General features: G+C 33.6%; 1 protein-coding gene across 1 annotated transcript; it reads left to right on the top strand.

Moving 5' to 3' along the window:
• The first annotated feature begins 25480 nt into the window (after window positions 1-25480).
• LOC107869000 (probable LRR receptor-like serine/threonine-protein kinase At3g47570) lies at window positions 25481-50784 on the top strand. The gene is made up of 5 exons (XM_047411571.1): window positions 25481-26423; window positions 26946-27343; window positions 43197-43431; window positions 43896-43958; window positions 50588-50784. The coding sequence occupies exons 1-5, from the start codon at window positions 25481-25483 to the stop codon at window positions 50782-50784; spliced, it is 1836 nt and encodes a 611-aa protein (XP_047267527.1).
• Window positions 50785-72089: the final 21305 nt, after the last annotated feature.

Below are 72089 nucleotides of genomic sequence, written 5' to 3'. Positions count from 1 at the left end.
ACATGTTTTATCCATTGTTGAAAAAACATCAGTAGCAGATACATCAAAATGAGAAATTCAACAAAAAATAACAATTTTACTTAGTAAAATCACCTAATAAGTAATGCCCAAGTGATGTACGAATAAAATTTGATCTAAAAAAATTTGACCAATTAGCAACAGTAACGGTAACAACAACAATGTTCAATAACAAGAAGATGATGATGATGAACAAGAAGAGATGATAATGAAGAAAAAGATGATGATAATGAAGAAGATGATAATTAAAGCAACAACAACAATGAACAACATAAATTGTAAAGAGAGAGAAAACTCTAGTAAATGAGAAGAGAGAAAAATGTGCCCTTTTTCCCTCCGTTTCTAGTTATATTAGGTTTTACATTGGATCAAAGTGTAAATTAAAAATGTAAATTAAAAATCTTGTAGGCTATTTTCAAAATTCTCTTACTTTCTTAATCCTTAATAAAGTAATTGTCACATCCACTCAATTATTAAGACTTGTGTCTCCCACACCTCATTTTAAAACTCTTTTTTCACCTACAGTCCAAAGCCCCAGGATATTTTTTAAATATCTTTTAAGGTGATTCTACGCATATATATATATATATATATATGTGTGTGTGTGTGTGTGTGTGTGTGTTCATCAGCAAAAGGTAAGAGTGTGAGTTCTCATTCTTTCAATTTCAAAACATAAATTTTCTATTTTCTCCATTTTGCTTCCAGTTATGAATTTTAATAATTTCATGTTAGATTGAGATCTCACCTCGAATTCATGGATTTAATGTGGTATTAGAGCAATACATTCTAAAAATTGAGTGATTCACTTCAATTATCTTTCTCTTTAATTTAGCTGTTATATGTATTTTATTACTATTTCATTATGAGATCTGACAAATTTTTGCATAGCAATTTACTTTCAATTGTTGAGTTTTTTTGGCGGTTTTTCTGTTGATTGAGTAGAAATTTATTGTCATTTCATCAAAGTTCTTTTTTGTGATTGAGTTGTGAATCTTAGATCCATGGCGGCTGAATAAGGAGAATCTAATTCTAAAGATGTCAATGATGCAAATGGTGCACTATATATGCATCCCTTTGATAGTCCTGGCATTATGCTAGTCCCAATATATTTTTATTTGCGCATGATATCGATGCTAGAGACTATGTGTTTTATGAGCCCCATCGATGAAAATAAGCTCGGTTTTAGCGATAGTAGTTTTAAGAAACCAGACACAAACTCACCACAACTCCATCAATGACAGAGATGCTATGACATTGTGACGTCATGGATATTGAATTTCTTGACTAAGAAAATATTTAATAATGTAGAATCTGTGAATAAATTCGTAGAGCTTTGGAGGAATTAGAGGATAGGATTGATCGACCTAATGAAGTTATGATATACCAAGTAAATAAGAAGATCAATGATCTTACTCAGGGAGTGCTGGATATTACTATTTACTATACAAGGATGGAAAATCCATGGGAGGAACTAAGTACTCTCAATTTGAAGTATCTATGCAAGTATGACTGTGTTTATGGAGCTACAATTAATATACATAAGACAGAATAAGTTAGGCATTTGATTCAATTCATGATGGGATTGAACAAGGTATATACAATTGTGAGGGGCAATATTCTCATGATGAAATCCCTCCCAGCTATGGGCTAAGCTTTATCTTTGTTGAACCAAGAGGAAAAACAAAGGGAGTTCAAATTTGTTGGTTGATTTACAATGGAGTCGACTTCTCTTAATGTCAATACTTACACAAATGGAAAGAATCTCATAGGAAAACTCTTCAAAACAAGTTTTTCTAATAACTATTAGGAGCCAATAGTATCTATGCTGGACACCCAGGAGTTTGAGGAAATAACTTTGTCTCACACAAAAGTAGTAATAGAAATGCTTTACTTTGTGATTAGCGAAAGAATCCAGGACACACCAAATATAGGTGTTTCAAATTTCTTTGGTGTCTACCATCAAACAATAATCAGAATGGTTAATTGAATTTATACACTAGGCCAAACAATAATCAAAGCTTTGGGAATCAAAAGGGCAAGAGGCCTGTGGAAAATGTACTTACTATGCATAGTGATATGATAAATACATATGAAGAAGAACAACCACACAATTATAATCATTCAAATGTTAATATTACAAAGGAGAATATGGAAAACTCATGACCCTACTGTAGTAGTTTCAAATTAACAACTCAAGAAAGGAAGGCAATATTTCCAATGCAATGTTGGTTTTGTAAACATTGCAAGTATAGTAGTTTGCACTTCTTCTCTTTAATTTTGGCATCCCTCATGCAAATATTTTAAATCAAGTGCTATTTTATGGATCATAGACTTAGGAGCATCCAATAACATGACCTTTAATAAGATATGTCTATGCATCATAAAGACCTTGCCTAACCCTATATTGATTTCCATTCTATGGATATAAAGTCAGGGTATTAGAATTTGATGATGTAGTACCCACCTCTAAAATTATTTTGCATAAGGTGTTGAACGTGCACTCTTTTAAGTATAATCTTATCTCAGTTCACTCTTTAACTTTCTAAATAAAGTGCATGACTTTGTTTACTGAAGAACTTTGCTTGTGACAGGGCCCTTCAATGAACAGGCCTTAGGTGATTGGTAATAAGTAGTATGGACTCTACTTTCGTTGCTCAAAGTGCTTAAAAATTTTTGATAATGACACAGACCTTATGGACTCCATGTGTTGTTGCTTTTATGCTTACAACTCTTTCCAAGAAGCCTTTTTCTATTAATCCCCATGTTGTAAGCAACCGCAGTATATCCACTAGGAACGAGTGTGTATCCATTAATTTTTTTTTTATTTCCTATAATTTGTAAGTTTGTGTTGCATAATAAAAATGTTCTTTTGTTAAAAGTCCATGTGTATCTTCTTTTGCTCAAGATATATGTATGTCTACTAGAAACAATGTGGATTAAGTATGGCATGATAGACTTGTCCATGTAACCTTTGTAAAAATGAGATGTATGCTTAACCATCCTATAACTTTTATCCCAAACAACTCCTTTCATGCTCCATATGTTCTATGGAAAAACAGACCGGACTACCTTTCAATCATAGTAATAGTCACTTCAAGATTAAATTTGTGTTACTCCATGTTGACACGTAGGGATCGTATCATGTAGCACTATATGACAATTATAAATATTTCATCACACTAGTAGATAACTATAGCAGGTCTACCTCGACATATCTTTTAAGCACCCAAAATAATGTCTTTAATGTACTCAAAGCCTTCACAAACATATATAAAATCAGTTTCAAATTGCCATTATAATCATTAATTCAGATAATAATCTGGAGATTAGCAATCATGAAACAAATAAGTTTCATACCAAAGGTATCATCCATCAAAAAAGTTATCCTTATACACCACAATAAAATAATGTAGTGGAAAGAAAGTGCAGATATTTACTAGAAAAGTACAAAAGCTCTTTTGTTCCAATCTAAATTATCTATGGAGTACTATGGTGAATGCACAATTACTATAAATAATCTAACAAATAGAATTACTTCAACTTATCTCCATAAAAAATATCCATATGAGTTACTCGATAAAAGAAAACAAAACTATAACTAACTTAGATCCTTTGGTTATTTATGTAATCCCACAGTACATAAGGTGCATATATATAGTTTTGAACCTAGAACCACTCTTCATGTCTTTGTAGGATACTTTTGGGACAAAGGGCTACAAGATGATAAGTCTTGCTGTAAAATGAATACATGTATCTAGAGATGTAGTCTATCATGAGAATGTTTTTCCTTTTACTCTTTTCTTTGAAAACAACTCTTTTCCTTCTATCTTAAAGTTTCTTCATGTGAATACTTTTAATGATTATACTAAATTTGGAACTACCACTAATTTGTTTAATGATAGTAGAAATCAGACAAGTTGTGACACTACATCTTCATTTCATTGCACTCTACCTAGTGATCCTATTTCTTATTTACACCATCTGTACCACCTCTAATTCTATCAGTTGAAGTTGTATAAAGAGGGAGAATAAAACTCCTAAGCATTTCATTGATTATATCTGTTCCATCCCTATATTGAAACAACCTTATCCTATCACTACTCGATATCCCAATCTTTCTCTTACTTCTCTACTCACTAATCATCATCATATTTTTGCTGACATTCATTCTCACCATACTCAAGCACTTATTGCAAACATTTATCATGATAGTGAGCCGTCATTATTTAAATAAGCAACGATGAATCCTACCTGGCAAAAGGTCATGATACAAGAGTTTGAGACACTCCATGCCAATGACACTTGTAGTAGGTTGTAAATGGGTCTACAAAGTAAAACATAAGACTAATGGTAGAATAGAAAGGTTCAAGGCTAGATTAATAATGAAAGTTTACACACAACAAATGGAATTATTTATATTGAAACCTACTCTCTAGTAGTCAAGATGACTATTGTAAGAACTTTAGTAGCATGTGTTGTAAAGAAAGGTTAGGACATATTCCTACTTGATATCAACAATGCTTTTCTTCATGGTGATCTTTATAATGAAATATACATGCAAGTCCCTAGAGGTCTTAATCACTTTATGATTTAAAGCAGGATAACATGCAATGGTATGTAAACAAATAGAGTCCTTATCCATGAGAGGATATGCCCACTCTCATCATGATTGTTCCTTATTCTATAGAAAGTCTAATTCTTTAGTTGTTTTTGTAGCAATATATGTTGATGATATTATCCTGATAGGAATTGACATTACTAAAATTCTCAACCTCAAATCCTATATACAAGACATATCACATTCAAGATTAAGGATCTTTGAAAGTTTCATTATTTCTTAGGAAGATACTTGATACTGAAGGAGGTTTTATCATATCTCAAAGAAAGTTTGTTCTTGATTTACTGAAGGAATATGACTGTTTCAACTATTGTGCCTTCTCTTCTTGATCCCATTGTCAAATTTAGAGCTAAAGAAGGTACTCCTCTTCCTGATCTAACCTATTACAAAAAACTAATGGGGAAGTTAAACTTCCTCATAAATACAAGATTGTATATAGACTTTAGTGTTCAGTAGTTAATCCAATATATGCAGGATCCTAGAGCTCCATACTTACAAGATGCATTCCATTTGGTCATATATTTGAAGGGTAATCCAACACTAGGTGTGCTCAGGTTAAGTAATCCTGATTGCATTGTAAAAATGTATTGTGATTATGAGTGGGACTTATGCCCAGACTCAATAAAATCTTTGAGTTGTTGCTTGGTTTTACTAAGGAATAGTTTTATTAGTTGAAAATCAAATAAGCAAGAAACCATGTCTTTGTCCATAACAGAAGTAGAGTATAGGTCTCTTAGGAAAGTGATGGGAGAATTAACTTGGTTGCATATGTTATTCACGAAGTTGACTATTCTTGACTCTTTACCCATTACAGTTTATTTGTGACAATCTGTCAGCAATCCATATTACTCATAATACTATGTTTTATGAGCACAAAAACACATTGAAGTTGATGGCCATTTTATTCAAGATATGCTTCAGGAGAGGCTCATATCACTTCACCATATCTATACCACAACACAGTTTGTAGATATTTCAAATAAGTCACTCACTACTGTCAAACACGGTGTAATTCTAGATAAGTTAGAAGTGAGATCCTCACCACCATCTTGTAGAGGGGTATTGTAGAGTAGTTATGTTAAGTCCTTAGTTTTGATGTTTGACAAAGTGCATGTTGTAAAACTATTTCCTAAAGATTGTGTAATAACAAAACTGCTACTACTCAAGGAATAGGTTAGGCCTATCTGTCACTATCACAGTTAGGGGTGTTCATGGGTTTGGTTAAAAACCAAACCAAATCGTAAACCGAACCAAATCAATTATAAAAAACAAATTTTGGTTTGGTTTAGTTAGGTTTGATTTTAAATTTTAAAAAACTGATGCTATTTGGTTTGGTTATGGGTTTACTTAAAAAACAAGTGAAAATAATCAAACTAAACCGATAAATTTTATATATATATATATATATTATAATTATTTATATATAATTTATAAATAAAATATAAATATTTTATTAAATTTAATCCAAAACTAAATTTTAATCTATGTCTATCCCAACCAATACTTTAGCCCAATTGTCCAAAGCCCCAAACCCAAGCCCAACTCTACCTACTATTACTAATAAGTTAACCCTACAGTCCCTACCTCATTCTTTCTACTTCAGCTTTCACAATACGAGTTACCATGTTCCCTGGTTCAAATGGTAGTTTTATGTCTCCTTATTTATTCAATCATTTTCCGATATGATCAGCTCACTTAGCTAGTCTTTAAAGTAAACAGATAACTCAAATTTGTCCAACTCTATCTCTTCTTGTAGTGCACTGCAACATAATACAAAGCTCTATTTTACAATGTATATGTATGTGTTTGTATGTTTTTGGATAATCTTAGTGCCTACAATACAAAGCTAGTGCTTTTATCATCTCAATGTTGGTTTTGCTTAATGTGTTTGTTCTGATTTTTAAGAGTTTATAGTGTCATTTGTCCATCACTGTATAAATATTTCATGAGAAATTGTTCAATGTGATACTCTTTCCTATAGGTTAAAAGAAGGAGTGTATTCTAGAGATGGTTGGAGTAGGCTAGTCAATAATCGAAAAAACCAAAAAACCAAACCAAACGAATAAGAACCAAACCGATAGTTACTTTCTTTTTGTGGTTTGGTTTGGTTTTAGAAATCCTGGAGGCAGATCATGGTTTTTGTCCCTTGAGCCAGGAGTTTCCACGTAAAATTATTGTGTATACTATTTACTCTTCCCTTGCAATTTATTATTAAGTTTCTCCTAGTCATACTATTTGTGATGTCCCAAGTTGAAGAGAAACCCACTGTAGTTCTATTTTGGTATCAGAGAAAGGTCTTTCTATAAAGGTTAACAACTTGGAAGGATCTTGAAAATAGTTGCTCCTCCTAATCTTGAAGAAGGCCACTCAACTACTAGACTACCTAGATTCAATGGTGAGTACTATGGGTGGTGGAAGACAAGGATGAATGATTTTATCATTGTTGAAGATTTAGAGTTATGAGAAATCATTGAGAATGGCCCTTTTGTTCCTATAAGTGTAGTAAAGGTTGGAGATATGACCACATAGGTTCCTAAAATTATAAAGAAATATGATGATGCAGATAGAAAAAAAGATTGAGAAAAATTATAAGGCAAAGAAGTTGCTAGTTTGTGTTATTGGTCCTGATGAATACAACATGATCTCAGCCTGTGAATTAGCTAAAGAGATTTGGGACTATCTTCAGACAGCCCATGCTGGAACTAGTCAAGTGAAGGAGTCCAAAGTAGATATGTTGACCAATCAATATGAGACCTTCACCATGAAAGAGGGAGAGTCCATACAAGTGATACATACTAATTTCATACCCATAACAAATAAGCTTCATTGCTTGGGAGAACATATCAGAACCACTAAATAGGTCTGCAAAGTCTGAGTATTCTTTCTACACAGTAGGAGAGTAAATTCAATGCTATTACCGAAGCTAGGAATCTTCACACAATGACTATGGATGAACTCATTGGCAATCTCAGAATTTATGAGATGTTAAAAAAATTTAGGAAGTTGGAAAGTGATCCCAAGGTAGAGAAGAATGTGGTTCAAAAGGCCACTAAAGAAACCCTAAATGATGAAGATGAGGAAACTACTTACATTTCAAGGTGATTCATCAAGGCTTTGAAGAATTTAGGAGCCTTTTCCAGAAAAGGTAAATACAGCAGATATGCCACAAATGGAAAAGGCAATGATATATGTCACAAATGCGAAAATCCTGGTCACTACATCAAGGATTGTCCCTTGCACAGAGTAGAGTACAAAGATTATTTCAAGAAGAACGATGAGAAAGAAATGGGTAGGAAATAGGTTAAAAAATACAACAAAAAAGCTGAAGCTGAGAAAGAGTCAATGCAAGTCATAGCTGCTCTGGGTGATTCTCTCTATGACACTGATGAGTTTGAGCAGCTTGAAAATGTCTCCATAATGGTGGTGAAATACGATGATCAGGTGTATAATTTATTCTTTTCTTGAATGGTAGACCCATATGAGGAAGACGATGATAAGGTGACACTCTTAGACATCAAAGAAAACCTCAAAAACTATTCTCTTGAAGAGATGAAATTTCTTGCTGTTATATTAGTTGATATTGTAAATGATCTCACTAGAGATAAGAAATGTCTAAAGTTAAACTTTGAAAAATATGAAGAGAAAATGGTTGAATTAAGTGGGCTACTTACTTAACTTCAAGCAACTTGCCAACCTCTATCTATTAAAAATGAGTCTTTCAATGAAAAATCGAATGTAGTGTCTAGTATTAACTCAAAAGAAAAGATTGAAAAATATCAAGTTCAACTGGAGTTAGAAGAGAAACTGACTAACGTTAGTATAGAATTAACTGCCTCTCTTGAGAAAAATGTTGAACTTGAAAGGGACCTGGTTAAGTTGAAGGTTGAACTTGAAAAAGCCTTGAAATTGAACTCTTCATCTCAAGTACTGAAAAGTCTTGTCAGTTAAAGGCTGAGTAGTAAAAGGGGATGGGATTCCACAGTGTTTATCCTACCTATAACCCCTTTAGCAAATATATTTTAGTCAAGGATAATCTATTGTGCATCCGCTATAGGAAAAACAGTCATACAAGAGAGTCATGTCCTGCTAGAGCTATTGTTCTAAAAGGAATAAAAGGTTTGTCTTCCTTAAAAAAAAGAAGTGTAAACCTACCTGGCTGGACAAAGAAGAACTTAATCTTTCTATAATCACTATATTGAGAGCTCAAGCTAAAAAACTAATCAGTGATTAATATTATAGTGCAAGGCTAGAGGAAGCAACCACCACTGTATTATGGATAATGTCTATTCAAAGCACACGACTGGAAGAATTGAAGACTTTCTCTCACTTAAGGTTTATGAAGAAGGCAATATCTCCTTGGTGATGGTAATAAAGGATACATAGTTCACTTGGTATGAGGCAATTGATGATGTTCACTTTGTGGATGGACTCAAGTTCAGTTTGTAGAGTGTTGCTCAAATCTGTGATAAAGGAAATAAAGTTAGATTCAGATCAGACAAGTGCACTGTTATCAGACTCAAAGATGGTAAGGAAATGCTGACAGCTTGGAGAAACAAGAATATGTATATTACTGATCTGGGGTCCTATAATCCAAAAATATGACATGCCTGAGTGTACACGAAGATGCTGCTGATATATGGCATAAAAGGCTCGGTGATGTTAGTTGCAAAATACTGAACAAATTGGTAAAGAGGGACTTGGTTTGAGGATTTCCAAAAGTGAAATTTTCCATCTCTAAATTGTGTGATGCATATGCAAAAGAAAAGAAGACTGAATCTTCCTTCAAGCCTAAACAGAAAGTGAGTACATATAGTCCCTTGTAACACCTTCACATAGATCTATGAGGACTTGTAAAGCTTGCCAACAGTGATGGCAAAAAGTACATTTGGTTTTTGTGGATGATTATTCCAGATTCACCTGAAATTTCTTTCTAAAATCAAAGGATAAAATATTTCATGTGATTGAAGCTTTTGCTAGATAGCTGCAAGTGAATTATGGTGAGAAGATTGCAGCTATCAGGTTTAATCATAGCATAGAATTTGAAATGGCTAGATTCAATCAACTGTCCAAGGAACTAGGTATTAATCATAATTTTTTATCTCCTAGAACACAACAATAAAATGGTGTTGTGGAAAGAAAAAACATGACTCTTGTGGATATTCGGAGAACCATGCTAATAGATGTAGGGATTTCTCATAACTTCTGGGAAGAAGCGGTTAACACAACTTGCTATGTGACTAATAGGTGTCTTGTGAGGCCTATTCTGAATAAAACTCCCTATAAAATTTTGACCAAAACGAAACCACAGCTAAGCTATTTCAAGCCATTGTGCAAATGTTTTGTACTGAATAATGGCAAGGAGGATCTTGGAAAATTTGATCCAAAAAGTGATAAGGGAGTATTTATTGGATATTCATCTATCAGCAAGGCCTGCAAAATTTACACCAAAAGGACATATGTGTGGAAGAAAGTGTTCATATCATGTTTATTGAAGCTGGTGACATCAACAAAAGCAACACCCCTGATGATGATGATGAAGAATCAAGAAATCTCATAAAGGTGTTAGATCAACAAAATGAAATTGATGATAATGCTGACTCACAGGGACTTGAATTAGGACCTGAAGATAAAAATGGAGTAGATCAACAAAATAATGATACTTTATAAGGAGCCCTTTCAAATCCTGACCCTCAATCCAGTGAAGGAAATGATTAGTATCTTGACGGTAACACCTCAATGGGAACTGGTTCTAGTACAAGTCATTCCATTCCCCTCAGATCCAGTTGGAAGCATCAGTCTTCACATTCTCTTGGCAATCTACTGTCCCTTCTGAACTCAGGCTTGCAGACCAGGAATAGAGCCAGAACCTTTGTACTTTCTCAGTATTCTTGTCACATATTGATCTTAAAAGGGTAAAAAAAGCACTAAAGTATGCAGATTGGATCAATGCTATGCAGGAAGAGCTTTATCAGTTTGAAAGGAGCAAGCTTTGACATTTGGTCCCACGGCCATTAGATAGAACTATTATATGGACTGGGTGGGTGTACAAAAATATGACAAATAAGCATAGAAACATCATCAGGAACAAAACTAGGCTTGTTGTGCAAGGATATAATAAAAAGGGGATAAATTATGATGAAACATTTGCTCCAGTAGCCAAAATGAAGACAATTAGAATTCTTATTGGCTTTGCTTCATATATAGAGTTTAAACTATTTTTGATGGATCTAAAGAGTGTCTTCTTAAATATTTTCCTTAAAGAAGAGGTGTTTGTGAAACAACCTCCAGGTTTTAAAAATGTTGACTTCCCTAATCATGTGTTCAAATTGGATAAAGCTCAATATGGATATGAGCAAGCCCCCAGAGCTTAGTATGAAAGATTGTCCAAGTTCTTGCTTGATAATAGGTTCAAAAGAGGGAAAATTGACAACACTCTATTCTTGAAGACTAAAGTAAGAAATCTACTCATTGTCCAAGTTTATGTGGATGATATCATTTTTGGAGCTACAATCAGCTCCCTTTGTGATGAATTTGCCAGGTTGATGAGCTGTGAGTTTGTGATAAGTATGATGGGCAAACTCAATTTCTTCCTTGGGTTCCAAATTAAGCAGAGTGTAGCTGGGACTACTATATGCCAACATAATTACATAAAGAAACTGCTCAAAAGGTTCCATATGGAGGATGGAAAACCTATTAATACTCCAATAGGCACCTTCTCTAAACTAGACTTAGATGAACCTGATTCTTCTATCAATAAAACTATGTATAAAGGGATCATTGGTTCATTGATCTACTTAAAAGCTAGCAAACCTGATATTGTATTTAGTATTGGTATGTGTGCTAGATTTCAAGCAAGTCCAAAAGAATCTTACTTGAGGGCTACCAAGAGGATTTTGAGATATCTTAAAGGGACCCCTAACCTGGTTCTCTTCTATCCTGCTGGTGACAATTTCAACCTTGTTGGATATATTGATATTGATTATGCAAGGTACCTGGTTGATAGAAAAAGCACCGCAGGAATGGTTCATTTCTTTGGATCATCTTTGATCTCTTGGGGTACCAAGAAACAGAACTCAGTGGCATTCTCCACTGCTAAAGTTAAATCTACTGCAGTTGCATTATGTTGTGTTCAACTACTGTGGATTAAGCAACAACTTGAAGATTTTGGCATTATGTTTGATTGTGTGACCTTATACTATGACAACACAAGTGTTGTTAATATGGAAAAGAAGCCAGTTCAATATAAAAGAACAAAGAATATTGATGCCAGACATCACTTTCTGAGTGATAATGTAGAAAATATCTTGATCAAGATGGTGTTTTGTAGCATTGAAGATCATATTGTTGACATCTTTACCAAGGCACTTAGAAGAGAGCCTTTTGAAAAAATAAGTCAAGACTGATGGGGTTGATAAGACCAAGTTGAATGCATGCTGATTATACTCTCAATATGGCTATGACTTGGTAAACATGTATCCAGGCTGGATGATTTCACCTATGTCCAACTCAGTCTCATATCTTTTGAAGATATACACCTATGACAGCGAGGAAAAGATAGGGAGGAGAGTAAAATAGCTCAAGTGCTGAGTATTTAATGCACTCAGGCTATCATGTAGGGACCAGGTTCCTAATTAGGTTAGTATCACACTCTATTACGAATTAGTGGTCATAATTCCCTTTACCAGCAGATGTGTCATGTAAATTGTCACACTCTAAAATGCCATACTTCCTTCTATTCCTTATTGTGAAAGGATCAAAGAGTGTAGCTACTGAACTATTTATGATTGATTAGGGATTTCACAGTTGGAGGGTATGCAAATATACAAAAAAGAGAAAAAAAGGTTGTTTCCCAAAAATTGTCTCTCCATTTGACCCTAGCACTACTTCTTCTTCTCATTATGGACCTCTATCTGAATAGTGTTTGATACTTTCTCTTGATTCCTGCATGAGTTCTCTTGATGCTATTTTCTCTCTTCTTTGTTCTATCTTTCCTGCTCATGTAAGTGTTGCCTCAATGGCCATGGGTTAATATGTGTGTGTATCTATGCTTGATTTACTGTTTGATCTCTTTGATGATGCCAAAAGGGAGATGTTGAGATGCAGCTCTGCATAGTATATGAAGGAGGAAAATGTATGGGGGAAAAAAGTATAGATGGGATATGAGGGAGAATAGGGGATGGCGAATGGTGAATAAAGATAGTGCGGTTGTTCTTTCACTCAGGGGGAACCTTTGGGTGCTCATAGACAGGGGGAATATGTAAGAAATGCTTAGGGGTATCATAGGCAGGTAGAATTGAGGAAAAAACAGGATTGAGGGCATGTGTTTCTAAGTCATGTTGTGTATGATATGTGCTATGTAGATGGTTGAGGTTGCTGAATGCTTGCATGGGTTTGTGTTCATCAAAAAAGGGGAAATTGTTAAGTCCTTACTTTTGATATTTGACAAACTGCATGTTGGGGACCTGTTTCCTAAAGATTGTATGATGACAAAGCTACTACTACTCAGGGAACAGGTTAGTCTTACCTGTCACTATCATAGTCAACCCTAAAGTTGGGCACAAGTACAAAGGTTGGTGAAAAGTTGCTGCCACCTGTTTTTCTCAACCAATGACATTCCTCCTAGATTTTCTTATGTCATAATATTGCTCATCTTCTCCAACAACAAAACCAAACTACCATATACTTACAACATATTTTTTTCTTGAAGTTCTTGAATCGAAGACTCACTTTAGAACAAGGAATTGATAGCTCATCAAGTTATATTTTATTTCTTTGTTGTATTTGAGTCTTTGTAATGTGTTCTTAAACGTTTGCCTATTGCCACTTGTAGGATTATTAGTAGGTGTTGTGGTGCAAAACGAATTTCTTTGTAATCATCTAGAGTTAGGTGATTCTCAAGTTAGAGTTAGATTGTTTGTCCAGTTAGAGTTAGATGGAGTCTGTGGCAGTAGAGTTACTACTTGTGTCTTCTTGTAATAGAGTTATTACTAGAAGATAAAGGATTAGGAGTTTAATCCTTGGAGTTTGGAGTCTGTATTCAACTTTGCTTAGATATAGTGGAGCTTAGAAACCCTGAAAGCAGGTCGTGATTTTTCTCCCTTGAGTAAGGAATTTTCACGTAAAATTATTGTGTCTACTATTTACTCTTCCCTTACAATTTATTATTAAATTTCTCCTAGTTCTTGCTATTTGTGTCTGTCTGGGAACAAGTCCCAAGTTGAGTATCAACCTACTACAGTTCTACAAGTTACCATTTACCTTTCATTAAATTGTAACTGTAATTATATTGTATCACATTTAACTAATCTATTAGCATCATTAGTTAGTTAGCTGTAACTTTTTGTTAGACATTAATAGATTGTTAATGACAATTAGTTAATTAGGATTGTTTCTAGATATTTTTCAGATGATTCCATATATATATATATATATATATATATATATATATATATATATATATATACATATATGTATATATAATAATTTCCCCCTCATTAAAAAATTCCACAGTAGATAAAATCGTCTTTTTATTAATTTGCTTAAATTATTATTTAATTATTTTAATAATATTAATTATATTATTGAATCCAAAAATATATATGGAAAGAAAAAATCAAGAGTCCTAAAATTTATGATACTAAAAATATACTACGGTAAGAAGAATTTTTTTTTAAAATAAACTACTAAACAGCTAAGTTTAAGGAACCATATGTGTGTATAAATTTATTTTTTTTAAATAAGAAAATAAATCCTATTTTATACTAAACAAAAAGCAAACAAAAGTTTTCAAAGAATTATAAAAAAAAAAAAAAAAAAAAAAAACGTACAGTGCTGCCTATTCGTAGTAGCTTATTATTTTTGGAATTCATATTCTTTTAATAGTTATTTGGTTGGAGGGGGATATAAGTTTACCATATTTAGATACTTTTTTTTTTTAATATTCTTTTTGGAATTAAAATTAGTAGTTATTTAGGGGAGGGGTATATAAATTTACCATATTTAGATAAAAAAAAATTTTGAAGAAAAAGGTTTAGGACTTCTATAAATTGAGAATCCTTCTACAACAATACAATAGCATCTTCAATAGATATATGAAACAAGATTATTTATTACTTTTGATCTTAGATCATTCTTTATTGTTTGCTTTAGAATTATTTTTTACGTCAAAAAATATTTTTGTAATTTACTTTGAGGTGCATTAATTTTGTAGGTATCTTGAAGATAGATGACGATGATAATATATATAGATAGTTGATGATCCGAATTTTGGAAGGTGATTAATTTCGCATGGCAATTTTTAGTTTTGAATTATATAAATTGTTGTAGCTATTCATTCTTATTCTTTTCATGTAATGGTCTTTTTTTGCCTTCTTTTATGATATGCTATGTAGTTTATCAAATTTTACAATAAAGAAAAAATTGGTCTGATGAAAGGCATAACTAAATCTGATCATAAAAAATATAACAATGTGACAAAGAGACACAACAAGAGACATAAAAGAGAACAAGAGATTTTTTCTCCAAAAGTATTCACAGTATGGAAGAGTTGATAAAGCGTTTCTCCAAAAATATTCATGAATGAAGTAAGAATTCAACGTACAGTACAATTCTTGGGTCTATTTGACAGGACATACGAAGCATGAGATTTGGCTAAATTAACTTCACCTTTTGAGATTACTCATTTTTTTGTAATAATATTTTTAAAGGTGAAACTGGGAGTATTCATTATTATATTGGAATAATTTCTCTTTTCGTTAAATTTTTTCATCTCATATGTACTTAACATTACTTGAATTAAGTAGTGGTTGATAAATGTTGTCACCAAGGTAAGTTACAGATATTATGCATTATGCTCTGGTTCCTGTTAAATATGTGTTAGTATTAAAATCATATGAATTAGAGGCTCTTGGAACATTGATTTTAATTCATGCATTTTTTCCGATTAATTTGGGTAGCTGAGAACTGAATCATTATCTGAATGAAATTAAATTTAGAATTTTGTATGTGCATTAATTATTTTTTTTTTCATAATCTGAAATGTCATCAGAGTTCATCTGAAACTCTCCAAATATATACTTCATTCATCTCAAAATAAGTGTGTATATTAGCGAAAATCACATCCATTATAACATGAATTAATATATAAAATATTTAGTTTATTAACTATTTTTATTCAATAAAGGTTTCTTGAAAATGGACCACTATTAAGAAGTGGAGTTTACGAATAGTTGAAAAGACATACTACAAATTTTATCTTAAATTTCTAAGATGACACTTATTTTAAATTAAATTCTTTTGATAAAGTTACACTTATTTTTTATATGGAAGAAATATTTTTAAATTTCTACACGTGAAGTCATGTTCGTGATAACCTCCTTATTTACCTTTAATAAAACAGTGATTAGGTTGAAAGAAACTCCAATATTAGTTTTTAATTTTTCCAAACATCTAAGTTATTCCTTCAAATCAATGGACTGCACGTTTTTCATAATGACAAAACATTATTTGTGAGGCGTAAGTAGAAAATTAAGTGAATGTTTTGTCGTGAAAGTCAAAATATTTATTTTATTTAATTATTGAAGTTGTGTTTGGTCAAAAGAAATACTTAAAATTAAAATGTACTTTTTTTGAAATATGATTTATACCCCAATTAATAAAAACTACAAAGAAAAGTACAATTAAATTTTCTTTAAAATAGTTATATCTCAAAATAGACTGTCGCATAATGTCATACACCAGATGGCATATACAAGCTACATACTATTAGTTTTTGATGATTAAGTTTTATTTGATTATAATTTAATTATATTTGATTTGTTTGAATGTACATTTACTAAAAAATATATAAAATAATCTTTAAACATGAAATTTAGGGTATAATTCGAAAAAAGGAAAAATTGTGAATGAAAAAAAAGTGAAAATAAGGTTTTGAATGTATTCCAAATTTCATATACAATTTTAAGTTATATTTAAAAATGTCATGGTCAAACATTGATTTTAAAATAAAATCTACAAAAAAAAATCAAAAAAGTAAATAATTCTCATGGTCTATCGCATTCCAGTATAAAACTGCAACAAAAAAATATTCAATATAAAATTCAAATTAAGTTCTTGAACGATAACTACCAAATGCCTATCACCTATCACATATTCAAATTCATTAGTCTTTTTCTAAGATATATTTATACGTCTTCTAAATACTAGCATGAAAAAATTTACAATCAAACTTCGTTATTTAGAGAATAACATCCTATTTAAATAAATACACTTTAAAAGGAAGATCAAAATTTTAATTAAACTACATGGCTGCTTGAGAGTAATTTATACTTTTCATATTTTCAGATATATTGGCTATAAAGTTTAATCCACCGTAAAAATAAAAACAATCAGAATTTTTTCTCGCAAACATGAATGAAAGTTGGAGAGGGATCTAAATAACCAATTTTTTTACACTCAACTTTTTAATAGCTTGAAAAGAGCTTCAAAAATATTCAAAAAAACTGCAAAAACGAGGGTTATTAGAACTAGAATTTACATGTCAAAATGTGTATCTAAGACAGTACTCAATTTTTAAAATGTTGAACAATGAATTTTGATAATATCCATATTTATATAAGTTGATTGTCAAAAATATGATGTTATGATCCAAGAAAAAGTTATTGTCCGAAAAATTCTTACAAGAAAAGTGAACGGTTCACGAATTCTTGTATTACAACTAGTGGATCGAAAGTGTCAAGGAAACTTAATTGTTTGAAGACTTACTACTAATTGACAAAAGTGTTTTGTATAACAATGTTGCAAAATAAAGAGAATTATTAGAATCCAATAACGACATTTCAAAATGCTTATGTAAAGCAGTTTTATCTCTTCACCAAGTTTTAGTAGCGATGAATTTTGCGTTTAACTTTAAAATTTATTGGTCGCTAGGTATAATTTTTTCAGTAGTAATTATTATTCAATTTAGTCAACAAAAATTATCTGTAGCTAGGTATAATTTTTTAGTAGTGATTATTATTCACTTTAGTCAACTCAAACATATGAAAAAACAATTGTCCAATGAAAAATGTTGATTATTCAAACATCTATGTGCTATTATTAATGTGTAACAGATATTGGTAGGTATTAAAAAGCACAAATGTCTTTAGAAACATTGATCAAATATAATAAATAAAATTTTCATTTATTAATTTTTTAAAAAAATTAATAAATTACTTTATGATATTTAAATTAAGGAGTCTAAAAATATATGGTAAAAAAATATATATTTTAAAAATTCAAGAATCCTAAAATATATGGTAAGAGATGTTAGGAGAGTTAAAATTAAGGAGCCATAAATTATATTGTAAGGGACAAGTATATTTTAAAATAAAGAAGTCCTACATATATGAGAAAAGAAAAAATATATGAAAGAGTTCTAAGATTTAAATATCGTAATGCAATAATACATGTCTTTATTAATTATTTATTACACGATTCTTTAATTTAAATGAAACCAATTAAATTTATAAAAATAAAATCCTTATCGTTACCTATTTATAAGAGATAACACAACTCTTAATATTTAGCACTTTAAAATTGACAAAAAATTTACCTTATTTATATAATTTTCTAATTTGAATTGTATAAAATAATTATAATTACTTATATTTATTCAACAATACAAACATAAAATAAAAAAAATACGTTCTTAAATGAAGCATCTTTTTTTCTTATTTAATTATTCTTCTATCTACTATTATTTAGAAATTTACACATTTTTATTTAATTTCTATTCTATAATTCAAAAATTTTGTTCAAACAATTGATGCAATTTTAAAAAATTAGTGTGCAATTATTAATTACATGCACACATTATAATGAGTTAAAGTTGGTGGCCTATGACAACATAATCTTGATACTAACTATTTGTATATTGTCACTAATCAGATTTGTAAAGTCTGTATCTTTAATTTTGTTTATTTTATTTTTAACTTTTGTTCTGCTTTATGATGATCTAAGAGTTTTAATTTCTTATATGTGAAAACTCTTATTTATCTTTCATATAAATTTTTTATGATTGCAAAATGTTGATATATCAAGACTTATTGATTATCAAATTAATTTGGTGGTTGATTTTATATATGCTATGAATTATTAGATATATTAACTTTATCAATAAGGGTTGCAGTTGAGTGGTTCTTCTTCATATTTAATTTAAATATTTGGGTTTGAATTCCTCTAGATACTACGTCACTTTTGTTAAGAGCGCTTTTCTCCTTTAATGTTGACCTTTTGATATGAACTCGAATTTAATTAGGATCAAATTACCTCTCTATAGTTGCAATATTTGACCGAAAAATTCATGGATACTATAAATAGGTGATGCTATAAAAATATAGTGGCATTTGATGTTTGAATCTCCTTTAATTGTTACTAATAAAAATATGAAAAATTATTAACAAATTTAACCAAAATAAAAACGAAACAAGGAGGTTCCAAATATATTTTTTGTTTTTTTCCTTTTTACCTTGTGATTGTCAGAATCTCTACTCCCAAGTGAATTCTCATGAGACTAAGGAAATTTTAGGCATTGAACTTATGTTGTCCTAAAGTACAACGATTGAAGAACTTAAAAAAACTTAAAATTAACTTAGTTTAATGTTCATTATCATTAATATTTTATTTTATATAGTACATAATTTAGTTTTATAAAATATAAATATTTGAATATCGTGTTATAGATAGGTAATTATACAAAGAGTGTACCACTATAATAAACGTTATTGTTGCTATAGGTAGAATGTCGTTATAAAAAAGTAACATATAACATGAAATAAGTCTCGTAGAAAATCAGGTTGCTGCAGTGAAATACCGTTAAATGACAGATTGTTATAGAGAGGCCTGACTGTATATATATTTTTAAAATCGTCTCCTCATTGATTTGAATATAATGAGTTTGTTCTTTTTATATATGCAACTTTCTTCTCTAACGTTGAATACACGGGCAACGCACGTAACCTACACAAGTATATATATATATATATATATACACGCTCATCAACAAAAGGGAAGAGTGTGAGTTCTCTTTTTTGCAATTTCAAAACACACATTCTCTCTGTTTTTCTTCTTTCGCTCCCAATTATGGCTTTCAGTAATTTTGTGTCAGATTCAGCTCTCACCTTGATTTCATGGATTTAATAAGGGATAACTACATAACTTAGCAAATATATACTTCTAATTATCCTATTTAGCCTAAGGTTTAATTAATTATAATTTATAGCACCCTTTTGCCTATTAATTATCCCTAATTACAATTCATAGACTCTCTCATGCATTTTCTCTATTTTCTATCACTCTCTTTTTTTATTTCCTTTTTCGGTTTTTATCTTTATTTTACCTTTATCTTTTTTTTTTTTTTGGTTTTCACCTTCTTTTTGCTTTTTCATTTTTTCATTTTTTTTTCTTTTTCTTTTTTTCCTTTTCATTTTTTCTGATTCTTTTTTTCTCTATTTTCTATAACTCTCCTTCTTCTTCTTCTTTTTTTTAATATATTTTTCTCCTTATTTTTCTCTCATTTTTTTCTCCTTTTTTTTCCTTTTCGTTTTTCTCCTTCTTTTTATTTGTGTGAACTAGCAAACACAAATAAAAGAGCGAACTATAAAATAGAAATACAAATATGAACTATAACATTAAAATACAAGTGCGAACTATAAAATATAAATACAAATGCGAACTATAACATACAGATACAAGTGTGAACTATAAAATACAAATACAAATGCAAACTATAACATATAAATACAAATGCGAACTATAACATACAAATACAAGTGTGAACTATAAAATACAAATAGAAATACGAATTCTAACATACAAATACACGTGCGAACTATAAAATACAATTACAAATGCGAACTATCATTTGTATTTTTTAATTCTTGAAAAGGAACGACTGATTTTCTTTCTACGGATACTTGTTTGTATTTAATGATACGAGTTGTATTTATTGATACAAATAAATACAATTTGAATTTTCACACAAATATAGTATATACAAATACATATTGTATTTGTAAAATCATTTGTTTCATTTGTTTTTAATTAAATTTGTATCAAGTGATATTTGTTTATTTACAAATACGAATAATAATTTTGACATACAAATACAAAACGGTACATTTGTATCAAATGATACATTACATTTTTATATATATTTTAGAATCAAGAAAATACAATTAATGCATTTACTTGTTTGTATACAAATACAAATGATAAATTGCATATAATCACGGCTAAATACAATATGCAATCAACTTACAAATACAAATACAAAATAATTCTTTAAAAATAAAAAGGCAACGATGAAAATAGAATACAAATACAAATATAATCTAAATATACAAAACATAATAAAATCACAATACAAATATTATCCAATATAATATACAGACAATTATAAAATACAAATACAAAATAGTTCTTTAAAATACAAGTGTGAATTATATAAAATATAAATGATGGTGCAAACTAACAAATACAAATACAAGTGTGAATTGTAAAATACAAATATAAATACAAATGCGAACTACAAAATACAAATACAAGCGCGAACTTTAAAATACTAATGCAAACACAGTTGTATCAATGAATACAAAAATATAAATGACATTGTGACTACAAATATGATAAACAACTGTGATGTTTATGTTATCATCCATGACTTATGCTCGAGTAGTCATATTTTTCGAAAATACATAGGATATAAAATAAAATTTAAAAATAATGACAAAGAAAATAAGTACAAAAAAGAAAAAAATCAAAAAAGAAAGAGAAATAGAAGTTCGAGATAGAAGAGAGGAAAAAACAAAAAGGAAAAAATAGAAAAAAGAAGAAGAAAAAATAGGAAAACAAGATAAAGAAAGAATCTAAAAAAATGAAGAAAATGGTAGTGTTTTTTACGAGACTAAATATGTAGTGTATTTATGTTTTTTCATGAATATAAACCACTGAGTAAAAGTGAATACAACGGCTGTGAATAGAGTACAACGGCTAAATACGTACTGTATTTATATTTTACTCCCTCTATTTAAAAAAGAACGACCTATTTTCGTTTTTGGTTTGTTTAAAAAGGAATGACCTCTTTTCTTTTTTGGCAATACTTTAATTTTAATTTTCCACATGACATGTTTAGGACCACAAGATTAAAGGATATTTTGGTACATTTGACACAATTTTAATTTAAGGCCACAAGATTCAAAATTCTTCTTTATTTTCTTAAATTTTATGTCAAGTTAAAGTAGGTCATTCTTTGTTAAACGGGAGAGTATATGAATACAGAATATTGATAAAACCAAATACAATGGGCATAAATTAAATACAACGGTTATAAATAGTAATTATTTAAAATATGACTATGGAATATGAATTTTACAGCAAAGTATAACTATTTTGAAAAGATCTCCATTTAATAATAAGACTTGGTTCACCACCGAAGCTTATTTATCTAAATACGTTCATGAAAAACACCATCTTCATACTTTATTTTACGATATGATTGTCCCTTAGTTTATGTCCAACTAATAAATCCAGAAAAATTATTCAGAATTTTATGTTTTGATGGTAAAACAGATTCGACATACTAAAAATATTTTAATTTCTTCGATACCAAATAAAATTCTCCAACTAAATAGGCACGACTGTCTTGTGACCACAAATCCAACAATAAACGGTACTGATGCTGACGTATCATAAAGGATAACGCAGAAAATTAACAAATTACTAGAAACTTATGTTGACGAAGACTTCATATATATGGAAAAGAACAACAGAAAACTATAGGTCATAATGGTGCAGAATACATAAATTACTAGGAATTTTAGAGTTAGGTTGACGAAGACTTATTCTTGTCTCAGCTATCACTTTCTTCTAGCGTGTAATAAGGTAATTATAAATTCGTCTTGGTGGAATTAACAGGTTTAAATCAGATCTCCCATACGTTTTTCATCCCAATTTACATGAATGTGATTGATTGAGCATAGAGTTTAAACAAAACAAAAGACTTTTAAAACATCTCGTTTAAAATAAGCCATGAAAACTTTTATGTCTGTAAATCATCTCATTAGGAATAAAATGAGAAATTTTAAATTACATTATCACTAAAAATAGAAAATATCATTTTTTGAGAAGAATTCTGAAATGACTACATACTGAAAATCAGTTATTGATTCCAGTCGGTTGATGACTATGGAAAATACAACCAAGAAGCACATTTAATACTCTTCTTCATATAGAAGCACCTTTCCACATTTGTCTAGAGGCGAAGCTTTTGTAATTAGCTATAATATGTGTACAAGTCCTAATCATATAGTAGTATCTTTTGGGTTATATGTGTACGAGTCCTAATCATAAAGTAGTATCTTTTGGGTTATTTAGTGTAATTTGACGAGACAAATATGCAATTAGCAGAATAGTGACATGAGACCCGACATACTATTTTTATCTGTTTACTCATTACAGAATGATTTTACGAACTTCACCTGTGGCTTGGAGACACACACATAAAAAAGAATACCGGAGCTTTAGAAGGTGTTTGGAAGAGCTTATAAATTGGTTAAAATGGCTTAAAAGTCATTTTTTAATTTTAGAAGTATTTGATAATTTTAAAAATTGCTTAAAAAAAGTCACTTTTGGCTTTAAAAAAGTCATAAACTAAAAGCTCAAATTCCTTACTTATTTTTTTCTTTAAGCTTTTAAACCATTTTAGTTTAACCAATTAAAAGACATTTTTGTCCCTCAAAAATCTCCCTTATTCCAAAATTATCCTTGTGTAGCTTCAAAATAGCTTTTAATGCTTGTATTAATTGAATATTTCCACTTTTTGTATTTATGACGAAATTAACTCTAACTATATTAATACTTCTTTTGTATGAAACTTCTAATTTATGAAATATGAATTTTTATCGATTATTTTTCTTCTTTAATATATTCTTTTAAATTTGAACAATTATTATTGTACAACATATGAATTTCTCTAATAAAAAATATAAGTCACCAACCAAAATATATGGAAAATACTTGTTGAAGATATACAACTTCATGGACGATTAGTGAATGATCCATCTATATTTCACGACGCAACATTTATATTCGTCAATGTTTTAATAGTGATATTCATTACTCAATCAACGAGTAATTTTCTAATTAAGTCTTTTTATCAAACAAATAGTATCATTTGTGACCAACTATATTTATCTATTTATGTAATTATAATGATTAGTAACATATATATTTTGCTTAATGATTTAAATTTTTTAACCAAAAAAAAGTTTTTTAGAGCACAAATTAATATTCATTCATGAAAATATTATATATATATATATATATATATATTAAAATATATATTAATTTTAATTTGAATCATTTTAGAAATAAAAATTAATAATAATCAACTCTATATATTGTTAACAACTTTAAGGGCATTTCAGACATTTTGACAAAAAAAGTGCTTAAAAGCACTTGTTTACCAGACATAACTTTTTTTCAGTTTCAGCACTTTAATTCAAACACTTAACTGTCTATTTATAAAATAAGTTCACCACTTTCAAAATCACTTTTCAGTTTTTTTTTTTTTGCTTATCCAAATGGATCCATTGTAGTCATGAAAACTCGAAAGATGTGGGTGACATATGGTCAATCTCCATATGAGCTCATGAGCCCAATAATTGATAGCAGAACCAATAATTCGACAAGACGAGTACGGAGAGGGCGAAATAATGGAGCGAGGCCCCAGATTAGTGCCTTTGCCTGTCTATGATGACTGATTACTATCCTTATCGTAATTTTGGAGACATAACAAAAATCAGTGGCCTTTTGTGATCGTAAATACTTGGTTGATGTGGGTGTCGCACACAGTTAATCTCTTGATAAATTCATGAAGTAATGGGCATGTGGAACTTCATCTGAAAGGAGAGTGTTGGATTGATTTATAAAGTCCCACATTGATAACTAAAAAAACAAGAAGTTACATGAAAGTTCTAGAGATATTTTTAATGATTTGAACCTTTTGAAAAACTCATGTGGATTTAATCCGACGATGTTACATCATGTTAATAAAAGTATTTTTGGGCAAGGTTAGCCCAACAATTTGTACTTTTTGTTATTCGTCGAGTAGTTGACTACTTAATGCTATGCATTCAATATCAGGAAAAAATGGATACACATTGATACAAATTACAATTATACAAAAGACTGAAAGAACAATATACTGTACTAACTAAGAACTCGATCATTCTCTATAAATTGAAGGTACAATCAACTACTGTTAGTACGTAACGAAACATATCTTTACATGAACCAAAATCACTTTTACTTCAAGTCCAAAAATCACATTTTCTTTAAGAATAATGAACTCTGCCCTTTTTCACTTGGTTTGCTCCTATACTGCTCTCCTCCTCCATACTCTTTCATTATGCTCACCTAATTTCAGCTTCAAAAAATTTTGGAAATACTACGGATCAATTAGCATTGCTTTCCTTCAAGAAAGGAATTGTCTCCGACCCACTAACCATTACATCTTCATGGAACGAATCTGCCCATTTCTGCAATTGGATTGGATTAACTTGTGGTCGCAAACATGACCAGCGTATCATCACGATGGACCTACGGTCTAGCATATTGGTGGGTACATTGTCCCCAGCAGTAGGTAATCTAAGTTTTCTGCGCCCACTCTGGCTTGACAACATCAGTTTTACTGGATAAATCCCCCAAGAGATTGGCAAACTATCAAGATTGCAAACATTAGTTCTCAGAAATAACTCATTTTATGGTGAAATACCGAGAAATATTTCACGTTGCTCAAAATTGATCATGCTTAATTTGGGTAGGAATAAACTAAAGGGCAACATTCCTGCGGAGTTTGCATCGTTGAATAAGCTTGAGGAGATGCACGTTTTCTTCAACAATTTGTCCGGAGAGATCCCATCTTGTTTTGGCAACTTTTCTTCGATTCGATTGATCAGCCTAATAGCAAATAATTTCCATGGAACCATGCCAGATTTTCTTGGAAAACTAGGAAATTTAGAGATTCTTGAACTTACCCAAAATAATCTCTCTGGAGCCATCCCTGCATTAGTTTTCAATTTGTCATCATTGCGCAATCTTGAGTTGTCACTGAATCAACTTGAGGGACCCATTCCATCAAGCATGGGCTTCACACTTCCAAAACTAGAGGTTTTTAATCTGGGGGCAAATCAATTAACTGGAGTGCTTCCTGCATCAGTATCAAACCTGACAAATCTTCAACTTTTTGCTGTTGACACCAACAATTTCAGCGGAGAGGTCCCTAGCTTTGGAAGTTCCCAAAATTTGTATTGGCTAGGTCTTGGTGAAAATTGTCTTGGAAATGGAAAGTTAGATGGCTTGCTTTTCATGTCTTTCTCGCAAAATTGTTCCGCCCTGCAACTTCTCCAGATCGATGACAATCAATTTGGAGGAGTTATTCCGCGATACTTTGGCTATATGTCCAGCCTTTTGTACTTAACCATGTCAAGACATCTCATCCATGGAATCATTCCTGTAGAGATATCGCAACTTCGCAGCTTGCAGGAACTCTCGTTGCAGCAAAATCATCTCACTGGGGAAATTCCTGATTCTATTGGAGAATTTGAGCTGCTAAATGAGTTGCACCTCAATGAGAACCAATTGTCAGGGAAGATCCCATCTTGTATTGGAAATTTGACAATGCTGACTAAACTCAGCCTTGGGGCAAATAATTTGCATGGTTCTATACATCCAGTCTCGGAAAGATCAAGTTTCTGTCCCTCCTGAATCTCAGCAGGAATCATCTTAGCGGCGATATACCAAAAGAGATTTTGCAGCTCCCAGAGGCACTTCTACACCTAGACTTATCAAGAAACCACATCACGGGTTCACAAACAACACTATTTGCTTGAAAAACTTGGTCTATTTGCGCCTCTCCAACAACAACTTATCTGGTGAAATACCAAGCAGCTTCAACATATTGACAAGCTTAACAGAGCTCTATGTTGATAATAATTATCTCCAAGGAGCTATCCCTCCATCCTTAAGTTCTTTGACAAGTCCTGAATTCATTGATCTCTTCACACAACAAATTTGTGAGTAAGATACCTGACTTTCTTGCTAGTCTCAGATCCTTGAAGTACTTGAATTTGTCCTATAATGATTTGGAGGGCGAGTTACCATCGGATGGAGTTTTCAGAAACAAAAGTAGATTCTCAATTACTGGGAATAATAAGCTTTGCGGAAGTATTCCAGAGTCCGCAGTTTCCGGACTCGCTTTTGTTGCCTTAAGGCTTCCTCCTAAAGGGGAGAGGTTTTCCGTATATTTGGTCTAAAGCTTCTAGAGCACCGGTTTCCAAGTTACCAAAATGCCCCAAAAATAATCCAAGTTCTGGAAAATCATCTCGAATGATGATTTTGATCATAGCATTAGTTGTTGGAGGCATCGTGGGCATCATAGCAGTGGCAATCCTTCATTGGCGGTATAATAAAAAAAGAAAGCAAAGGGTTGCTGATAATCAGGGTTCGACAGTTATGGATGCAGTAATCCCCAGAGTGACTTACCAACGCCTTCAGAAAGCAACGAATGGCTTCTCTCTGGAGAATTCGATTGGTTGGGGGAACTTTAGCTCTGTATACAAAGGCATTTTAGATGAATCAGTTGATGGAATTAAGCAGATTGCTGTAAAGGTACTGAAACTTCAAATGAAAGGAGCTAGCAAGTCCTTTGTTGTATATATATAACGTATTAAATTCATTTTTCGTTAGAGATGATCTCTAATCACAAGTGCATTTAAGATTTATAGTTTATAAGTTTGTTTAGTGATCTCAATTATATTAATATGCAATAATTATAATTGATTTCACTGTTATAAATTTATATAGTATATTTTATGAATTGCTTGATAGAAGTATAAGATTTATGCAAAACTAGTGAATACTATATTCTACATTCGCCACTGCCTCTCTCTTGGGAAACTAAGCTACAAAATCTTCACACGTTAATTAGGCTACTTCATCATGTTCTAATTTTATTTTTATTGTCTCTATATTTGCTACTATTTATTTTAATAAATATCAGAAGAAAATATGATATATGTGACCTTTGGAAGTATCTACAATTGACCACATGTGAGATTTATAAATTCTTTCTCAAAGAATCAAATTCTGACCGAATGATTTCTAAATCTATTGTACGTTACCTTCAGTAATTTTATTTCCTCACGTAGCTAAACAAAATGAATGGAGATCTCTAGCTAGTTGGTTGAAATTTCTACGCCATAAAAGTTATTTTTACAAGAATTGTTGTCTTAACGCCAAACAATTAACCCAACATCACTAAATTAAAAAGGTTTACACCTTGTCATTGTTGGGTTTAATCGGTGTGAATGGAAAATGGAGGGACACAACCTTTGAGCAAAAGACATATTGTTTTGGAAAAGATGTGACTATTCAGATAGTTGTGTTTATTCAGAAAAAGACACAATGTTTGAATGAATAGACATGACTCATTCAAAGGATACACCTTTTAAGTGAACCATTGCCACCTTTTAGAAGAGACATCTGATGGCTATATAAACCTGCTTTCATCCACAGGTTTAGATATGAATGAAAATTTTTCTGAAATAAAAACTCTTCTTTTCTTCAAAACATTCTTTGTGATCAATCAAATCGTTGAGTGAGTTCGACAAATCCAATTATTTGAGGTACCAGTATAGTTGGATTGAAAGTCATTTTATCCTGGGAGGAAGATTCCAAAACCTTGGGTACAGTGAGGGGAATTATTCCTTAAGGACACTCCGTGAAGTCGAGGGACTTGACTTTATATTTCCGTTTCATCTTAATTTCTGAAAAAAAATAAAACACACTTCTTAAAAAGATCACTTTGATCTTGTGTTGAGGGTGTTTTTGTACTTCATAGTGTTCTTGTTTTAAACTTGAACTAGTGTTGAAGTTGTTGTGCCTAAATACAGATTCTTGTACCCGAAAACACCATAAAATAACAATCTTAAGGAATAAAACTTGCAGAATCTATATTGCTTATTTTTGGAGATTAAAGCTTTAAGCTTTCTACTCCGTTTGAACTTAACTAGTGATTCGAAGACATAAAATCTTCGTCACAAGTTTAAGATCATTCGGTTGACGATTGGAAGTCATAAAAACTTCATCGTTAACTAGAAACAAGAAGAAGATTTAAAGTTGCTTAACTTTATAAATAGTATTCTGAAAATACTAAATTTTGTTGTCTTGTGGTGAAAGAAAAAATGACTAACAAAAGTTAAATACAAGATGTGGCTACGACTGCTGGGGCAACTAGTATTGCCTTAACAAGTCGAGCAAATGCTCCGCAACCAATTGCGCCTGCGGAGAAGCCCAGAAAATTTGCGGGTATTGACTTTAAGCGATGGCAGCAAAAGATGTTCTTTTACCTCACCACTCCATGCCTTCAAAGGTTCACTAGTGAGGATGCTCCTGAGGTGCCCGAGGAAACCTCGGACAAAGAGTATTTCATGATTGTAGAGGCTTGGAAGCACTCAGACTTCCTTTGTAGGAATTATATCTTGAGTGGTCTCCAAGACGATCTCTATAATATTTACAATGGAACTAAGACATCGAAGGAATTGTGGGGGGCACTAGAACGGAAATACAAGATAGAGGATGGAGAAATTAAGAAATTCTTTGTTGCAGGGTTCCTGGACTTTAAAATGATAGATAGCAAATCGGTTGTCTCTCATGTGCAGGAATTGCAAGTAATCATTCAAGATCTCCTAGGGGAAGGTATATCTTTAAAAAATACCTTAGTTGAACCAATTGAAAATGTTCTTAGTACTCACATAAACTGGTTTGTAGGTTTGATTGTGAATGATGCATTTCAAGTAGCAGCGATCATTGAGAAGCTACTACCTATGTGGAAAGACTTCAAAAACTACTTGAAGCACAAACGCAAGGAGATGACTGTCGAAAATCTTATTGTCCGATTGTGTATTAAAGATGATAATGAGGATGTCGAGAGAAGGTCAAAAGGTAATTCTACAATTAATGGAGCACATATTGTAGAAGATGACCAAAACAATCCTAAGAAAAGGAAGAAAGTTGAACAAGGAAGCAATCAACCCAAGAAGAAATTCAAGGGAAATTGCTTCAACTGTGGCAAGATTGGCCATAAGTTCACGGATTGTCGTGCCCCTAAGAAAGGCAAGAAAAAAGATCAAGCAAATATGATTGAGTCCAACAAAGAATGTGATGACCTATGTGCTATATTTTTAGAATGCAACTTGGTGGGGAATCCTCGCGAGTGGTGGATGGATTTTAGTGCCACCCACTATGTTTGTGCCAACAAAGAGTTGTTTTAGTCATTTTCTTCGGCTCAAGTAGAAGAAATGATCTACATAGCTAACTCCGCTACGGCTAAGGTAGAAGGAACAGGAAAAATGGGCTTGAAAATGACTTCAGGAAAGGTCTTGACACTTAACAATGTCTTGTACGTTCCGTAATTACGTAGGAACTTGATTTCCATTTCACTTCTAGACAAGAACGAATTCAAATGTGTAACTGGTTCTGGAAAAATTATAATTAGCAAAGGAGAAGTGTATGTAAGAAAAGACTATCTCACCAAAGGCCTTTATAAGATGAATGTAATGAATGTTGAAATAAATAAAAGTTCAAATTCTTCTTACTTGCTTGAGTATTATAATTTATGGCATGAACGTTTAGGCCATGTTAATTACAAAACGTTACGAAAATTGATTAACTTAAAAGTTTTGCCAAACTTTGAGTGCAATAAATCAAAATATCAAACCTGTGTGGAATCAAAGTATGCAAAGCATCCTTATAAGTCCGTTGAAAGGAATTCTAATCCTTTAGACTTAATACACACTGACATTTGTTGTATGAAATCAACACCATCACATGATGGAAAAAAGTATTTCATAACTTTTATTGATGATTGCACTAGATATTGTTATGTCTACTTGCTAAATAGTAAGGATGAAGCAATAGATACATTTAGGCAATACAAAACTGAAGTAAAAAATTAGTTAGAGGAAAAAAACAAAAATGATAAGAAGTGATAGGAGCGGAGAATATGAATCTCCCTTCGCCGAAATATGTGTAGAGAATGAAATTGTCCATCAAACTACGGCCCCGTATTCACCTCAACCTAACGGAATTGCGGAAAGAAAAAATCAAACTTTGAAGAAAATGATGAATACCTTGCTTATAAGTTTTGGTTTACCACAAAACTTGTAGGGGGAGACAGACTATCCTTATAGCCATTCGTATACTCAATAGGGTTTTCCATAGTAAGACACAATCAATTCCTTATGAAAAATGAAAAGGAAGGAAACCCAACTTGAAATATTTCAAAGTGTGGGGGTGTCTAGCAAAGGTCCAAGTTTCTATGCCTAAGAGGGTTAAGATAGGACCTAAGACTGTGGACTGCGTGTTCATAGGATATGCTAAAAGCAGTAAAGCATGTTGGTTTTTGGTTCATAAATCCGAACATCCAGATATAAATAAAAATACAGTAATTGAATCAGATAATGCTGAATTCTTTGAAAACATTTACCTGTATAAAACTAGACATGAACAGTCTAGTGGAGGGTCTAAACGACCTCGAGATGAACAAAGTAAGAATGTACATAATGAAGAGAATCCAAGACGTAGTACACGTCAAAGAACTTTTAATACATTTGGATCAGATTTTGTAACATTTTTCTTAGAAAATGAGCCTCAAACATTTAAAGAAGCGATGTCGTCGTCAGACTCATCCTTTTGAAAAGAGGCAGTCAATAGTGAGATTGATTCAATCTTAAGCAACCATACGTGGGAATTGGTTGATCTTCCTGCAGGAAATAAACCTTTAGGGTCTAAATGGATCTTCAAAAGAAAAATGAAAGCGTATGGTACTATTGACAAATACAAGGCAAGACTTGTAGTAAAAGGCTTCAAGCAAAAAAAACCCTTGATTACTTTGATACATACTCACCAGTAACAAGGATAACATCGATTTAAATGTTAATTGCCTTGACGATAGTAGATGGTCTTGAAATCCATCAAATGGATGTGAAAACCGCATTCCTAAATAGAGAATTGGAGAAAGAAATTTACATGGAACAACCTCAGGGTTTTGTTATTCCAGGAAAGGAGAATAAGGTGTGTAAACTTATTAAGTCGTTGTATAGACTAAAGCAAGCACCTAAACAATGGCATGCGAAGTTTGACCAAACCATGTTGACAAACGGGTTCAAGATAAATGAATGTGATAAATGTGTTTACATTAAAGACACTCCGAATCACCAATTCATTGTTTGTTTATATGTGGATGATATGTTGATCATCAGTAGAGACATTTCAGACATAAATGCAACGAAACGAATGCTCGAAATCAAGTTCGATATGAAAGACCTTGGATTTACAGATGTGATCTTAGGTATAAAAATCCATAGAACTCCATAAGGTTGGCATTGTCATAGTCTCATTATATCAAAAAGGTACTTGACAAATTCAAGTATATGGAATTCGGTATTGCCAAGACTCCTTTAGATGTGAGCTTTGCACTTCGAAAGAATGAAGGTAAAATTGACTCACAATTGGAGCACGCAAGAGTATTGAGATTTTAATGTATATAATGAATTGTACACGACTAGATATAGCATGCGCTATTAGTAAATTGAGTCGGTACACAAGTAATCCCAACAAAACTCATTGGATGGCAATGAAAAAAGTTTTGGAGTATCTTAAATACACTCAAGACTACGCCTTGCATTATAATAAATATCCTGTGGTACGTGAAGGATATACTGATATAAATCAGATCACCAGATCGAATGAAGTAAATTCCGCAAGTGGATATGTATTTACTATCGGTGGAGGAGCAGTCTTTTAAAAATCATCCAAACAGACTTGTATTGCTCGCTCTACAATGGAATCTAAATTTATTGCATTGGATAAAGCAGGTAAGAAGCAGAATGGCTCCAGAATTTCTTGGAAGATATTCCTTATTTGCCCAAACCAGTGGCACCAGTATGTATACACTGTGATATCCAAGCGGCAATAGGTAGGGCAGGGAGCATGATGTACAATGGTAAATCTCATCACATACGATGAAGACATAATACCATTAGGGAACTTCTCTCTAGTGAAATTATCACTATTGACTATGTGAAGTTAAAGGATAATGTGTCAGATCCACTTACAAAAGGCCTATCTAGAGAAGGAGTGGAAAGGACATCCAAGGAAATGGGTTTAAGGCCTAGGACAAGTCAGCATGGCGGTAACTCTACCTAGCAGACTGGAGATCCCAAGAGCTAGGTTTAAGAAGATCAAACAAAGTTGTGTCTGACAGGTTCAACATTGTCAATTACCCAACCCATTCTCATGATGTAGACAATGTTTAGTAAACAAGGATAAGACTTAAGGTGAAAAGTTTTTTAATGATTATCTAAATTTGGTAGATTTTACCAAATAGTTTAATCTATAGGATTGAATGTTTAGAAATTACCTATGTGAGGGAGAAGTGAAAGCCGCTTCAAGGAAAATGTTAGTAAAGACCTATTCTCTAAGCTCTCATAAAATCGGGACGTGTTCATGGCTGAAAAGAACAAAACCATGAGATCCCTAAATAGTAAAAGGCAGGTTGTGTGACATGTGTTGTCTAGGTGTACATTAAAGCTCGATGGTTCAAAGATATCAAATCTACTAATTTACTGAGTGTATCCGATGCATGTTCACTACGAAAAGTTCAAAGGGAAACCCACTTATCCAGATGCAATCAGTCTTTTCTTGATGATCACATACTTGTCCGTAAAGTTTTACAAAGAATATCTATTCCCTATTCATATGGGGAATTGTTGGGTTTAATTGGTGTGAATGAAAAATTAAGGGACACAACCTTTGAGAAAAAGACATATTGTTTTGGAAAAGGTGTGACTGTTCAAATAGTTGTGTCTATTCAGAAAAACACACAATATTTTGAATGAACATACATGACTCTTCCAAAGGATACACCTTTTAAGTGAACCATTGCCACCTTTCAGAAGAGGCATCTGATGGCCATATAAACCTAATTTCATCCACAAGTTTATATATGAATAAAAAATTTTCTGAAATAAAAACTCTTCTTGTCTTCAAAACATTCTTTAGTATCAATCAAATCATTTAGTGAGTTCGACGAATCCAATTATTTGAGGTACCACTATAGTTGGATTGAAAGTTATTTTATCCTGGGAGGAAGATTCCAAAACCTTGGGTACAGTGAGGGAAATTATTCCTTAAGGACACTCTGTGAATTCGAGGGACTTGACTTTATATTTCTGTTTCATCTTAATTTCTGAAAAAAATAAAATACACTTCTTAGAAAGATTACTTTGATCTTGTGTTGAGAGTGTTTTTGTACTTCATAGTGTTCTTGTTTTAAACTTGAACTAGTGTTGAAGTTGTTGTGCCTAAATACAGATTCTTGTACCCGAAATCACCATAAAATAACAGTCATAAATATAAATTGCGTTCAGAGTAAGGTAATCTCATAACTTGTCGACCCAAAAATGAATCTTTTTCTGTAAAAGGATGATGATGATGTGTGTATATATATAACATAAGACTTTTTTATTTATTAGGTTACTTTTACATACTATAGCAGAAAACCTATCAATTTTTCAAGATTACATAATTTGTAAGGCATAATTTATATTGTCTTCAGAATTGCTCAGTTACTATTAGGGGCACAAAGAATCAGCAAAAGAGACCTAAGGACTTTTTAAAGTCACAAGAAATAAATGTCAAAAAATCCCCCAAAGCGCATTGCGCATTACAATTAGGGAATTGTGCTTGTTTGTTAGAAATGTGGTTTAATTGAATTTGTATGAGTTCAATGACATGCTTCTTAGCTTAACTTGTTAGATTTGATGCAGTTAAATATTATGAAACCAATTAATAAAAGACGAGCTAAAGATAATAAAATAAATAAAGTCGTATGAAGCATAAGAACTTGATAATATATTGTATCCATTATTGTATGAAAATTTTGTCTTTCTATTCGAGGATGATTCAATAAATAAATAAAGGCAAAAACTTAAAGAAAACTTATAGCACAAGAATAATAATATATTGATGTTGTATACCTGGGAATCAGAATAGTCTGTAAGTAACAGAAAAGTTTATTTATAGGATACAAAATGAGGCATTAGCCAATTGGAAGACTTCAATCAAACTCTAAAGTATCTCGACCAATGGTTACTAACCACATGGAAAAACCATTAGTGGTAGAAGCTAATATTCCTCTATTGCATTTACACTATTTGTATGATTATATCTGGTGTATCTGTCCTTTTTATCCTTTTATCTATGTCATCGGACACGAGTCCTTTCCTTGTTCATCGGGACCAACGAGCTCTTGACTTGCCCCCAATAATAATCATTCTCATATCATCGAAACCTCTTCATGGAAGTTTCATGATTTAGAAATTGAGGTTATGATAGAACCTATTCTAATCCATCTTTAGTAGGTAAGTCAAATTATACAACAGATAAGTAATGCAAATTAGGCAAGAAAAGAAGTATACGAGATTCTAGGCATAAAAAATTTGTTGAACTCTACAAGATGAGCCAGATCTTGCTAGGGTTCTTGGAGGCTACTCTACCCTAAACCCTATATTGAAAGCTACTCTATCTATATTCTAAATTATGCGTATTAAAGGGTAGCATGTTTTCTTAAAGAACCATCTCAAATATTACGTAAGCTCATGGAATATCACAAAGAGATCATGACTCTCTTCTTGATAATCAAATACACCAGGAAGAAGCGAAAAACCCACCCTTCACGGAGGGCAAATTCAAATCATCTTATATTTTAGAAATACGCTATTAACAACCCTCAAATTATGAAGAAAATCTAGAGAAAAGAAATAAAGGAGAGATAAAATTACACCGACATATTTATAAATAAAATATTCTTATTTTTATTCATTTTTATTTATGGTTGAAGTTTATTTTTTATGAATTAAAATTTGTTACAAACAAATTGAAACACATAGTGAGACCAAATCTGTCCTTCAGATCCTCTCTCACAAATTAGATCTGTAACAAAATTTGTTACAAATAAATTGAAACACACAGAGACCAAATTTGTCATTATCTCTTCTCTCATAAATTAGCTCTATAAATCTGGAATCACAAAATGACAAAGATGGAAATTGCTTCAAGCCTCATCTTTGAGTTTCATTAAGTCTAAAATCTGACAAGTGTTTAAGTAGGGGGCATTTGTAAACATTAAAGATTTGTGGGACTTTACAAGATGAGCCCAATGCTGTTAGGGTTCTTGGAGGCTACTCTACTCTAAATCCTAACTTGGAGGCTACTCTACATAAACCCTAAATTACGTCTATTTGAAGGGTAGCATGTTTCCTTGAAGAACCACCTCGAATATTTCAAAAACTCATGGAATATCATAAGGAGACAAGACTCTCTCTCCTTGATAATCAACTACATTAGGAAGAAGCAAAAACCAACCTTTCATGGAGATCAAATTTATACTATTAATGATCCTCAAATTACGAAGAAAATCTAGAAAGAAATATTAAAGGAGGAACATAATAGCACCCATACATATATCAATAAAATAGTTTTGTTTCTTTATATTTTATTTATGGTTGAAGGTTTTATTTTTCATGAATTAAAATTTATTGCAAATAGAGCTTTCTAGAATGAAGTCAGACCATAATCATAAAAGTAGAATATCTAAAACAAATACGCCAAATCCCAAGACTTGATGTTGTAAGCATAAATAACATCTAATACAATACTGAAAATATGAATATGCATTTATGTCTCTAAAAGGCAAGTAAAGTCATAAAAGATAGAGGGAGTCTGGAACAAGGCTCCGAACGAAGAGCTTACTAGATCTTCAAATCAACTCTCACTATATGAATCAGACGTTGTGGGTCGCACTCATATTGAAACCTACACCAAAAAGATACAGAAGTAGGAGTGAGTATGATCCACTAGTATTCAGTAGGTATCATCAGCCGACTGAGCAAAACAAAAAATTAAACACATAAAGAATACTATGAGCACGCTTTTATCAGCATACAAAAAGTCTTCTAAAGAATAGCTCACACCGCATCTCATAACAATTCTACAAGTATAATATTAATATAAAAATAAATACAAATGAATATATAAGAATAATATAAACATACAACACAACATATCACATGACCTCCTATACAACTTTCTAGCTAAAGCTTTAAGGAACAGATCCATGGGGGGTAGGGGGAGGGGTCACAACCTCAATCAATATTGTGGGAAAAATACTTCAATCAAAGTTATTAAAAAGTGTTTCAATCAACTTTGCCAACAAAGACCTCGACCAAGGATTTTACAAAATATTTTTCTTCTTTCAAAATCATTGTCTCTCAATAATACCAATCTCATAAATATGAGTGAATAAAATAAGACATATGCTCATAACCAAATCAGTATGAAGATAATAATCAATTCAATAATAGTATGAATGAGCTCAAAATCTACTCAATATGTCAATATTTCATGATATAAGCCTTTGTATGGAATTATTGAAATAAATAGTGAGGTAAGACATCAAAATATTAATCCAAGACCTTCTCTCGAGCATCACTATATCAAAGAGGCATGTAATGCTCAAATAAAGCCTATGATGTCAATCTATGGTGTAATACCCCGTATGATCCTAAGGTCATTTCCAACTGTTAGTCATATGTTTAAGAGGTCCAAGGCATAAATTTACACTAAGTATAAGGGACTTAACCATTTTAAGACCCCAAGAATTCAAGGATTTTATTTTTCGCCTTCCTAAATTGGAAACATTGATTTATGAGTTGAAATATGCTTAGGGATGTTAAAAGGGCCATCCGAGAAAGTTTTGGAATTTTTGGAAGAGGTTCAGGGTGATTTTGGACCTCAAAGGCAGTAACTGAAACATCCTGGGTTTTGGCCCTTAGAAATTTCCTGAGATTTGAGCTCGCTGTCCTGTTGATGACTTAACCATACAATTCGTATGGTTTAGGTATGGGTTAGGTAACCCTAGTTATTGGGTGCCTAGTGGATGGTGGTTGGGTTTAGGTCTTTGTAATGACTTGGTGGTATGGGTCATTCACAGTGGTGACGGACCGTTAGGATGGTCCTTAATCAAATAAGAAACTTAGTGACTTAACTTGTCTCTAAGTATGAGTGGCTCACTAGGAGTCGTAGGGATAAGTTATGAGTGGTAGGGTTGAGACGTATGTTGCCAAGTAACTTATCCCTTAGATTTTATCTTAGGTACGACTAGACTATATGAGTCGTATGGTCAGGTAATGAGTGGGTTCATGGAGTTGCATGGTGGACAGTGTATGGGTGTCCAACTCACTGTCTTGGTGATGACTCAATAGTATGAGTCATATATTGTGGTCAAGAGTCCGGAGGTCTACTCGTAACCACCTACCGTCTTTTACAGTTTTAAGCTGGGGGCACTTTGGATATTTCTTACATAAAACCCTTAAGACCCCACGTCCCTATAAAACTTTTTGGCCATTCATTCCACACTTTATAAGATTAAACATCCTCTTTACTCTCTCAAAATCCTCTCAAGAAAAATTAGCTAGGGTTTCTCCAAAGTGGTTATTTAAGGGCTGAAGGATCAATTTCTCTTTGTGAATCTTTGTAATTCAGGCATGTGACTCTCCCCTCATTGTTAATTTACTAAAGAAATATATTTTAATGTATGGTTTTCATGGTATTATTATGGTTTTGAAATAAAGGTTGTTTTTTTATGTTTATGGTTTATTAATGTTCCTCATGGTTTACTTATGGTTTTTCATATTTTAATTATGGTTTTCCAAATGTGGGTGCATGGGAATGGTGATTTAGTTGAGGGGTCATGGTTGATCCCCACATTTGATGATTTTGGCTTTGATAATGGCATGCCCTCAACCTGTTTGTGAAATTGTCATTAAGAATGATTTTTGTCACATAGTTTGATTATCCTTGGAAACTTTTCATTGCAAAAATGGTTAAACAAACATGAATTGGTTTTGGTTGGTTTCATATGGTTTTGGAAAGGCCTTGATGGCCTTGGTTTTATTATAAATAGTTTTGGTTAATTGGAAATAATGGAGTCTAATTTGGGTTAATGGTTTATTTGGCATAAGGTAATAGACTTACAAACTCTAATTTTGGCATGATGATACCAATGGTTGATGACTAATTAAAATACTCCTTGGTAAAGATTTAGAATGAGTAAATGATTTAATACGGGCTTAATAAGGGTTAAGTAGCAAATCCATGGAAGGTAGGGGTCTCGGAGGGACTGAAACTGGAAATTCATATTTGCCGATGTGAGGGTGGTCTTGGTGACCATGTTCATGATGTCATACTTTATATTTTTGAGATACATCTCAGGTTCTTTTCTCCAATCGTACGACTAACACATGCTGGAGCCTTTTCAGTAGGGGGTGCTAAACCCATATATCCCATGGGTGGTTAAGGACAGACAAGATACACAACCCAGGTTAAAGATTTAAATGCATGTTAATCCTTGTTCCCAATCCCATCATGATATTATATATATGTATACATGTGATTGTATATGGTTTAATTTGGTTTTGAATGATGACATTATTTTATATTTATCCCTAAGTTACATGCTAGCGTTTACCTTGTTAACCGTCTATGGGTGCTGTATCCCCATACAAAGTAGGATCGGCCATACTACCATTCCTCATGCTCAATGACTTAGATTTAGGGATAACGTTGAGTCAGATTAAAGTAGTGAGCTTTCATGCTCCGAAAGACTCTATTCCATGCTATGGACTTCTTTTTATTATTATTATTTCTTGGGTTTTGGTTTTGTCTATATTCGGGGGCATGTCCCGATCAGATGTTCTTTGATTCTAGTTAGAGGTTTTGTCTAATTACTTTAGGCATGGGCGGTGTCGGTATTAGTGTTAGCCTTGGTATTGGTATTGACATTAAGATTGGAAATGAATGGTTGATTGGTTATTATTTTTGACTTTGGTTTTAAGCTTGCTTTATTGTCTTTGGATTATTATTTTTTTATCTTGTTATATGCTCAAAATCCTTTTGATAGAGGGAGTAGGCCGGTTATAATTAGGTATTGGTGGTGGTCTCCAGTCCTGTTTGAACTTGAGATACCCGACATGACTAGGCCCTGATTTGGATCGTGTTTGATTGGTATTAGAGCCCTAGGTTCATGGTGAATTAGGAGTACACAAAGCCATGTCGAGTAGAGTCTCTTATAAGGGTATGTAGCGCGCCACACTCATAAGGAAGAGAGGCTACGAGGCATTTAGAAATGTTTCTCTTTCTTGTGTTCTATTTTTGAGCTATAGAGTCTAAGGTCCTAAAATTTTCTCAAATATTCTTTTGTTCTCTTTTTAGATTATATCTCCCTGATGATCTAAAGTTTGTGGAAATTTCTATATCCAACCTGAGGACAATGTTGATGGGATTCGTCCTGCTTATGGGGTCCAAACTCGGTCTAGAGGTCCTGATCCTGATTACTCTCCCTAAGTTCTACTGGTTCTCTCCAGTTATTCTAGAGCTCCTCAGGCTAATATGACAAATACTGAGTTTTGTCAGTCTATTCATATGTTGGCATAATTGTAGCTTCTCAGGCCTAGCGTGGTGCTGCTGTTACTCTATTTTCTGAGATCATTAGGGTTGGCCAGTTTATGAGGTTAAATTCTCTAACCTTTATTGGTGTTAAGGTTGAGGAGGATCCTTAAGGTTTTATTGATAAATTAGAGAAAATTTTCCATGTTATACATGCTACTAACGTGAAGCATATGGAATTTGCTGTCTAACAACTAAAAGATGTAGCATACAAATGGTATAGGGAATGAGAACAATCTAGGGTTGACGCTACTGAGTCAACCCTGTGGGATGATTTCTTTAGTGCTTTTCTAGACTGCTTCTTTTCTCTGGATTTAAGGGAGGCAACGATGGAAGAGTTTGTTAACCTAAAGTAAGGCAAGATGTTTGTTAAAGAATATGTCTTGAAGTTTCACTATCTGTTTCAGTATGCTTTGGAGTTGGTTTCTAGCATGAGGGCCAGAATATGGAAGTTTACTTTTGGGTTATCCTGAGACTTGATTTTTGAGAGTAAGGCTACCTTGTTGAATAATGACATAAATATCTCTAGGTTGGTGGTGTACATGCAACAGGTTGAGGAAGAAACAAAGTAGGCTGAGATAGGGGAAAGACAGAGTAAGAACTTTAGATTTTCTAAGTAGGGTGGTGGCGAACAGCAGAGTGGCAGGGATAGTGGAAAGTGGTCCAAGACAAAGTGGGGAAGTTCTAGGTCTTACTCGATGGCTAGTGCTCCCTACCTAAAGCCATCGGGTAACAAATATTTTTATGGTAGCAATAATTATAGGGCACATGGTGCCTAATCTCAGGCTAGTGATGCCCAATCAGCTCCATCATATCCTCCATGCAAATTTTATGGATGATTGAATCAGGGTTATGGTGATGAAGTAAAGGATAAGTTCTTTAACTATTGTCATCCTGGGCACATGATTAGAAACTGTCCAATGGCCATGGTTGATTCTGAGGCAAACAAAGTTTTGATTACTTATTCAATAGCTCCGGCACCAAAGGGTGCATCATCTGGATTCGACAGTGGTCAAAATTTACTCTATGCTCTCACTACCCATTAATAGTCTGAGGCATCACCTGATATCGGTACTGCTATGTTAAAACTCTTTTCTCATGATGTGTACTATTTGCTTGATTTGGGTTCCACTCTTTTTTATGTGATCCCATTTGTGGCTGTGTATCCTGGCTTTGATCCCTAGTGTATTTCAAACCCTTTTTCTATGTTTACCTTGGTGGTGACTCTGTGGTGGCTAGAAGAGTCTATAGAGGTTTTGTGGCATCTGTGGGTAGCCGGGAGACTTTGATGAATCTGTTAAATTAGACATGGTTGATTTCAATATTATTTAAGGATGGATTAGTTGCACTCGTGCTATGCTTCTCTAGACTATCAAACCCATAAGGTCATTTTTAAATTTCTAAATAAGCTAGTTATTGTGTGGGAGAGAGGTTCCCTTGCTCCTAAGTAGAGGTTCATATCCTATCTTAGAGCTTGGAGATTAATTTTTAATGGGTGTGTCTATCGTTTAGTTTGGGTTAAAGATTTTAACTCCAAAGGCCTTTCTTTATATTCTATCCCGGTGGTGAATAAATTTCCTAAGGTCTTCCCTGATGGTGTCCCTCCCGATAGAAAGATTGATTTTGGGATATATCTTGTCTCAGAAACTCATCTTATTTTTATTCCCCCGTATAGAATGGCTTTAGTCGAGTTGAAGGATCTTAAGAAGCAACTAAAGGATCTTTTAGATAAGGGTTTCATCCATTCTAGTGTATTTTCGTGAGCTGCATCGGTGTTATTCATTAATAAGAAGGATGGTTCCCTTCGGATGTGTATTGATTAATGACAACTGAATAAGGTAATGATAAAGAATAAGTACCCTCTTCTGAGGATAACTGATTTACTTGACCAACTTCAGGGTGCTAAGTTTTTCTCCAAGATTGATCTCCGATCTGGGTACTATCAACTAAATATTAGGAAGGTGGATATTCCGAATACTTTATTTCGTACCCTATATAGGCATTTTGAGTTTTTGTTTATATTCTTTAGGTTGACCAATGCCTCGACGACATTCATAGATTTAGTGACTAGAGTCTTTCATTAGTTTCTAGATTTATTCTTTATTGTATTCATAGATGATGTTCTGGCGTATTTAAAGAGTGAGGTAGATTATGCCGATCACCCCCGTATTGTGTTGCAGAGCCTAAAAGATCAATAATTGTATGCCAAATTTTTGAAATGTGAATTTTAGTTGAACGTTGTCCCTTTTTGGGGTCATGTCATTTCTAGTGAAGGGATCATGGTGGATCCGCAGAAAGTTGAAGTGGTTAAGAAATGTCCTAGACCCATGACTCCAACCTATATTTGGAGTTTCTTTGGTTTAGCTGATTACTACAGGTGGTTTGCTGAGAGCTTTTCGACTATGGCTGCCCCATTAACTATGTTAGTTAAGGAAAGGTAAAGTTCTTATAGTCTGATGCTTTAGAGGGTAGATTTGAGAAGATGAAGGATAAGCTGACTTCATCACTAGTCTTGACCTTGCCTGAAGTCAAAGATAGGTTTGTGGATTATTATGATGTATCCCGTGTGGGGCTTGGTTGCGTCTTGATGGAGCATAGCAAAGTGATAGCTTATGACTCTAGACAATTGAAGGTAAATGAGAAGAATTATCTAAATCATGACTTGGAAGTGCTGGTCATGGTATTCGCATTGAAAATATGTCATCACTATTTGTATGGAGTACATGTGGATATATTTTCAGATCATAAGAGCCTGCAATATGTATTTACTTAGAAAGAAATGATCCTTAGGCAAATGAGATAGCTTGAGCTACTCAAGGATTATGACATGAGTCTTCACTACTATCCAGGTAAAGCTAAAGTGGTTACTGATAATTTTAGCAGGTTATCCATATAGAGTCCAGCTCATGTGGATGAGAAAAAGCAGGAATTAGTGAAAGATGTTCACTGTTTGGCTAAACTTAGAGTTTCCCTCGTATACTTTAAGGATGGTGCTGTATTTGTTCAGGAGGTGGCAAAGTCATCCCTGGGTGGTGAGGTAAAGAAGAAGCAAGTGTTAGATCCTATCTCAATAAGGATCAAGGGTGAAGTAGATGGGCAGAAAGTAATAGCTTTTGAGATTAGTGGTAATGGTACCTTATTGTACCAGGGGAGATTGTACGTTCCAGATGTGGATGGATTGAGAGAGAGGATCTTGGCCGAGGCGCATGAGTCATGCTATGCTGTTCATCCTGGTTCGACAAAAATGTATCATGACCTTAAGAAAATGTATTGGTGGAATAATATGAAGCGGGATGTGGCTTATTTTATGGCTAGGTGCATGGTGTGCCAATAAGTGAAAGTTGAGCACATGAGGCCTGAAGAGTTGTATCAATAGATTAAGCTACCTGTGTGGACGTAGGAAGTGATCAACAAGGGTTTCGTTACCAGCATTTCTCGGTCTTAAAATCAGTTCGATTTGATTTGGGTCATCATGGATTGTATCACTCAGTCCATTCACTTCTTGCTAGTGACCAACTTTTTGATAGAGGATTATGCGAGGTTGTATCTCCAAGAGATTGTGAAGTTGTATGGGGTGCCTGTTTTTATCATCTAGGATTGTGGTATGCAATTTTCATGTCACTTTTGGCAGTTGTTCCAGAAAGGTTTAGGGACCAAGGTAAGTCTTAGTACTATTTTCCACCCGCAGTTGGATGGGCAAGCAAAAAGGACTATTCATACACCGAAAGATATATTTAGAGCTTGCATAATTTACAATGATAGTAGTAGGGTTAAACATTTTCATCTTATAGAGTTTGCATATAATAGTAGCTTCCACTCTAGCATTGGGATGGCTACGTTTGTGGCCTTGTATAGTAGGAGGTATAGGTCTCCAATTGGGTGGTTCGAGTTCTATGAAGCAGAGATGTTTGGTTTAGAATTAGTTCATCAAGCCATGGAGAAGGTGAAGGTGATTTGGGATAGGCTTAAAGCCGCCTAAAATTTTCATAAGTCCTATGTAGATGCGAGGCATAAAAAATTAGAGTTTGAGGTTGGGGGTAAGGTGTTCTTGAAGGTGTCTCCCATAAAGGTATTGATGCGATTTGGGAAGAAGGGAAAGAATAGTCCCCAGTATGTTGGTCTGTATTTTATTTTGAAAAGAGTTTTCAATGTTGCATATAATTTAGATTTGCCTCCTAGTTTGAGTCCATTCACCCGGTGTTCCATGTTTCTATGTCTAGGATGTGTATGGGTAATCCATCACAAATTGTACCTATCACGGATATTGGTATTTCGGATTCCTTGTCTTATGAAGAGGTTCTTGTGAAGGTTTTGGATCGACAGGTTCATCGGTTGCGGACCAAGGATGTTGCTTCAATAAAGGTTCTATGGAGGAACCACAAGATGGAAGAGGATACTTGGGACGCTGAAGAGGACTTGAAGTGCAATTATCTATTCCTATTTCTCATTCTGAAAAATCGTGCTGAAGGTATATTTTGTTCTTAACATGTTTGTTTTATGTATTTGTTAAAGGTGGATTGTCACTTCCTTGGTAATATTTTTTCTATCTTAAAGGTAAAAGTAGAGATGTTTGGCGATTAAATCATGCCAGTCACTGCCTTGTCTCATTATTCGAGGACGAATGATCCAAGTGGGGGAGAACTAAAACACCCTGGTTTTGGCCCTTGGAAATTTCTTGACCTCTGAGCTAGCTGTCCTGTTGATGACTTAACCATACGAGTCGTATAGTGTGGGTACAGGCCAGGTGACCCTAGTCTTTGGTTGCCTAGTGGATGGTGGTTGAGTTTCGGTCTTGGTAACGACTTGGTGGTATGGGTCATTAGCAATGGTGAAGGGTCGTTAGGATGGTCCTTAATCAAATTAGGTACTTAGTGACTTGACTTGTCTCTTAGTACGAGTGGCTCACTAAGAGCTGTAGGCATAGGTTATGAATGGTAGGGTTGAGTCGTACTTTTCTAGTGTCTAATCCCTTGGATTGTATCTTGGGTACGACTAGACCAGATGAGTCGTATGGTTTAGTAATGAGTGGGTTCATGGAATAATATGGTGGATAGTCTATAGGTGTCCAATTCACTGTTTTTGTGATGACTCAATGGTACGAGTCATATATTGTGGTCACGAGTCAAGGGGTCAACTCGTAACCACGTGCGGTCTTTTTACAGTTTTAAGCTATGGGTACTTTGGACATTTCCAACATAAAACACTTAAGACCCCACGTCCCTATAACACTTTTGGTCATTCATTCCACACTTTACAAGATTAAACATCCTCTTTACTCTCTCAAAATCCTATCAAGGAAAATTGTCTAGGGTTTCTCTAAAGTGGTCATATAAGGGCTTAAGGATAAATTTCTCTCCATGAATTGATGTAATTCAGACATATGACTCTCCCCTCATTGTAATTTTACTAAAGGCATATGTTTTGAAATAAGGTTGGGTTTTTTGGATGTTTATGGTTGATTAATGTTACTCAAGATTTTCTTATGGTCTTTCATGTTTTAGTTATGATTTTCAATATGTGGGTGCCTAGGAATGGTGATTTAATTGAGGGGTAATGGTTGAGCCCCAAATTTGATAATTTTGTCTTTGATAATGGAATGCCCTTAACCTGTTAGTGAAATTGTCAGTTAGAATATTTTTGCCACATCGTTTTATTATCCTTGGAAACTTTTCATTACATAAAAGGTTAAACAAACATTAATTGATTTTGGATAGTTTCATATGGTTTTAGAAAGGCCTTGGTGGCCATGGTTTTATTATAAATGTTTTTGGTTATTTGGAAATGATGGAGTCTAATTTGGTTTAATGGTTTGTTTAGCGTAAGCTAATAAACTTGCAAGCTCTAATTTTGGTATGACGATACCAATGGTTAATTCCTAATTAAAAGACTCCTTGGTAAATGGTTAGGAATGAGTAAATGACTTAATATGGGCTTAAAGGGTGTTGAGTAGCAAAATCGTGGAAGGTGAGGGCACAAATAACTCACATTAGCCGATGTGAAGGTTGTCTTGGTGACTTTGTGCATGATGTCATACTTTATATTTTCGAGATGTACCAGTTATCTCAGGTTCTTTTCTCCTTTGTGCGGCTAACACGTACTGGGGTCCTTTCAGCAGGGGGAGCTTGTGGGTGGTCTATGACGGCCAAGATACACAGCCCAGGTTAAGGATTAAAATGCATGCTAGACCTTGTTCCCTATCCCAGTATGATATATATATATGTATACATGTGATTGCGTATGGTTATTTAATTTGGTTTTTAATGATGAAATTATTATACCTTTATCCTTGAGTTAAATGCTAGCATTTACCCTGCTAACCATGTTCGGGCCCTGTATCTCCATGCGATGCAGAAACCGACCATACTACTATTCCTCCTGCTCAGTGACTTGGATTTGGGGACAACTTTGATTCAGATTGAAGTGGTGAGCTTCCATACTCTGAAGGACTCCATTTCATGTATGAACTTCTTTTCATTATTGTTATCTCTTTGGTTTTGGTTTTGGCTATGGTCGGGGGCATGTCCCAACCGGATGTTCTTTGATTCTGGTTAGAGGCTTTGTCCGACTACTATAGGCATGGGTGGTGTTAGTATTAGAGTTAGCCTTGGTATTTGTATTAACATTGGGATTGGAAATGGATGGTTGATTGGTTGTGGTTTTAAACTTTGGTTTTAAGCTTACTTTATTGTCTTTAGATTTTTATTGTTTTATTTTGTTATATGCTTGATATCTTTCTAACAGACGGGGTAGTGCCATTACTGTTGGGTATTGGGGATAGTCTACGGTCCTTGTCGGACTTAAGATACTGGACATGACTAGGACCTGGTTTTGGTTGTGTCAGTAAGCCTCCGTGATATTGGTATGTCACGGAGGTTAGTCTCTGTATTAACCTCCATAACACGGAGGCTGTATTTCCGCAATAAGCATTATGACACAGAGGTTTTCTTCCGTGATAACCTCCATTACACGAAGGTTATATTTTCATTCTTTCTTAATTAAAAATCCAAAGGGCATGTCAGTAAGCCTCTGCAATATTGGTATGTCACGGAGGTTAGCCTCTGCATTAACCTCCATAAAATAGAGGCTGGATTTCCGCAATAAGCATTATGACACAGAGGTTAGCTTTCATGATAACCTCCATGACACGAAGGTTATATTTTCCTTCTTTCTTAATTAAAATCCAAAGGGCATTTTGGTATTTTCCCCTCTCCCCAAACACCCAAATGATGAATTTAAACCCCAAGAGGGGCATCAATTGCCCATTACTTAGCGCGCCCTATTTTTCTAGTGATAAGCAGGATTCGACCTGACCACTTTTTTCAGAATTATTTTGAAGGAATGTGAAGAGTCGCCACCTAACAACTTAAGGTACCTTAAGGCACCAGTATAGGATAACTACAAACCTATTTTGTTATTTAGTATTAGTTCACCAAAAATTCGAGTAAGGGTTCAAATTACCTCGAAAGGAAGGTGTTAGGCACCTTTTGAGGTCCACAAAGGTAGTTCCCGACCGAATTCGTAATTTACGTGGGGATTCTATGTTATAAGCAAAGGTCAATTATTTTATTAACTTAATGTTTACTAAGTGATAAAATAATTAATAAACAAACATGTTATTTGGTTATTCGTATTTGATAATTACCTATGTAGTAAACAACACAAGAATTAATTAAAGAACAATAAAAGCAAAATATAAGAATAATACAAATTATAGTAAATGAGACTACTTAAATAAACTAAATACCCCAAATAGACGAGCAAATAAAAATAAAAGAAGAATATTGAAAAGTCAAACCAAGGAAATATTTTTGGTTTCATTCGGATCAGAATCCGAACTTGTTTAATCATTATTCGACCCACTAGTTGGCAACCAGATTCTTAGAAAAGTGATAATGTCATGCGTCGTGTAATATATATTGGATATCATCACTTCCAAATGACTACCCATCCCCCCTTCCCCTACCTAGGCTTGTTGTCAAACCTAAAAGCGTTCTAAAAAGAAAGGGTAAAACTAATGCCTCTAGAATGCCTATCGTCCCACTTATCACCCAAGAGGCATTGGGCTTTGCTATTTTGGATTTGTGGTCTAAACAAACAAAGCTATGTTTCCTAGTAGGACTCATAGTGTGAAATAGATAGGACATCATGTAGCACATAATTGTCCCAAGTTAGCCTCTTGGTTATTAAAGAATGGTTAAGGTGATTAACATTCTAAGACAAGTAATGCAATTACTTGCTTTTGTTTAGTTAAGCCTATAGACATGGTATCTAGATGTCACATAATCATTTATTGATGAGATATCATTGTTAAGCCATTTAAAAACAGTGTCATAAATTTGTTAAAAATATGTTGGAGTGATACCAATTAATTATGCCAAAACATGTTACAAATTAGTGAAAGTGTTGAGTGTTAATTTTGAGAGAGAGAGATCTAGAAAACATATTCAATTGTCGAAAATAATTAATATGTTGGAAATTCCTTTTAAAAGTTAAAAAAACATTACTGGAAATTTATTTTATGTTCTGAAAATGTATTTCAATAAACTGAAAAGTCAGTTTCAGTTTTTATACGCTGGAAATCAAATTTATATGCTGGATAGTAATTTCGGATGCTGAAAATGATTCTTAGCTGCTAGAAAAAGTACATTAATGTGTTGAAAAGTGACATAAAATGCTGAAAATTAATTACAGTGTCCTAAAAATATTATTTAAAATGATGAAATACCATGTTGAATGCTGAAAATTAAAATATACTTGTTGAGAACGTTATTTAAAATGCAGAAAATGTCATTATAATATGTCCAAAACTTTGTTAAACATGCCAAAACAAGTTGTAAAATAAGTTGACATATTCAAACATATTTTAAGAAGGCAAAAGTTAATAAATCCTAAAAGCATGATTTCTAGGTGACGAAATGAATTTATTGTTGATCCTATGATAAGATTTGCCGTGATGATCACATAGCACATAAAGCACATAGACCTAAGTTCTGTTTGCCTACACGATTCATAGAGCGCATAAATCCTTGCCCCCCGAGAAGTCCCCTAATTTTATTATTACACAAATCTTTATACATGACATTATTACAGTCCACATGAATAAAATAAACTAAAAGGAATAATCCGTCTTCCCCAAATTTCCAAGGCAACTCTTCCGATCCCAAAGCATATAGTTGTACCTGTTAGACATGAACGAAATAATAAAGCCAGATAGGGACACTACAGTCATAACAACCCAAATTGAATAACTTCTATAGACATGATCTCTAGCATTACATAGGTATCACATAATATATGAAAATTACCTCGATAGAAAACTTACTTGTAAACTGCAAAGAAAATAATAATAAAAACTTTAGGCAAAGAAGTTTGAAGAAATAAGATAAAACCGAACGCCTTCTTTAAAACTCATAATGCAAAAGAATTTGTAAATATTTATTAGCTTTTTGTATAGAGAAAAATGTCACTAGTAGTCAGTAATAGCGGATGAAAAATGTGTCCTAAAGAAAAGAAAATGGGCGTTTATATAGCAAAGGGGTAGTGGACTATCCCAATAGTAAAATAAAAGAAAATATTTTGTATCCCTCAGTCAAGGGAAAATGGCTAAATCAATTACATCAGTAAATCATGGAAAATTCAATCGAAGTAAAGGGAAATGGATATTCAGAATCAATCAAAAATTTTCTCAACCTTGAATGGATAGATACCATAACTAGATGAGTAATAATCTATTCCCATATAAATTTGGCATGATGTGATGAATTTAGATAAATAAGCAAGTAAAATAATTAAAATAATGGATAGTCAATACATTTCCATATTAACATTACAGATTATCAATCACGCAGTAAATAATGACTAATCATGCTACGAATCACAAGGGTATAAAATAACTCATATAAGGAAATCAAACTAGTACTTAACTGCCATGTCCCTTATTTTGAATTTGCACATAATTCCTTTGTTTCAATGATAAGATTCATTCATAATCTACGAAAATACTAAATAGAACCAAATAATCAATAAACAATTAATAAACATTTTTTCTTTGTTAAGAAATGAGTCACATAGTCTAAAGGTTAGAATAAACATGAACTTGAATTAATTAGGTCAAGAGCATAATCAAGATTCCTACAATTTCATATCTACAAATTTATTCAATAGAAAGAGGAGTTGGAAAAGGTGGCTAAAGTAAATTAACACAAATTTATACAAAAGCAAATCTGAGATAGATCTCTAAGAATCCGTCATATATTTAAGAGTTTTCCAGCAATATTTAATCGAAAGTGGTGATAGAGGCTGCATGTGATAGAGAGGGGAGGGCGGCTCCGATTTATTGGAGGTTGCCGGTTGCATGGCTAGCAACGCTTGATGGTTGTTGGTGGTTGCGTCGCTGGTTTGTTTTGTTCTATGAGGGCGATTCGCTAGCTATGGTTGGTTTGATAGCGAAGGGGCCATTTGGTCGAACCCCCGCCGGGAAGTGATGGTTGGGGTTCATGGAGGTGGAACTTGGAGAGAGAAAGCCAGTGGTGGCACAGGTTTTACCAGCAGAGGGTAAGCAAGTGAAAGAGAAGGGCGGTGGCTGCTCCGGCGGTGGCAGCCATGGCTACTGGTAGAGAGAACAAGGAGAGAAGTCCAGAGAGAGAAGGTGCAACTTATTTTAGAGAGAATGGGGTATTAGGGTTTGATGTTTTGTTTAAAAGAAAAGCGTAGGTACTTTTGCTCTTAATCGTTGGATCATTTTTTATCAACGACTGAGATAAAACATGATTAAGAAAAATGTTAAAAATTGAAATTTAATTTATGGCCGAATTGAGGTCAGTTTCGACTGTAATTGTTACTAATCGAGTATGTAATTAAAAAATTACATACCAAAGCAAAATTAAATGGAATTGACTGCTATTTTAGCAATAATAATATTAATATTATTAATAATAATAACAATAGTAATAATAATAATAGTTATAGACAATACATTTAAAAATTGTGAGTTTGTATATTTTCGAAAATAATTAAAATCAAATTATGTAAAATATTATATTTGAATTAATAAAGTGTAAAAAATGACAACTAAAAGTAATAAAAACAATTTGTATATTTTAAAATTGTGGATGTGACACGTTGTTATTTATATAACACAAGAATATTGTGTAAGAAAGACTAATATTTGAAATTAGATGATTTTGATCAAATAGCAGCCTAAAAGAGTAATCGGAAGGTCAAAATTGGGTGTCAACAACTGCCCCTTCGTTGCTTGAAAATGATAAAAGAATTATCAAGCAACGAAAGTTGATGTAGTGGCCTATTTTATCCTATCGAAAAGTGGATTTTTTGAAATGAAGTGACAGGAGGTGGCTTTACAAATAGTGTAGCCATGACTTTGGTTTTAAGTTTCCTACATATCTCTGGTTTTTTGATAATCAGGACGTGTGTAGTTCAAGATTTAGGAACGAACAATATTCCTAAAGATTGTTATCGATAAAGGTTGGGCGTCAACAATGGTATCGTGGGTTGGTGTGATTAAAATGAAGAGAATTTGAAACAAAAATGGGCTGAGGGGAAGAAAGGTAGGATGATAGCTCGAAGAGACAAGATTAGAGTGGTTTTGAAATGTGGGATGTGAATGCGATTTATGACATGAAAAATGTAAGGTTTCAAGAACCCAATATTGTTTAATTAAGGTTCTTACGAGAACCAAATATTGTCTATTAAGGTTCTAAAGGAACCCAATATTATTGATTAAGGTTCTACAAGAACCTGATATTATTGATTAAGGTTCTACAGGAACTCAATATTGTTGATTAAGGCTCTACAAGAACCCGATATTTCTGATTAAGGTTCTATAGGAACCCAATATTATTGATTAAGGTTCTACAAGAACCTAATATTGTTGATTAAGTTTCTACAGGAACTCAATATTATTGATTAAGGTTCTACATAAACCCGATATTGTTGATTAAGGTTCTACAGGAACCCAATATTGTTGATTAAGATTCTACAAGAACCCAATATTGTTTATCAATATAATATTAAATTAAATATCATCAAATTTAAAAGATTGAACAACTTAGCTCATTTCCTTTAGTATAATCCTAGCTTCTTTGATGATATCATAACATTGTTGCTACATTTAGTACTTGTTGTCTGCACTTAAAGAAAAATTATCAGTTGAAAAGTATTGTTGATTCATACCTTGCTCGATTTGGATCTTTGATTGTGGTTTCTACTTCATGGACCATTGAGATTTGTAATCCATCATGGTGAAATTTTAAGGATTTCTCAAAAATTTCTGCCCCAGTTTAGAATTAAAAGCACCTTTGCATGTTATTGTGAATTGATACATTGCTTACAAAATTTTTGAGGTTTTTCTTGAAACCTCAAAAATTCTGCCTCATTTTTGCTTTTGGGGTCTTATGTTCCCGAGCCACTCAAGGAAAATATTAGTCCAAGGGAAATGGTTGTGCTACAAATGAACATTGTGACCTCAATTGTAATCTACCTTTATACGCTCAAGAGTTTGGTCTATTAGCTTGACGCTTTGGAGGTGTAAGAATTGGAAAGAAAGGGAAAAGAAAAAGTTTTATTTGATTAAGACCGAACCCAGAGTGGGCTGCCTACGTATCCAACTAAAAGTTAGGCTGAGCATAGTTTATGAGTAAAAAGAAAGGTAAATAAGAAAATTTTATTGGCCATAAGATAGATCAAAGGAGGATGATGAAAAATAAGAAATGTTTACACGTCAATTCATTTGGTGTTCTTTACGCTTCTTTCATGAAAGTTTTGAAAATACTTTTGTCGGATCACCTTGAACAAAGATTTCACCCATAGTAACAAGACCATTGCTTATTGGTTCTTGTTGTAGTTTTATCCTTTTCTTTTTAATTAGATTCTAAATCTTGTACCTTAGCTCCAAGCATTTCTTAATATCATGACCTTGAATATTTGAGTGATAAGCACAATTTTTAGATGGATCAAAATAAGAAGGTGGATGCGCAGGGATCCATTATCTCCTCAGTTCCATGATACCTTGGGCCCTTAATCTTTCGAATATGTTCGCCAAGGGCTCAGTCAAGGGAGTAAAAGCACGAGACCTCACTCTCTCCAATTGATGGAAAACATTGTGTAATGGATATGGCCATTATTGAAAATTGGGTTGTGTTCGAGAAGTCTCTTGCTGGATAGAGTAGAGATGGATCTGACAAGCCTTGATTTGAGATTCCAATGAGTCATAAGTTTCAATATGTATCCCATGGGAACCAAAAATAGAATAAATCCCTTTATTATTTTAATATCCTTATGTATGAGGTATGGACGGTGATGAATCCTCTTCTCCTTCCTCAGATGGACTTTTTGGTGTTTGAAAAGTGGCCAACTTTGCAAAACATTAATAATTCTACCCGCTCGAATTTTGTATTGTAAATTCTTTCCAATCGAAATTAGACTCTTAAAACTATAACTGATTACGAAGAATATTTTTTGAAAGTATATTCCATCTAGTGTTCTGAGGAAAAGTTGGACCAACTCCTCTTCAGGTACGGAAGGATGTATTTTAGAAGCTTCTAACCGCCACTTTATTGCATACTCCTCACAAGATTCATGGTCCATTATTTTTACCTCAAACAAATCCCATATTGTTGGACCAGTATTGATGTTAAGCTTATATTGCCTTGTAAAATCTTGAGCCAATTCTTCCCAATTATGCCATTTGTTGAAATCTTGTTGGGCGAACTAGGTGAGCGCCATTCCTAATAGGCTTTGAACAAATAATCTTATCAGAAGAGCCTTATTATATCCTATGCCAACTAGTCTTCCACAGTAGTCCTTTGGATGTGTGATTGGATCTCCACGCCCATAAAATATGTTAAACTTTGAAACTTTATATCCTGGAGGTAAACCAACTTTTGGGTGTAGACATAGATTCTCATGCCTCAAGTCGTAAATGACTTTAGAATACAATTTCTCATCCAACATTTTCTCTAGGTCATGAATCCTTTGGCGACGTGCATCTAAATCAACTCTCTCATGGGCAAAATGAAATTATTGAAAGGGTGTGTGCATAAGGAGAGGATAAAGAGGCAAGGTGTTTTGTCTTAGGCGAAGAAAAAAAGGGCTGGAGTCTTTTCAAATATTGAGCATATTGCAAATCCAATTGACATCGAATTCAAATGGTAGACAACCTTTAAGCAAAATAAACAAGCCCAAACAAAAGTTACTACATAGCAATTATAGGTTCAAAACATAATTAGATATTAAATAAAGGCATTCTAGGATGAAGGCTAGGACTTAATAATTGGCCTAGACGTAAAGATTTGATCTGCTAAAGCATGAAACAAAATAGTAATAGAACATGATATTGTAATTGAAATTGCAATTGTAAAGAAGATGAAAAGATAAGGAATGAACAAGGTTGACTTTTGTTGAACATTAAATTTGTTGATTCATACATCACATGGTTGATTTATTGAACTCCGTGTAGAAAAATGACAAAATATGAAAGAAGAATATTTTATTTTAATGAGACCGAACTCATTAAATGAGTGCCTACGAATTCCTTATATAGGGGATCAGGTCGATCATAGTTCACATTACATAAGCAAGGAAAACCTAAAAGAAAACTGCAAGTTGTAAAACTTGAAGGAATTTCAAATGTTTGGAAGTTTGGAGTAGAGAATCAAAATGATATCTTCTTCACCAATGTTAACAAGTGCCAGTCAAGCTTTGAAAATCAATCAGCACCATGATTTGGCTTCATCACACTTATCACCTTGGTATCAATCAACTTCTGAATCATGCTTTTTAAGGAAAAACATGCCTTAGTAGGATGTCCTCTCAGCACAGAATGATAATCACAAATTTGATCCAAATGGTACTATCGAGACTTAATATCACATGGTATGGTAGAAATGGGCGCGATGTAGCCCGCCTTTTTGAGTAATTCATACAACTATTCTATGGGTTCACCTAGAGGATTTTATTGTTTTGGTGGATTTTTCTTGAGCATGTTGAGGTTTGGTGGATTGGCCGAATCATTGATTTGTTAGTGGATTTTGGTAAGACATTGGAAGGTAGTTTAATGTTGGAGAAATAGATAAAGGTGGGTACCAAATAGTCTGCGGAGGAGATTTTCTAAAGGATTGGGATAATGGGCTTGGACATAATTGGATATTGGAATGATTTCTAGAGATGGGTACCATATCAGTTGAGGTTGGGGTATGCTTACTTCAGGATTTGGAGGTTTTGAGGTCTCATCGATGATCGTCTTTCCCATATTCAAATTGGTCTCAACTGTGTGCTTTCTTTTTAGCTTATTGTCGAAATGCCTAAGAAAGTCAGTTTCCAAATGGTCCCAAGAGATCCACTTGCTAGTATCATTTTTAACGTACCACATTAATATTGGACCCTTAAGTGAACTAACAAAGAGTTTCATCTTAAGGCTATCACTTTTTCCTATAACCGTTAGCTTGTCAAGGTACTCCGTCAACTGGGAATGAGGGTTTCTAGACCCATCATATAATGGAAAGTTCAAGTCCTTAATTTTATCCTTGTCTTCTTCCTTAGATTTGGGCGACTTATTCATCTTAGGCTATTGAAATGACCCTGCCTTATGGTTAGGAATTTTTCCTTCCGTTTCCTTCTCCTTGCCTATAGTTTCTAACCCATTGAGTGCTTTCAGCAGTGTAACTGAGTAACAACTTGAAGATACTTGCACACCACAATAAGGTGTGGGTGAGGTTATCGATATAGGAGACAACATAGTGTAGTTGGGAGCAATGAAGTCAGTTTCAGATTATGGCTCTATAAAATCTGGTGGCATCTCAACTGAACCTCGAAGATCGATCATTATTCCCCTAATTCACTCTATTCATCTTTCCATCCTTGTGACGCTCGAAATAACTTTGTTTTGAAACTCTCATTCTCAACATTACTATTGACAAGATTGGTAAACTTTTCTTAAATAGCCATTTCTGATGTTCAACTTTAGTCAACCTTAGAAGAAAGGACTTATGATTAGAAACAAAAAGTATGCACGAGAGTCTAGAATAAATATTCTACTCATTTGAAAATAATGAGTTATGCTCAGTCAGAGTGAATAGAAGTTATGAGAGCTCTATGTAACTTAGAGGTTGTGAAAGTTAGAGTATGACAACATCAAAAGGATCATGGCGGGACAAAAGTATGTAAATGTTGGAAGCATTATGAAGAAGATATCCTAAAATGATAAGTTGTACTAAAAGATTATGAATGAAGCTAAAACCCTTTGTCAGTGCAAGAGTTGAGCCTAGAGATGATTAATATACTGACGGATGAGTCAGGAGGATGAATTGAAGAGAAGTTTTGAATAGGCTCTAAGAGTAAAGAGATCTTAAGGTGAGGGACACTAAAGGTAAGGAGCGGCTAAGAAAAGAATGAAAATAACAAGATAGGCAAGATATCAATACATACATAGAAATGCAACATAGAAAATAATATTATTCATCCTATTGGGTTCGTGAATCCCTTTGGACTTTGAATGAGACTAACATTCAATGCATCAAGGGTTCCAAGGCATCCTAGGTTGAATGGGATGTATATTCCTTAGTAAAATAAATATGTAGCCAAGACCTAAAGAACAAGAGTGGTTTTATGACATGGTTACCTGGAGTGGACAACTCAAGAGTGGGAAAACTTGTGACTGTCGACGCACCGCTGATCGACCAATCCATAAGGCATTTTCTGAAGGGTGTTTTAGGAAAGAATGTCCGTGTATCCACGTAACCGTTCATGAAAAAATAAAGGAGGTTCCAAGCGGAGAAAAATATGAGTGGAATGACAGATATATAAAGTAGTAACACATAGTACATAACAACAATACAATAACATGCTTAGCAACATAAAAGAAAATAAACATTGAAACACATAACCAATAAAAAGGAGAAGAAAGGAGGGGATAGACATGGAGAAATATGAAAATTACATAAAAGGGGAAGGAGAAGGACTTATATGTAGAAAATAAATCAAGATGTCAAACAAACGATAATCACAAAAAATCACAATCATCAAAATAAAATTCAGACAAACAATAGAATCCCACATAAAATACAAACTCGTAATGGTTAAAAACTAAGATCCCCAGCAGAGTAGCCATTCTGTCGCATCCCATTTTTGTCATGAAATGTGAGATTCGATGTGACCACTCTTTTTGGAATTATTTTGAAAGAGTGTGAAGAGTTGTCACCTAATGAATTAAGGTGCATTAGGGCACTGGTCTAGGCTAACTACGAACCTATTTTGTTATTTAGTCTTAGTTCACTAGAAATTTAGGTAAGGATTCAAATTACCTCTAAAGGAAGGTGTTAGGAAGCTTTCGAGGTCCATAAAGGTGGTTCCCGATCGAATTCATATTTTACGTGGGGATTCTATGTGATAAGCAAAGGTCAATTATTTTATTAACTTAATGTTAACTAAGTGATAAAGTAATTAATAAACAAACATATTATTTGGTTATTAATATTTGATAATTACCTATGTATTAAACAACACAAGAATTAATAAAAGAACAACAAAAGCGAAAAATAAGAATGGCATAAATTATAGCAAAGGAGACTGCTTAAATAAACTAACTACCTCAAATATTTGAGCAGATAAAATTAAAAGAAGAAAATTGAAAAGTCAAACCAAGAAAATGTTTTTGGTTTCATTCGGATCAGAATCCCAACTTGTTTAATTATTATCCGACCCATTAGCCGATAATCAGATTCTTAGACAAGTGACAATGTCATGCGTCTTGTAATATATGTTGGATATCACCACTTTTGAATGACTACCCATCCCCCTCCCCCCACCTAGGCTTGTTGTCTAACCTAAAAGCGTTCTAAAACGAAAGGGTAAAACTAACACCTTTAGAATGTCTATCGTCCCACTTATCGTCCAAGAGGTATTGAGCTTTGCTATTTTAGATTTGTGGTCTCGATAAACAAAGCTATGTTTCCTAGTAGGACTCAGAGCGCAAAACAGATAGGACATCACGTAGCACATAATTGTCCCAAGTTAGCCTCTTGGTTATTAAAGAATGGTTAGGGTGATTAACATGCTAAGACAAGTAATGCAATTACTTGCTTTTGTTTAGTTAAGCCTATAGACATGGTATCTAGATTTCACATAATCATTTGTTGACGAGAGATCATTGTTAAGCCATTTCAAAACAGTGTCATAAATTTGTTAAAAATATATCAAAGTAAATGTGTTGGAGTGATACCCATTCATTATGCCAAAACATGTTATAAATTAGTGAAATTGTTGAGTGTTAATTTAGTGAGAGAGCTAGAAAACATATTCACTTGCCGAAAATAATTAATATATTAGAAATTCCTTTTAAGAGTTAAAAGAACATTGCTATAAATTTATTTTATGTTTCTAAAATGTATTTTAATATACTGAAAAGTCAGATTCATTTTTTATGCACTGGAAATCAAATTTATATGCTGGACAATATTTTTGAATGCTGAAAATGATTCTTAGCTACTAGTAAAAGTAAATTAATGTGTTGAAAAGTGACATAAAATGCTGAAAATTAATTACAGTGTGCTAAACATATTATTTAAAAGGATGAAAATATCATGTTGAATGCTGAAAATTAAAATTTGCTTGTTGAGAACGTTATTTAAAATGCAGAAAATGTCATTATAATATATCCAAGATTTTGTTAAACATGCCAAAACACGTTATAAATTAACTTGAAATATTCAAACGTATGGCAAAAGTTAATAACTCCTAAAAGCATGATTTCTAGGTGACGAAATAAATTTATTGTTGATCCTATGATAAGATTTTCCTAGATAATCACATAGCACATAAAGCACATAGACCTAAGTTGTGTTTGTTTACGCGATTCATAGAGTACATAGATCCCCACCTCCTGAGCAGTTCCCTAATTTTATTACATAGATGTTTATACATGGCATTATTATAGGCCACATGAATAAAATAAACTAAAATAAATAAGCCATCCTCCCCAAATTCCCGAGGCAACTCTTCCGATCCCAAAACATATAGTTGTACCTATTAGATATGAACGAAACAACAAATTCAGACAAGGACACCACACATGGATCAAAACAAAGTTATAGCATCACAAATCAAATAACTCCTATAGGCATGTTCTCTACATTACAGAGGTATCGTATAAGATATGAAAATTACATCGATAGAAAACTTACCTGTAAGCCTCAAAGAAAATAATAAAAAACTTTAAGCAAAGCAGTTTGAAGCAGTAGGATAAAATTGGACGGCTGCTGAAGCAGTAGGATAAAATCGGACGGATTCTTTAAAATTCACAATCCAAAAGAACTTTAAAATATTTATTAGCTTTTTGTATAGAGAGAAATGTCTCCAATAATCAGGAATAGCCGATGAAGAGTGTGTCCTAAAGAAAAAAAATGGATGTTTATATAGGAAAAGGAGAATGGACAGTCCTAATAGGAAAAGGAGAATAGACAGTCTCATTCATCGAGGACAAGATGTCTTTCTTCAGTTATCTTCAGAACTTTCTTTCTCTCAGATAGTTGGAGTTAGTTGAGGGTTTGTCCCATCAATTCCTTATGTTTTTAGAGGCTTTCAGACATCCATTCTAGTTCCATCTTTATCAGTGTTTAGACATGTTGAATTATATTTCAGTATTATATCCTATTAGACTTTATTAGTTTTTCTTTCGCACATGATGTTTCATTATTATTTTATTCAGTGCTCACAATAGGTACTGGATCATGGGTTAGCTTGGGGTCACTTGTGGCTTTAAGCATAGTGTCATGAGTAGGGGGTAGCCTCGGTTCGTGACATATGGCCACTAGCTGGGCATCACAATAACAATGAGGAAAATAAATGATCAAATAAGGCCTATAATATTATGTCAAGCCCTCGCTCAGGTACCACAACAACTATAATCTCTCAAGTCAACAATAATATTCACTTAAGTCCTCGCACGAGCAACACGATAATAATACTAATCTTAAAGTATTAATTTCACGACTAAATCTCCAACCCATATCATGCTTTACATGAGAAGTTAACTACCCATCCTAGTTTGAAGAAAGTTATGACATAACATACCTTAAAAAGCTGAAATATTATCCTAAATGCTTCAAGGAGGAGCCTTTACTTCACAAGAGGTCTTAGAACACAATCTATCAAAAATATAATGTACATATCAAAAGAATTCCAACGACACCCATATTAGCTATATTTATTTTGAGTCCAAAAATATTTCAAAATCGACTCAAAATCAAAAAGAGTAAATAAATTTTATTTAAGAATTATGTTTCCTATATCAAGAGGAGTCTAAACCTGAAAACCCAACTAAAAATGAGAAGAAATCGGACCTAAAATCAAAGAAAAACCAATTTTATAATTTATCAGATAAAATCCCTAAAATTCAAGTTTGAAATAAAATATTTGAAGTTTTTTCGAAGATGAAAATGATAGGAATTGATGAAAATAGGAATTTACAGATTACCAAAGGAAGATTGATGAAAAAATCCTTGGAAATCATCAAAATTAATGATGATAAAAATGGGTTTTTGAAGAGAAAAATGATTAACATTTGTCATGGTGTAAAACACTCTTCACGAATGCAAGCTCCAGGCTGCAAAATAAAGACCAAAACTACTCTAGTCCTACAATAGTGGCCAGACCTTCACAATTGCGATGAAGGTTGACCTAGACCCAGACCCAAAATATCTTTCAAGAACGCAACCAATGCTCTATGATCATGATGAACAACAACTATGACCCTTTGCAAATGCATTCCCACCATAGCATTCATGATGAAGAATATTTTCCTTCTCCGTGATCGTGATCAGGGGTCCACAAATGCAAATAAAGATCCATCCTTTCACTAGAAACAATAGTTCAATTGTTTTTACTTGGAAAAATAGTCTCGATTGAATCTTCAAAACTTGTTTGGACCCTATAGAAGTAATCTGAATTTTGATAATTCAAACTCAATGAAACCATCAGATTTTCAAAAGGAGATCATTTATGACAATTTAACCACCGAGAATTTATTTAGATAATTTTACTAGTTTTCATCTAAATGTTCAAAACATGATGTAAAGTCTCAATACCTAAACTAACTACTCTATTAATCTAAAATCAACATTTGGATCTAATGGAATTGACTATATAACTATCCAATGCTCAAATCACAAAGTGTTGACCGAAGTTAACTAATCACTTTTAAAGCCTTTAATGACCTCAAACTCAATCAAATATCAAACATTCCATGGACTATGCCAACCAACCCTACAACTTGAAAGTAACCTTATAACAACTACGGGGAAGGACAAAATTGTCAAAATAAAGAAAAGTTAAAAAATCAAAACTATGGTCGTTACATTATCCACCACTAAAACACAAGTTCGTGCTTGAACTAAAAACAAATAAAGTACTTAAAGTGGTATAAAGATGGAGGTATCTACACCTCATATCAAAATCAATCTCCACGTAGCCTCCTCAATTAGGCGTTTTCTCCATTGGACCTTCACTAAATCAATATGTTTAGAACTCAACTTCCTTGTCTGCCTATCTAAGATGGCAATGGTATCCTCCTCAAATGATAGTCATCATTAATACAAAAAAATCCCACTGGATCACATGTGAATCATATGGACAATATCCCTTTATTATGAAAACACAGAATATTGGATGGACGACTGAAAGCTGTGAGGCAAAGCTAGCCTATACTCCATATCTCAATACTTCTCAAGAATCTAAAAAATGCCAATGAAAATAGGACAAAGCTTCTCTTTTATCCCAAATCTCATCACACCCTTTATGGGTGAAACTTTCAACAAAACTCATTCTCTAATCATCAATGCAACATCAAAGGTTCGATGGTCGGCATAACTTTTTTCCTACTCTAGACAACTACAAGCCTCTTCTAAATCAATCTCACTCGATCAATCGAGTCTTTCAACAAATTTGTGCCCCAAGGTCTCACCTCAAATAATCAAATCATCTTATGTGGTATCTATACCTTCACCTATATAAATCCTTAAAAGGAACCATTTGAATGCTATAATGGTAGATATTATTGTAATAGAACAAACTATGTCACGGGCAAGAACTGATTCCAATGGCTATCAAAATCCATAACACATGCTCAAAGCATGTCCTTTAATACCTAAATGGTCCTTTAAGATTAACCATCTTTATAAGGATGAAAATCTATGCTCAAATCAAGTTGAGTATCCAACTCACGCTTCATAACACTCCAAAAAGTTAAGGTATACTGAGTACCTGTGTCAGAAATAATGGAAAGAGGTACTCCATGCAATCAAACAACCTCTCTGATTTAGAATTTGAACAACTTTTCTTCATTGTAATTTGCCCTCATATGATACACTGATTTGGTCAATCTATCAACAATCACCTAAATAGAATCAAACTTCCCCAAAGTTGGGGTTGGCCAACTATAAAATCCACGGTGGTCCAGTCCCACTTCCACAAGAATAGGCATACTCTACATCAGACCACCTGGTTACTAATGCTCATACATTACTTGCTAGCAATTTAAACACTTGGACATACACTCCACAATGTATTTCTTCATACCACCCCACTGATAGTGTTACTTTAAGTGATGGTACATCCTAGTTTCTCCTGGGTGAATAGAATACCTCAAACATTGAGCCCCCACAAAGATCAGTCTTAAACAAACTCTAACTTTTTGCTCACAAACATGACTACTAATCCTAAAACACATTTGAGATCAAGATATGCCGTCTTTGTCTTGCCACTCAACACTTTATCATGAATCACCATCCATCTCTTATTATTAAATTAATAAGCTCAAATTTACTCCATCAATAAGGACCAAGCCTCAACAAAGGGCAAAACATCGTTGGGTGCAAGAATATCAAGCCTAACTAGCTAGTTATCTAATGATTGAACCTCATAGGACAAAGGACACTCCTTAGTCAAAATATGAGCCAAACTTTGTGTACTCATTGCCTTTCAGATCAAGTCATCCTCTACCATATTAGCCTTACCTAGATTACAAAGAATAGTAATATCATAATCCTTAATAAGTTAAGCCATCAACACTGTCTCTTATTAAGATCTCGCTGGGTTAAGAAGTACTGAAGGCTATGATGTTTAGAGAAAATCTCTTAATGGACTCCATACAAGTAGTCATGCCATTGTTTCACATAAGCACAACTATGAACAACAATAAATCATGAGTAGGTTAATTCTTCTCATGAGTCTTCAACTGTCTAGAAGCATAAGCAACACCTTATGCTCCTAAATCAACACACTACCAAGACAACTATAGAAGTATTAAAAAACATGGTGAAACCAATGCCCTCCTTGGGTATGGTCAAGATAGGAGCCGAAGCCAATAACTCCTTAAGCTTTTGAAAGATATCCTCACAAGAATTCAACCACTGGAAAATAATCTTCTTCTAGGCCATCTTGGTGAAATGGGTTACAATGGAAGCAAATCTTTGCACAAACCCAATAATAGTGTGCTAAGACAACAAAATCTGATCTTAGTAGAAAAAATAGGTCTATACCAATCATGAACCATTGCTATCTTGGATGGTTTACCGTAATGCCAACCTTGATAACTATACGACCAAACAAATAAATAGGATCCAACCAAAACTTGCATTTAGAGAACTTGGCATACAACTTCTCATCTCAAATCCTTAAAGTACAACCCTCAGATATCGCATATAGTTAGCCTCATTCTTGGAATAAACCAATGCTATCATCAATGAACACAATCATAAACGAATCAATATAAGGCTAAAATACTTTGTTAATCAACTCCATAAATACTGTCGGGGCATTAATCAACCCAAAATACATGACCAAGGACTCATAATGACCATACAACATCTATAAAGCTATATTTGGAACCATCGAAGCTCTAGTCCTCAATTGATGGTAACCAAACCTCAAGTAAATCCTATAAAACATGAAGGTATCTTAAAGATGGTTGAATAAATCATTAATGCAAACAAAATGATACTTGTTCTTGACAGTCACTTTATTCAATTGCCGATAGCCAATACACATGCATATTGATCCATCTTTATTTTTCACAAATCAGATAGGATCACCCTAAATAAACACATTTGGTATAATGAAAACCTTAATCAACATATATTGCAATTGGTTTTTCAATTCCTTCAACTCAGCTAGGGCTATCCTATAAGGAGGAATGGAAATAAACTTGGTACCCGACTCAACATTAATGTCAAAATCAATATCTTGGTTTGGAGGAATACTAGGTTAGTCCATAGAAAATATGTCATAGAAATCTCTAATAACTTAATTAGAATACAAAAGAGGTGGTGAAACAACACTAGTATCACGAACATAGGCCAAATAGAAAAGACACTCTTTTTCTACCATGAAACGAACATGTCAAAAAGATATAACCCCTTTTGGGCACGATCTAGGAATACTATCCATGCAAGTCTTGTTATACACAGAGTATCTAAAGTCCTGGTGTGGGAAAACGAATCCAATATTGATGAGGAGCTAACTAATCTATACCCAAGATAGCATCAAAATTATTTATATCTAGGATAATCAAGTCTACCTAAGTCTCACACCTTGCAATGGTCACTAAACATGATCGGTATACTCAATCTACTACTAAAAGTTAGCCTATGGGAGTTGATAGCTAAATAGGAATACCAAGGGCTCGCATGGAACATCAAAAATAGTAGAAAAATATGTAGATACATAAGAGAATATGGTCCCCAGATCAAATAACAAAAAAGCATGATGATGAAAAATTAGAATAATACTTATGATAACTATATTAGAGGCCTCAACCTTAGTTTTCATAGGAATAACATTCAGTGACCACGCCTGCTCCCAGACTAACCAAACCTGTATCTACTACAATAAGATCTCTAAGCTCCACCACAAACACCTTTAAAACCACTCCTTATACCTTGTAAACCACCTCTAAGAGCAGATAGTTGAATAGGGAAAAGTTGAAGCTAAGAACTCTGCTGGGCAGGACCCACTGCATACTAAGGGCATTGTCTCGCATATGGCCAGGATCATGACATACAAAATACTCCCTACTGTCTGAATCACATCGGGAGGGCCCAAAAGTACCAAAACAACCTCCATATCTCAAAAAACTTAAATAGGAATCTCTACTTAAATGACATGACCTCTAGCTTCTTCACGCCTTAAAACCTGCATAACCACTACCCAAACTCTATAAATCTTTCTAAACTAGTCTATCGTGATAATTATAAGAAAATTTGCCAGTAAAATCTATACCCGAGATGCATAACCAAAGAACTCACCTTATTGGTAATTCTATTGGAACCACTACTCTGGGTCTCTGATGAATAAACTCAATAAACTCAACATGCTCTTTAATACCAAAAAACCCCACCTAAAATCATAAGTCGAGCTATTTCAAACTGTAAAATATCTTACTAAACCCTTAAAAAACTTACTAATTCTCTAAAGCTTATGGAGATACCGGGAGTGGTATATCTAGATAATGTATAAAAGTATGCCTCATACTCTACAATAGTTATAGAGCCCTGATCCAATTTATTAATTTGTCTCTTATCTGATCCCACAACTTGTAGGGCATGAATATTTGTTTGAAAATCCTCAAAAAATTTGATCCATGCTAAAGTAGGAGAACCCAATGGTATACAAATAGTGAGAGACATCCACTATTTCCTAGACACATTAGACAACTAGTAGGTAGTCCAGGCAAACCATGGGACTCAAGGGATCTTATGCAACCTCTCCTAAAAATCAAGTAGAATCTCATAAGTGTCCTCACCTAAAAAATAACTAAACTTGGGAGGATCTAACTAGGTAAACTCTCAAATCTCTTCTGATCATTATAAGACATCATATGACCAAAATCAGTAGGAGAAACAACAACCCTAGGAGGAAAAGTGTCAATACATAGTGTACAATAATAGTTGGCTATACCTCTAGAGTTAGAGAACCATTAGTAGGATCCTGATCTGGAGGCTGAATATATCTTAAAGTCTAAGAAATACCTGATGAACCTAGTAGAATACTATAATACCCTAGGTTTTGAAATCTAAATTTTTATCTTTGATTATGCTTACTGCTCAAGTTATGACTCAATCGATAGTTGTAAGGACTCATCATGAGTCATATAGATTGATAATCATGGTCTAAGCAGTAAGGAATAAGGGTCAAAATAGGGACCATCTGAGTCATTAGGTAATTTCACAAGTCGTGGTGAGGGACTCATGACCTTAACAATGAGATGACCCAAGGTTGCTATCTTAATAACGACTAGACTCCAAGAGTCGTAGGGTGAGGTTATGAATCGCAGGGTAGGACTCATGAACAAACTAATATGGAGGCCCTGAGGTTTTTTTTGAGCTACAATTCTTGGTGATAACTCGTGATCAGTGACTACGAGTCATGAGGTGACCCGTAGTCACTGACGATAGTTTTTCTTGTATTTTAATAAGGAGAACTTTGGTCATTTCCTTCCATTCCAAATTATAATCCATGACTATAAATCACCCTAAGGGTATCTTTTCTATTATTTCAAAAAGTCAAATGCACTCTCTTCTCTCTCAAATTCCCAAATCAAGAACAAATCTAGAATTTCTAAGGGTTGGTCATCTAGGGCTCAAAATATCTCTTCCCTAAACTTGTATTTTATTATGGCATGCAATGGTTTGATACTCATGTGGTTTTAATGTTTAGTTTGGAATTTGGGTTAAAGGTTTTAGATGATTATTGTTTAAATGATATTCCCATGGTTTATACGCATTTGTTTATGCTTTATTGATAGATTTTGAAACTCATTGGGTGCATGGGTATGGTAAATTAAATGGAGGTTGGTGATTTCCCTAAAATTATGGATAATAGAATAGGGGTCGTGAATTTTTCTAATTTTATGCATTTTTGTATTGGAATTGGTAATAACCTCAACCCACCTTGTGAAGCTATATTTGGAACATAACATGGCTATATGCATATTTGAACCACTTTTGAAACTATTGCATTGCATAAAAGGTTAATGGAATATAAATAGTTTTGAAAGGCCTTATTGGCCATGAATTTGTTTTAAATTAGAGCTTGGGGTCATGGATTCCACCAAGTTGGTGGATGATTGGAATAGCATAATTCTATAGGCTTGAAAGCTCATTGGTATGACAATACCAATGATGAATGACTTAAAAAATAGCTCCTCAATAAATGTATGGGTTATGTATATATGTTTTAATTTGAGCTTAAAGGGGGTTGCATAGCTTGCCGTAGAAGGTGAAGGTCCCAGGGCTAGTTCACACTGTATATATATTTTTTGTAATAATTGGTGTCTTGGATTCCTCGGCCCTTCCTTGAATTTATCTGATTTGTGCAGCTAACACACACTGAGCCCTATAGGTGGGGGGAGCCGAACGCATATAGCTCGTAGCTGCCCTTAGGATAATTAGAGCTATACACTTTAGGTTAATGGTTTTAAATCTCATGCTAAACGTTATTCCCTATCCTAGTAGCTAATATATATATATGTATGTGTGTGTGTGTATGCATGTATGTGAACATATATGTTGAGTTTAGACTTGATTTTGAAATGGTATCATTTTATCACTTCCTTGAGTTACATGCTAGCACTCATGCTGCCAACTATCCTTGAATGCTATATCCTTTCATGATGTAGGGTACTAGGGGTTTCTTCTATTAGTTTGTGCAGTGTTACGTGGTATGATTTGTTGGTTGGTTTGTCGTGAAGAGATGAGCTTCCATCTTTGGAAAAGCTTAGTTATTTCATCAGTTTCTTTCCATATTTTAGAATAGAAGAGTTCACATTAACACTATTATTTTCATTGTTACTATCATGGTTGGGGGCATGTACCAACCTAGTTTAATATTCGAATTAGTTTAAAGGATTTTATAGATATATATGGGTTGGATGGTGTTGTTGACTCTTACAACTTATTTTGAGTTACATTAACTATCTTATCTTTGATATCTATTTATCTTTTGCTTTGCTTCTATTTGGTTATGCTTAGATTGGACAAAATATAGGGGTGGTATCTGGCCCACAATGGGCTTGAGATACCCATCATGACTAAGCCTTGGGGTCGGGATATGACAAGCTTGGTATCAGAGAGAACTAGGTTCAAATTCATTAGACATCCATAAAGCCATGTCAAGTAGAGTTCTTTTTATGGGTGTGTAGCGCGCCACTCTTATAAGGGGGAGGCTACAATGCATTTAGTAATGTTTTCCTTTCTTGTGTTATATTTTAGGCTTTAAATTCTAGGGTCATGGAATTCTTTAAATCTTGGTTTCCTCAAATTTCAGATCATGCCTCCTCAAAGATCTTATGTTTATAGAAACTTTATTGGCACCTCTACTCTACTTGAGGGAAATATAGAGGGGACTCATCCTGCCTATAGAGTGCAGGCCGATCTATTTTCCCTGCTCCTAACTATGCCTCTCCACCTGGGGTTCCATCAATCTCAACTAGTCCTTTTCTGAGTGGTGACACTCATGCTCAGTCATCTCAAAGATATATCCCTAATGTAGAGTTCTGCTACTTTATTCATCAGATTACTCAATTGGTAACAACTCTGTCTTATCAGTCTAGTCCTATTGATTTTGTGGTGGATTCATTTGAGGTTAATCAAGTTGGTCAATTCATAAAGTTAAATCCCCAAACCTTTACTAGATCTAAAGTTGTAGAGGGTCCTTAAGGATTTATTGATGAGATAGAGAAAATATTTATAGTGATGTATGCTTTCGATTCTGAGGGTGTGGATTTTGTTGTATATCAGCTGAAAGATATGGTGTATCAGTGGTATGAAGAGTGGGAGTAGTTGAGAGGTGATGATGCTGAGCAGGCAATATGGGATGAGTTTTTTGGTCCGTTTCTTGATTATTTTTTTCTTCAGGAGTTGAGGGAATCGAAGGCAGAGGAGTTTGTGAATCTAAAGCAGGGAAAGATGAGTGTGAAAAAGCATGCCTTTAAAATTTCATTAGTTGTCTCTCTATGCTCCATAGTTAGTGTCTAGTATGAGGGATAAAATAATGAAGTTATCTTTCGGTTTGCCTCGTGACTTGGTATTGGAGTGTAAGGATGTGATGTTAAATAATGATATAGATATCTCCAGGCTAGTATTTTATATTCAACAAGTTGATGATAAGAAAAAGAAATAGGCAGAGATGGGAGAAAGACAGAATAAGAGGTTTAGGTATTTAGAGCAGGGTGGAGGTTACCAAGCTAGTGGGAGAGATGGTAGATAGTAGAACAAGAAGAAGTCTTGAGGCAAACTTGGTTCATATTATTTAACTAGTTCTCCTTATCTTAAGCCATATGGTGATCATTATTTCCAGACTAGTATTGGTCCAAGGCACAGGGTGCCCAGTCTTAGGCTAGTGGAACTCAGTCAACCCCACCATAACCTCTTTGTAGATTTTGCAGTCAGCATCACCTGGGTGATTGTGATAAGGGATGAAATTGATGTTGTGATTGTGGTCAACTGGGGTATATGCAGTGACACTGCCCTTTACCTAAGATTGCTCTGGGAGCTAAAAAGGTCCCAATTTCTCCTCATCAACTTCCATACTAAAGAGTGATACTTCTGGTACCAGTACTAGCCAAAATTATCTCTATGCTCTTTTAACTTGTCAAGAGTCTAAGGCATCTCCTGATGTTGTCACTGGTATTTAAACCTATTTTCTTGTGATGTGTATTATTTGCTTGTTTTGGGGTCTATTCTTTCTTATGTGACCTCTTACATAGCTGTGCATTTTGGTTTTAGTCCTCAAACCATTTTTAAACATTTATCTGTGTCTACCTTTGTGGGTGATTCTATTATGGTTAGAAAGGTCTATAGGGGTTGTGTAGTGTCCATCTTTCATAGGGAGACCTTGGTGGATTTGATATGGTTGAACATGGTGGATTTTTATGTCATTTTAGGGATGGATTGGCTTCACTCGTACTACACTTCTTTGGATTGTAGGACTCTAAAAATTAGATTCCAATTCCCTAATGAATTAATAATCGAATGGGAGGGGAGTTGCTTAGTGCCTAAAGAGAGGATTATTTCTTATCTTAGAGCTAGAAAGTTGATTTTCAAGGGATGTCTTTATTATTTGATCCAGGTTAAAGATTCTAGTTCTGAGATATCCTCTTTATAATCTATCCTTGTGGTGGACGGATCTCCTGAACTGCCTTTTGATAATCTTCTTGGTATTTCTCCTTGTAGGGAAATAGATTATGGGTTTGATATTTTACCAGAAACCCATCCTACCTTTCTTCCTACATATAGAATGGCTCCAATGGAGTTGAAGGAGATAAAAAAGTAGTTAAAGGATCTCATTTATAAGGGTTTCATTTGTTCAAGTGTTTCCTCGTAGGGTGCTCCAATTCTTTTCGTGTGAAATAAAAATGATTCTCTTCGAATTTGTATAGATTCTCAGTAGTTGAATATGGTGATGTGAAGAATAAATATCCTCTTCCTAGAATAGATGATCTTTTTGACTATCTTTAGGGTGCTAAATGTTTTTCTAGGATTAATCTCTGTTCGAGCTATCATCAGTTGAGAATTAGGGAGGGTGATATTCCCAAGACTGCTTTCCAAACCCGGTGTGGTAACTATGAGTTTTTGGATGCCATTTGGTTTGACTAATGCTTCGAATACTTTTATGGATCTCATGAATTGGGTGTTCAGAAAGGTTTTGGAATTGTTTGTTATTGTCTTCATTAATGACATTTTAGTACATTATAAGAGTAAGGAGGATCATGACAATCACTTCCAAATTGTTTTGTAGACTCTTAAGGATTGGAAGGTGTATACTAAATTTTCTAAGTGTGAGTTTTAGCTGAATGCTATGACTTTTCTGGGGAATGTGGTTTCTAGTGAGGGGATCAAGGTAGATCCACAAAAAGTTAAGGTGGTTAAGAGGTGGCCTAGGTCTAGGACTCCAATCAATATTCAGAGCTTCTTGGGCTTGGCTGGGTATTATAAATGGTTTGTGCATATTTTCTGTTCTATTACTGCTTTATCGATAAAGTTGACTAAGAATAAGGTTAAGTTTTTATGGTTTGATGTTTATGAAGGTTGTTCTGAGAAGTTGAAAGATAAGTTTACTTTTATGCCAATTCTAACCTTGCTCGAGGGTATTGATGGATTTGTGGTGTATTGGTATGTATCCTATGTAGGACTGGGTTGTGTCTTAATACAACATAACAAAGTTGTGAACTATGCTTCTAGGCAGCTAAAGGTTCATGAAAGGAATTATTTGACTCATAATCTGGAGTTGGCAGCTGTGGTATTTACTTTGAAAATTTGTTGCCATTATTTATATGTGGTTCATGTAGAATTTTATTCTGATTATAAGAGCTTGCAGTATGTGTTTACTCAAAAGGTGTTGAATCTTTAGAAGAGGCGATGGTTTGAGTTGCTAAAGGAATATGATAAGAGTCTTCACTACCATCTTGGTAGAACTAATATGGTGGTTGCTGCTCTTAGCAGGTTTTCCATGGAGAGATTATCTTATATGGATGATAATAAAAAAAGGTTGGTGAAATACATTCACCCACTAGCTAATTTAGGAGTTTGTCTTTTGGACTTTAAGGATGGAGGGGTGATTGTTCAAAAAGTGGGTAAACCATCTCTCGATGCTGAAGTGAAGGAGAAGCAACCTTTAGATCCCATTCTTATGCAGATCAAGAATGATGTGGGTCAGTAAAAGGTTATGACTTTTGATATTAATGGTGATGGTATTCTTAGGTGTCAAGGTAGGTTGTATGTTA

The sequence above is a fragment of the Capsicum annuum genome, chromosome 4, assembly GCF_002878395.1.
Source record: "Capsicum annuum cultivar UCD-10X-F1 chromosome 4, UCD10Xv1.1, whole genome shotgun sequence".
Classification (NCBI taxonomy): domain Eukaryota; kingdom Viridiplantae; phylum Streptophyta; class Magnoliopsida; order Solanales; family Solanaceae; genus Capsicum; species Capsicum annuum.
The sequence above is the reverse complement of the archived record's forward strand: the minus strand, read 5'-3'. Positions and strand labels throughout refer to the sequence as shown.

Excerpts from the sequence above, each read along its gene's own strand:
- LOC107869000 (XM_047411571.1), top strand. The coding sequence starts at position 25,481 with ATGCTTAATTTGGGTAGGAATAAACTAAAGGGCAACATTCCTGCGGAG. Across the intron at positions 43,432-43,895 it reads TTTTGAGATTAGTGGTAATG|GATTGTGGTATGCAATTTTC; the intron begins GTACCTTATTGT and ends TTTATCATCTAG. Across the intron at positions 43,959-50,587 it reads AGAAAGGTTTAGGGACCAAG|TGGTGATAGAGGCTGCATGT; the intron begins GTAAGTCTTAGT and ends TTTAATCGAAAG.